Raw genomic sequence first — 72,089 nt, 5'->3', positions numbered from 1 at the left:
ACGCGGGACTCGATCCCGGGACTCCAGGATCATGACCGGAGCCGAAGGCAGTCGCTTAACCAACTGAGCCACCCAGGCGCCCTGAATGAATGCATTCATTATAATTAATAAGAATCAGTCCTGTCATCCCCGTAGCTTCTCTTCTTCAAGCTAAACATCTCCGTTTTTTTGTTTCTCATGGTTTCCAGAATCTTCATCACCTGAATGCCTCTTCTGTGCCAATTACAGGTTCTTCAAGCTCTGCTGAGCTGGTGGCTCTGTAAGGCGACACCATGCTCCAAACAGAGCAGGCTGGCCAGTCCGATTCATTCCTCCCGTGAGCTGGTCCCTGTGTTTCTATGAACAAGACTGAAGCTCGCATTGGCTCCCTTAACCGCGGGGCACCACTTTCGGATCATCTGAACATAGACTCATCTAAGCCCACCATGTATTTTTAGAAAGAGCTGCTCTAAAGAACTTACAGTCTACCCGGAGAAGTTAAGAACAACAATAAAGTGACAGTGGAATATACATTGCAATAGACACGTGTGTGAATGCGGAAAAAGGAATTGATTTTATTCACTGTAATTACAAAACCATTTTGACTACATTTAGAAGAGTGAAGGGCTTCTAAATTATGTACGTACTAGAAGTCATACTCGAAACTTAACTGGGAGGTACTAAGGCTGAGTATAGGAACCAGATATTCCCTTACTTTTTTAAAGTCAGGTTTGTCCACATTTAAATTTTTCCCTCCCAGTTTTTCATTGTAAGGAGACGTTTGGTTGTTTTGCTGGTATTTTCATTAATCACGGCCAATGACTGCCTGTCTCCTGTATCTCTTTCCCTGGTGGTCCTTGGGGCACAGATAGAGAAGACCTGGCATCCCCAAGGACCTGGGCAACAGATGAGGTGGTCAGGGAGGGGGAGGCAGGTGGTGAAACAGATGGAGAGGAGAGGCTCATTTCTGTGGACCATCAGGCAAGCCCAACCCTGGGAGTAACTGAGCAAAATATAGAAACATCACCAGTGTAACTGTGTGGGGAAATATAGCATCCTTGACAGCTCGATAACTATTATGCAGAAAATAGCAACACCCAGAATCATCCAAGGTTGTAAAGAAACATTAAAACCATTATGAATGAAGATCTAAAAAGATGTGATCAAAAAAAGTACTACAGGATTTGGCAAGCACCTGGATGCGAGGTTAATTAAATTTTCACACTTTGGAAAAAATATATGAGTTCTATGCCTAAAAACCACTGACGATGACAGCTTTGAGGGTGGTGAGAAATATCGAAGGGGGGCTGAGGAGGGTTGGAAAGAGCTTAGTTTTATGACGCATTTATTTTATTATATCTAAATCAAATGATTGCTAGAACAAGGAGCAGATTCTAGCAAGGTGTCGCGATCTAGTTTCTAATCACGCTAGTCAGCAGAACAGAGAAAACCATTCGTTTCAACATCTGGACATAGGAATTTGGAGAAAAGTCTGAATTCTTTCCCTCAAAGATCTAGGGATCTACTTGAATATATTCATTTAATTGCTGGATACATAGGCTTGATTTTATAGCTGGAAAAACAGGGTTCTAAAAGTGTCCTTGCCATCCACTTAAATTTTTTTTTTTTAATTGGAGAAGTTGACTGTTCTTTAATGTTCATTGACCAAAGGGCAGAGGGAAACCGGTTTTGCAGGGCATCCCACTTGGTCTGTGTTGGTAAATATGGAAGCTTCCTCAGAGTCTGTGCTCTTTCACTACACACTAGCTGAAATAAAATGCTCAGTCGCTTTGCTCTCAGTGACTTGCAGAACATTTTTACATCGCATTAGCTTACAATGTTAAATAGTAGTGTTTTCTTCCAGATAAACTAGAAATGGACCAAGGGCCAATTACCTTTTTAAAAATTCGTTATCAGGTTATGAGGAGGACCGTGTAAACTCAAGGCTAGAAGAGCAGCCCTCATTCCGGAAGTGATATCAAATCGTTGATGATATTCAAGAAAATCCCAGGATGATCTCCATGCAGTGCGCTGAGTAGAATAGTTTTATATAAAGTGTGCCATATTTTCTAGAGACGGGGCAAAAGCAAGTTTCTCGTCTCTGATATTTATTTTTCAGTGGTGAAGTCCAGCGAAGCCCAGTCATTAGACAAGAGCCCTGGGAGCCCTTTCGTGAGCGCCCCCTACTGCCAGGAGCTGTGTCCCCATGGATCTTCCCACAGAGCGCCCGATTGTTGATTCTCACACCAACTAGGCCCACTCCGCTACTGTTATACTCCTTCTTACAGACCTGAAACTGAGGCTTAGGGAGGTCCACAGAGTCCCTAAAGATATGTGTCTTTTCAGTGGAAAAAACATGACTCAAACCCAAGTCCGTCTGCCTCTGGGATCCATGTACTTCCCATTATAACAGGTTGTCCTGACAACGATGTTTGCCTTTTCTCTGCCCCCGTGACCTGCCACAGAAGATTTGTGTAAATAAGGGGAAATGTGTTTGCACAAGAAGCAGTTCTTCACATTCTCCTTTGTTCAAGCTGCTGGGTTAGACACTGTGAACAAAATATGAGGAAATAGGTATCATTCCTATCCTGAAGGGGCTAGTACACAGATGTACACATCCAGGAAAGCGTCACAGAAGGATCAGCATAGGAGCTTAGTGGAAAATCAAGAGCTTCTGGACTCCTTATTTCTGGCGGGACAGTAGTCACTGGTTGAAGTCACCGAGGGGTGGTGACATGGCAAGAATGGCCCAGAGCTAGAAAGTCTGAGGACCCATTGGGGCTCCTTGGCCCAGGCTCTGACTCACTTTGGTGGACTGAGATGGCTCTTCATTGTAAATGCTGAGATGAGCCAAAGATGCGTGGGTTGCTTTGAGTCCCAAAGATCTAAGCGTCTACGTTCTACTTTGATTAAGAAAAATCTTTCTCATTTTGTTATGCTCTCATCACTTACGCAGCACACTCATGTGTTAACTAAGGCTTTCCCCTTAAATGAATTGTTTTGACGTTTCTTTGTGCTGCATCTGATCCATTTAATAAACACTGCAGAGGTCTCTGTCACCAGTGACTAGACAGGCACCGATGGCATTTTGGATGGGCTAGCCACAGGAGCCTTTGGTTCTCAGCCAGATGGGAAGACTCCTGATGGCAAAAGGGAGGTTGAAAAAGTCCTCCAGGGGTGACATTTTTGCAAACCTTTTGGCGAGTAACCCTCTTTACTCTCTGGAAAGCATCAAATGCTTGCCATCCCCAGAAGCGATGTGTCTTTGGAGAGAGGAAAGAATAACTCCCATTTTGATAATAGCAAATCTCAGTTGGGTTGTAAAGGAGCTCCTCCTGTGATTACAGAGGTGCTTCCAGCAAGATCTGAGATAATTGACCCCATGGAGAATGCACGTAGGGAAGCAGAAAGGGGAGAGAGCTTTAGGGTCACTCTCTGAACAATGAAAGCCAACACTACAACCCTTCCCCCCACAACCCAGTGCCAAGCCTTTCAACGTCCTACTTATAGTTAGGGTGCTGTTCCTTTACTTGTGGTCACGGATGAGGAGGGGTGTCTTTCAGGTTTAGACCTGCTTCGAATTGAATAGCAAATTATCAGGCTCTCTTATGTTCAGGATGCTTTTTGGTTAACTGTGGTAGTGACGTTCATTATCTTCTGTGAGCCATACTCCAAGGCCCTTTAGGCATCGGTGCTTATAAATTAATATTTATGATGAAGATTAATAAAACTGAAATAAAAAAGGGGACTTAAAATTAAAATTTAAAAAGCTCTTCAATCTGTAACTCCATTTCCAGCAACAGGGATGGAAGAGCAGTTAGTATCATGCGTGTTCTGAAACATTTATCGGGAGGCAAATCTCTTATTTGTAACCATTATATTCTGTTATGAATGATCCACTAATCTCTCAATTTCATTCTCCAGTGTTTCTCATTTAAGCATATTCTTTCTTCCCTTGTATGCCTACTTCATCATTAAAGAAGGAAAAAAGCCTCTCGTGAAATAATTTACTTTTCTCTCATCCTCTTGTGTTCTCGCATGCTTTTCTGTTTATGCTTTTGTTCAATGTGAAAGAAACCAAACGAGAAGTTTGAAAAAAAGACTTGAAGGAAATTCCATTCTATTTACCCACCCCTCCCTAAACCACCCACTACAGATAGCCTTGTAATTTAATTTTTAAAGATTTTCGGAGGGGCACTGAATATCTGTCATCAGTAATTAATCTCAATATTTGAAAGTTTTTTTTTTTTTTCTTGTGTTCAGAAATCACTCCTGGGGTGGTTTTAATGTACTACCTTTTGCTCTGTTCTTAGAAAGTCTCAATAAATCATGATGACATATTCAGACAGCACACATTGGGTTAAGTCTTGGCAAAGCTTTGTAGCGGCCACAGAGGAGTTAACAGTGATTCTCAGCAAGCGGTGCTGGGGGGGGGAGAATTTGCCCTCCCTCCCCTCCCCCCTCGCCCCCCTCCCCCACACCAGGGGACATTTGTCAACACCTGGAGACATTTTTAATCCCTACAACCTGAGAAGGGCTGCTGGCATCTGGCGGGTAGGAGCCAGGGGTGCTGCTAAACATCCTCCAGTGCTCGGGACAGCCCCTGTGACAAAGAATGATCTAGAATGACATGCCAGTATCGCCCAGGTTGAGAAGGCCCCGGTTAGGAGGAAATGGGGGCCACATGAGAAAGCAAGGCCCCCGAAACAGCTGTGGGGAATTAGACCCCAGTATCGACTTTGTGGTTCCAATTGTCCAGAGTCTCATGGGATTAATAAATGTGGAGGGAGATTAGGGAGCGCAACCGCCCTGGAGATCGCTTGAGGTTTTGAAAATTATTAACCACATGATTTTAGTTATATTTTGATTTTATTTCCCATTTTATCATGAGATTACCAACTCAATTTGCCTTTATTTTTCATCAGGTAAAAAGCTGTAATTCATTATCTGGGAATTCTAATTTTTCAGGAAACATTTTGGCTTGGCAAGCTTCACTGTCAGCCTCTTGATAGGCTTCCCCGGCATAATAAGTGTGATTTATTTGTCATATAAACTTCTGGCTGGTTAGTTCCTGGCATTGACTTGAGAAACTGCCACATTCTGGGGGAGCTGTACTTTCCCAACATTAACGTGAGAGCTTGAATGTTTTCTTCTCCTCCAGAAAAATGCCTATGTGTCAAATGTCAACAATATAAAAGTATTCCTAATTTCATAGCAGGCATGACTAAATATAGAATGGAACAAACTCCAATGACTTTGTGGAGCCAAAAACAACAAGATTAATCTACAGGGCTGCAAAGTGACTGTCTTGCCTGACAACTTCCAAATGTGCAACATGTCTTTTCAACAGGATGGCCACAAGGGAAGTCGATAGAGAGCCCACGTTCAAGCAGATTTCCCACCTTAGCAGCAAAAAGTGTTTCCCATCTTATCACCTGGGTTGGAAACAAAGGTCCAATGTCCTGACAGCCAGCGGAAGTACTTTGTAAACTGTAGAGGGATACACACTTGTAAGACTCATCCATGCGTTCATTTCCAACGTGTTAAAAAGCAAACAATGTAGCCCTGTGAGGGAAATAAATAGGGGAAAACTACTTGATACTTGCTCAAGTCCTGTCCACCACAAGGCTTTTGGCCCCACGAGTTAGAAAGAGAGAAATGTTGCTACCACTCCCATTTACTTGGTGAAACTGAAGGAGTTTGTGCAATATCCTTTCTTCCCTGGAGGGTCTGACACTGTTTCGTTCAGAGCAGTGTCAACTCAGGCCAAGGTCCTGGGTTGACTCCTCGGATGGGCAGTCAGCTTCTTCAAGTCCTATGACCAAAGCCCGCCCTCTTAGCCTTCCCTAGATGTCCATTTGAGAATATGCAAACTGCCATAATTGGAAGGCACAAGATGTGGGATCATTCCTACTGGTCCACTTCCAAGAAAGGCCATCCTACAGTGTAACATTGATTTCATAGTCAAAAGATAGGAGCCTTTAAATTTAATGTGGTGCCATATATGTCATCATTTCTTGTTCCGTTAAAAAAAAAAAATGTGTCCTTGTGTTAAAATTAGATTTCTGTGAAATGTCCATTTATTGGCCTGGGAACATTTCTCTTTCTCAACCCGGATACTGTGAGTCTGGAGGAGGAAAGGCTCCATCTCTCCTTTTTTGCACTGTGTTGGAGAACAGCATCCAGATGGGGCCTATCCATCTTGCCTCTCCAAGAGCCTGACCTTGTGACCTTATCCATAGACTCGTGGAAGGTTACCACTCAGGAAGACTGTGGGCCAGAGTGGGTAAGTGTGTCAGTGATTACATAGGCAGCCAGTGGCCAAGTTGCCATCGGCCTTCTACTCTACACTGCCACTGATTACAAAGCAAGGGAGCAGGATGGACCTGCAGGAAGGATGGAGAAGGAGACCAAAAACCTGAAATTCCAGTGTCTAAGAACCATGGGACTCTTAAGAACCCAATTTTGTTGAATATGAAGTGTGGCTGGAAAAGGAAACATATAGCTCGGCTTTCTCAAAAAAAAAAAAAAAAGGCACACTAAAGAATATGAAGACTCAAAAAACAAAATTAAAGTAAAACATGAGGGGAGAATTTCAGGTGGTAGACCCCTGACAGGTTACCCAGGGGAGGCTTTCTACTACCTAGAAGCTCAGGCTGGTAGAATTATAGCAAGGATGTGTGCTTGTCCTTTGGGGAAGGTCACCACAAGCTCATAACTGCCCCTGGAATAGAATGAGCCCTCTCCTACTATACTGATAGAATTAGTGTTTCCCTGGCCTGGAACCTCCCTGTTTCTGGGAGGCTCCCACATGAGGGGAATCAAGTGGTAGACAAAGGGTGATGCCAGAAAAGGTTTGAGGTGTTCCAGAACCATGACCCAAACTTGACGTGGGTCCCTGGAGACGCCAGATCCTGTTCCAGGGCCATCAGAACGCGTGCACTCAGGATGAAGACCAGAGATGTGACAGGAAGGGGCAGAGAGGGGCCCGGCATGCCCAGCATGCACCCTTAGCTTGTTCAGGTGAGCTGCCAGTGAAGCCTGCAGAGCTAAAGGCAGGGGCCTGGGATCTCCACGTCAGCAATGTGACCTCCGTTCTGGGTCGTATTAAATTTTCATCACTGTATCTCTGTGATGGAGGAACTCTGTCCTTTCTGATGGGGGTAACCCTCTCTCAAAACTGTTCTGTGACAGGGTAAATGAGTCAGAAAGTTTCTGATTCAGCCACAAATGAAACTGGGAAAGGCTCATAAAAAGGCACTGATGAGTTGCCCCTTTCATCCCGGGGCTGTCTTGACTTCTCCAACACTGTGGCGGCAGCGCTGGGCCCCTGTGCTCTTTTTGGGAGAGCAGACTCACTCAGGTGGAACTCTACGAACAAAGGCAGCATTCTCGTCTGAAAGACAAGTCCATCCTGAAGGCATCTGAAAAAGTCACGGAGCTATGGCTACCAAGGCTTCCCAGGGCTGGCTGAGGGCTGGCCTGGATTTCTGCTCTTAGAACAGTATTCAGGACATACAGTGCTATAGAGGGATGCTGTGCCCCACACCCCACATCGTATGTTAAAAACTTGGCCCCCAGTTGATGGAGTTTGGAGGTGATTAGGTCCTGGGGCAGGCACCCTCCAGAATGGGATTAGTGCTCTTCCACCCTTGGGATGACGCAGAAGGAAGTGTTCCATGAGCCAGGAAAGGGCTCTCACCACACATGGCATCTGCAGACACCTTGATCTTGGACTTCCTAGCTGCCAGAAGTGTGAGAAGTAAACTTCTGCTGTTAGTAAGCTACCCAGGCTGTGGTATTTTGTTATAGCAGCCCGAACGGACGAAGACATACAGCTTGAATTTTTCTGACCAAGATGCCTAGAAAAGGTGTGAATGAATTGTTTCACACCTGTTTTACAAAGATCTCTGAATTTTGTGCAAAAACAGAGAGCTTCTTCCCAGATGGCCAAGAAATGGTTAAGAAAGTTCTCTTCTGCTTTTATCTTCCTTGAGAGAAACAAGATGTGGTGTGGCTTATGTCATAAAATGTCTGATCATTTGGGGGTCGTGGATTTCATGAATTATAAAATGCTGTTAAGTCATTCTAAAACTATGGGTTATATGTTTCATATGGAAAATTTCTATGACATTTGCAAATAACTGTGATTTTCACATGGCAAAATGTCCAGGAGACCACAAAAGCCCACCCTAACTTTAAAAAAAAAAAATATATATATATATAGAATGTAATATATATTAAATTATATTTAAATATATAATTTAAATTTATATAAACATAAATTTATATCCATTATTTAAATTTAAATATATATATATTTTTAAAGATTTTATTTATTTATTTGACAGAGAGACAGTGAGAGAGGGAACACAAGCAGGGTGAGTGGGAGAGGGAGAAGCAGGCTTCCCGCTGAGCAGGGAGCCCGATGCGGGGCTCGATCCCAGGACCCCGGGATCATGACCTGAGCCGAAATCAAGAGTCAGACGCTCAACCGACTTGAGCCACTCAGGCGCCCTGAAGCCAACCCTAATTTTTGATCAAAATAGTTAATTTGGTGAAAATAGAACTAAATCAAAAGTAATGTTTTATGTATAACCATAAGCCAATAATTTTTATTCTTTTCAGATAATACAGAAGCCAATGATCTGTCTTTAAAAGTGCCTGACATGGAAGATGAAGGTTGGCATTTATGGGTTAAACTGCTGTTGAAAGTCTGATTCAGAAGAGGCTTGAGCAGGGGGTCCTGGTATGGTGGGAAGAAAATCACACTCCATATGGCAATGAGAGGATATGGTCATAAATAACTTGAGCATACGTGAGAACACTCAAATCTCAAATGTTCCTTCCACCTAGAGACAACAGAATTAAAGAGCTGGAGAAACCAGAAGAGGCCATCTGGCCAGGACCTCCCTTCAGACAGGTGAACACTGAAACCATCAGGGTGGTCTGTTTATTCTTGGGGATCTTTTATGAGATGGGGACCACACACCCGTTAGGGTCTGACAGAGCATGACACTATTTGGTCTGCTTCATGTTCAAGGTGTTTTCCCTGGTTGGACAGAAAACCCCTGTTGCTATGTTTGTAGCTGTTTCTGGAGACCAACGCTGCCTCGGTTGCTGACTAATGGCTTCTCTGTAAGACGGGAAGGGTTAATAAATGCACGCTGATGATGTGCTTTCTCTGCCTGTGCATGCAGCAACCACAGGAAGCCACCCCTATCCTTCCAATGAAGACCATTGACTCTCTGAGTCTTTGTGAGACCCAGTCTGATGAGGACAGTCCTGGGGTATGCATCTCATTGTGGGAAGGTCAGCATTATCAGGTGGGGCCGTGATTATGTGATGTCATGTGAGTGGGGATCGGCACTGGCCTTACCCTGTGTCCCCCTCCATGCCTCTTCACCAGCAATGGTGCAGTGGGAATAACAGAGAAATACACCTGAGCTGGCGGGGAGTTTGGAAGGCACCAGGCTGCCCTAACCCCAAACCTAGAACCAACAGACCAGATGTAGAGTGAAGTAGACGACGGAGCAAAAAGAAAAGCATTTCTCGAGTGGGTCTGGTGAAAACTGCCACGTCCGTGTCTTAAATACTTTCTCTTCAGTAAAATTTTTATCTGTTACCTCAGGATGATGAGGTCTGTGTGGTTAGTCTCCTTCTAAACATGACGAGTCCAGCTGCTTGGTTTGGTCATAAGACTTTTTTTTAAGGCAATGGTGAATTTTTAATAGGTTCCTTTCTTCTCTTTCCCTCCTACAGCAGACCTGGGAAAGGAACTTAAAACCAGAACACTATCAAATCCTTTATGAAACATTTGGGGCTAATTACCCTTGCTGGAAGTCTCAGGATTTTTTTCTTTGCTCCCCCTCCCCCTTTCATTTTAACGGAACACAGTTCAAGTCTCATAAATGCTTAAATATGTAGTCGTAAAGTTTGAGATGTCTCACGGGCACCGCTGTCTGCAAATCTGCCAGGCGGGGCTCTGCGGAGGTTCAAATCTGAACTGGTTTCCGCCTCTCAAACTGAGCGTTATATAAACTGAGCCGGGAGACTTGACATGCTCCGCGTGACAAGTCATTCCGTAAAGCTTTCTCGATTCTACACCCAGGGCCTCCCCTGGAAATCTGGACCCCCCATCCCCGCATTTAAACAAGGAAGAGAACTGTTCATTTGTCTGTTGTTTCTCCTTCTTATCCAGTTATCACCAGCAACTAGATCTTTCATTTCCTTGCTCATTAGTCCAGGTTTTGAGAAAGAAGCCAGACCAGGCCAGGGGGCAGATACTCCAGTTTCCCTTTTATCTGGCTGCAACTGAAGCCATAAATCACACATCCTCTAGGATTTGCCTGCCCCTCTCCCAGAGCAACATGCCAAGGGGTTTAGGGAGGTAAAAAAACAGGATCCCGGTGCAGAATAATTTGGGGCCCCACAACTATGAGTTGGGATGGAACACCGCAGAGGAAGGGATCCCGTATACCCCTAACTGTTTGCTTCTAACCCTGCCAAAGCCAGCGTGCCTGGCCGTGGCAGTGAGAATGGAGGAGGGGCGGCCGGGGAAATGAGAGGCCCACGAATCCTTCCTGAACTTCACAGCTACCAGAACAAACTTTCCAGACAGGCCCTTCCCTGAACACAAAGGACTGTATCTGACGGTGTGAGGATCTGAGCCTGGAGTCGGGGAGCTGAGATGGGCTGGTTACCCAGAATCCCCTGCTCCCCTCAGGAGTCAGGGGGTTTCTCAGGAGAAGTAAGCATTTTTCTCATCACAGCGAAGACTTCAGGTGCTCCTGTATAACAGTCACTTGTTTGTGTACCTCATATCATTTTCCTAATCACACAGATGTGTCTTTCACTCACTGAGTACATTTTCATTTCTTTTTTTTTTAAGATTTTATTTATTTATTTGAGAGAGAAAGAGAGAGACAGAGCATGAGCAGGGGGAGGAGGAAAGGGAAAAGCAGCCTCCCCGCACAGCAGGGAGCCTGATGCGGGGTTCGATCCCAGGACCCTGAGATTATGACCTGAGCCGAAGGCAGATGCTTAACTGACTGAGCCCCCCAGGAGCTTCTCGTCTTTTGTTTTACATCCTCCAACTTGCACTTCTTTTCTCTTACACCCTTTTCCCAGTTGAGCTGTAAAAGTAATCGACTGGTTAAAAATCAACATCGCAGCCTGTCTCCGTCATATGTCATGAGCCACACAAAGCACAACTATGGGGATGATAAATAGAACGTATGATGCCAAGTGTGAACCCTGAGGTAAACTGTGGACTTTGGGTGACTGATGTGTCATGTGGCTTGATCTCTGGTAACAACCGTACCATCTGGCGGGGATGCTGATGATGGGAAAGGCTATGCATGTGTGGAGGTGGAGGTATGAGGAATATCGCTGTACCTTCCTCTCAATTTTGTGGTAAACCTAAAAGTGCTCTAAAAAAATAAAGCCTTTCAAAAAATTGCATAGCAAAGAACCGGCCAAGTAGATTACTTGCCAAATGAGTGGTGTGTTTAGTCAGTCAGTTGGTGTGTCTATCTTGACACGTTGGGTCTGTTTAGAATTTTCGTAAATGTCTTGCTGGTGAGGTGACTCTTCATGCCATCAAGAGCCAACAAGACAAACCCTGTATTGGCCTTTTCATCAGGCCTGTGCGTGTCCACAAAGGACTTTTGAAAGTGTTGCAGGGCTCTTTCTTTCTTGTGCAACCAAATATCTTTCCCATTGAATGGCCTTGTCATAGCCTGATGCTATATGGTTATGCTGTTAAAATGTCCTCCTTCAAACCTGCTTTATACACTGGGAGTTGAGCAGATAATTCCACATAAAAAAGGTGTTTTGCTGCTGCAGTGCTTGGCCCTGGAAAGAGGCAAACAGGAACCACTAAAGGTACAAATACTTAAGCAGGCAAGGGACGTATCCCGTGATGGGTGAAACAAACAAGGTGAAGACAGTAGGATAAGTTCAGGGCAGTGAGTGGGCAGCTCAAAGGTACAGGCTTGGGGGGAAAAGGGTCAAACAAGATGGCAGGTGGTAGAGATGGGGAGACAGTACCAGCAGAATTGATAAGCCAGGGGAAAGAGAGGATTTTTAAAAGGCAAAATATGAATAATTTGATAGTTCAAACACCTTCTGACATTTGCAATAGATGCCTCCCCTAAAGGATGGCCAATCGCTGTGGTGTGGGAACTGGAACTTGCTCATTTTTAGGACTCATTCGATCTTTCACTGAATTAAATATAATCCCAAACCTGGAATCGAACAATCTTCCAGCACTATGTAGCCACTGTTAAAGGCCTCTCACTTTCCAGATCAGTTAACTCAGTAAAAGCAGGTCTGCCATGGTGCCCAGGGTACAAATTGTTCGTCCTAGTATGGGGCAGTTTATGAGAGGGGCTCTTGTATGTTCTAAATGAGAGGTTTTCTGCTTGTATTTTCTAAAGCTTAGGTACAGCCTTGCTTATTTACACAGCAATTTCGCTCCTGTGGAAATTAGTGTGTGACTTCAAGTTGAGTTTTCTTGGTGTGCTCATCTGCCTGATTTGGAAAATATAGCATGGGTCCTAGGAGCTCACATCTAGGGCAAGACTTAATCAAAAGGAACTCTGGGAATATTTCGTTCCTGTAGCTCCATATAATGAAGACCAGAATGGATACTGCCAGGACTCTCAAAAGCTTCAAACATACTTAAATTTTCTAGGCCCTTTCAGGACCTAACAAAGCAATTTCACAAACTTGTGATCTTCACACCAACCATATTAACTAGATTTTATAAATCCCTATTTTGTAGATAAGGACACTGAGGCCCAGGGTGGGTAAGTGACAGTTAATAAAGGCTACCAAGCTGATAACTAAACCTAGGTGTGATATTGTGATTTATAATTTGGCTTTCATCCCTGTTCCCGGCATAGAGCACCCAAAACTCTAGGCGTTTCCTAAGTGGAAAGAGTGGTAAAGGTGTCTTTTGTTATTCATAACAAACCCCTTTCAATCACGTCTGAGTTTATGTTAACAGAGTGACTTGTGGAAAGCCCCAAAGGTTGGGGGCAGTTGCTAAGAGATCCAACCGTGTGGAACTTCCCAATCACAGGGACGGAAGAGAGGCTGGAGGTTGAATCAGTCTCCAATGGCCAACGATTTAATCAATCATGCCTACATAATGAAAGCTCCATAAAAAAACCAAAATGGTGACGTTTTGAGAGCTTTGCGTTGGTAAACATGTAGGGAATCAGGGAGGGTGGTGCGCTCAGAGAGCATGGAAACTTGCACCCCCTTCCCACCTAACTCGCCGTATCCTCTCTTCCATCTGGCCGTTCCCTGAGTCCTATCCTTTTATAATAAGCCAGTGATCTAGTAAGTAAAACGTTTCCCTGAGTTCTGTGAGCTGCTCTAGCAAATCCATCGAACCTGAGGAAGGCTTCTGGGGACCCCCTGAGCTATAGCCGGTTGGTCAAAAGCACGGGTGGTGACAACTTGGGCTTGCAGGTGGCGTCTGAATTGGAGGGGGTGTGGTCTCGTAGGACCGGGTCTTCAACCTGTGGGATCTGACACAATCTCCTGGTGGACAATTCAGAATGAGTTAAACTGTAACTCAGCTGGTGGTGCAGAATGGCTTGACCTGTCACACATCGGGTGTCAGAGGTACAGCAGCGTTGGGACGACTACCGAGGGTGGGGGGGGAGCCTGAGTGCTTTCCTTTCACACTAGATTTTCCGACGCCAGGCTGCACCCTGAACTGCCAAGACTTCTCGGTGTTTTGTTCTAGAGGTGATGGTTACGGAGAGCAGACAACCACATCTGTGTGTGTGTCTCCGTGGAATGCATGAAATAAGACGCTAGTCATTCTCCATATCATCGCGAGTCAACCTTCCTCCTGACAGACTGCAACGTCGCAGAGAACGTTTAATGAGCAGCGGTTGGTTACTGGTTTTGCAACGTGCAGACTGCTTCCCCAGGAAAACCTTCTGGGTCAATTCAGTGCGACCTTATCCTGTGTTAGGAATTCTCCTCCACCCACAGCTGGTCCTGCGGAGATGAAAAACAGGCACACGCCCTAAAGTCTTGTCCCAGATGAGTGGCTTTGGGGGATGCTAAATTCCCAGGCAGGCGGAGACAAAAGAGAAAGGGACCCTTGCCACAGTTGTTCTGGCTACATTTCACTGATGTTTCAGTGTTATGTTATTTCTGGCATCATTTTGATGAGTGATTCAAAGACTGGTTTTTAACTCGGGGAGAGTCTGTCTCTTAACAGATTTCATGTCTGTCTTATCTCCTTCGCTAAATAATGCAGCTAATTTTGATACTGTGTTTATCTAGTGCTGGAGGGGATAGAAAAACAAGTGGGATCTGATCTTTCCACTTGAGAGGTCTACAGTAGGAGACGTAAGACATTATGTGAATAATGCCATGACAAGGTAGAATGATAACAATGATAGAATTGCCAAATGATGTAGGAATTTAACATTTCATGGAAGAATCTACCTTTCTAAACATTCTGTCTTCCACTGTCACCTTTGCTCACCGCCCCCTAGCCATGCTGTTTTCCTTCTCGTCCTAGAGCATACTGTATTTTTTTCTGCCTCAGGACCTTTGCACCTGCTCTTTCCTCTGCCCTCCGTTCTTCCCCTACAACTTTGCTTGCCTCATTCTTCTTCATCGTTTGGGTCTCAGCTCAGATGTCATTATGTCAGAAAGCCCCTCCTGATGACCTTGTCTTGCTTGTTTAGTTATTGTCCTCTTATCCAACAGAATTTAAGCTTCCCCTATATATTTGGGAGTTGTGAATAAGTTATGTTGGTGAACATGCTCAAAACATACCGGAATTCAAAGGGAGTACAGTGGGCCCTTGAACAACGCAAAGGTTAGGGGTGCCGACCTCCCACACAGTCAAAAATCCTTATATAACTTCTAACTCCCCCAAAACTCAACTAGTAACAGCCTACTGTTGACCGGAGGCCTTACCGATAACATAAACAGTTGATTAACACAGATTTTGTGTGTTACATGTGTTATATGCTGTATTCTGATAACAAAGTAAGCTAGAGAAATGAAAATGTTATTAAGAAAATCATAAGAAAGAGAAAATACATTTATAATACTATACTGTATTTAGGGGAAAAAAAATCCACATTTAAGTGGACCCGTGCAGTTCAACCTCATGTTATTCAAGGGTTAACTGTATACAGAGAGAAGAGAACAAGACTGGCAGTTGACCTTCAGCTTCATCCATTTAGGCGGAATGAAGAACAAAAGACACCAGCAATGGAAGCTGAGAAGGAAGTGAGGAGGGTAGCACAGGGAGAGAGAAGTCAAGGGTACTGGGCGCCACAAGCGAGAAGCTGATCCCATTGAAGAGGTCGGGAGACTGGCATTGGATGTGACGAGTGAATGGTCACTGGTGGCTTCTGAGGAAAGCAGGGGCGGTGGGGGCGGGGGTCAAGATCACGAGGGCTTATGGAGGGGGTGGTGAGGATGTGGGTCTCCAGGAACAGCACACTCCACCTGCTCGTTGGTAGGCAAGGAAGGAAAGTTAGTGCGCCATCCTGGGAACACAGCCACTTAAGAGAACTTGCTTTGGGGATAGACGGGAAGGTCTGAGTTTGAATGCAGACCAAGAAAAAACCACAGAGGGGAAACAGGATGAAAGAAGCAGGGGGCGTTTTTACAGGAAAAGCTGCTGGAAGATTCAGGAGGAGGAGAGCCAGAGGGTACAGAGGAAGGCTAGGGCCAGGCTTGGAGCCCGGAGTGTCATCCTAATCTACAGGAAGAACGCTGAGGATGGCCACGAATTATGACCTCAAACTTTGCAGAGAAGTGGTAGGTGAGACTCTCTGTTCGCTTTGGGTTTCCAAGTTTTGGAGTTCTTTTCTTAAGATGTTCTTTCAGATTTTCCATCTTAAATTAGAAGTGCCTTGTTTTAGAGCCAATTAAATCTGGTTTAAAGAACATCTCTGAGATGAAGGATTTTTTTCCCACAATTGTACATGGTTTTTCACCCCCTCTTTATGCTTTCTATTTTTTAAATTTTTCAGGTAATATATGCTCATTGTCAGAAGCAAAATTGGAAAACACAGAAAAGTGAAAGGATGTTAACATGTCTCTGTATTTCTACTACCCAGAAATAACTGCTCTAATACAGCATGGTGGCAAAGAGCATGAGTTCTAGAAGCACCTGCCATGGTTCAAATCTGGCTCCATCACTTCCTACCGAGGGATAGTTGCAAATTATGTAAAGTGTAAAGTTTCAGCGTCTTCCTGCATAAGATAGAGACAGTGGAAACAGTCATTGCCCAGCAGGGCTGTGGTGAGGATTAGATTGTATAATGTCTCCAGAACATACACCTGATACCTCAAAAGTGTCCGCTGGTACGATAATGGAACGTCTTCCACTTGACTCTTTGAACATATATATGTTCTGCCCCTTCCAAAACGGGGATTGCTTTGTCTGAATACTATGTATCCTGTTTTTGTTCCCACATACCATTAACTTGTGAACACCCTCCCATAACATCTACAACATTTCCTGTTATCCTAAGGTGAGCAACAGCACGATTCCCCCAGCTCGAAAGAACTGCTTGTTGTCATGACCTGGCGGGATCGACCGTCTCCACCCTCTGGAAAGTAGCAGAACTCTGCCTGTCATATTCAAACGAGGAGTTCACTTTACAAAGAATCGTCATAGGGCAGAAGCCAGTCCTTATTCCTTCTTTACGTAAACAAATGAGAAGCGAAAATGAAGGATCCGGCACTGTGCTAGGATGTCAGTGAAGAAACAGACTGAAATGTGCCCCGTTTCCAGTTCTCCGCCTGGTCTTTGCTGCTTCTCTTTTGGTTGGGCTGTGTTTGCAGAAACACAGGAGAGTCCCCTTTCTAATCAGGGTTTCCTACATGCTCAGTGGCGCTGGTGGTTCAAGGAATAGGAAAGGGAGGCAGCATGAGCAACAGGGCCCCAGCCCTACGGCAGCCCTTGCAGATGGCGGCTTCACGGGCCCAGGGTGGCATTTCCCCATCCCCACCTGCTGGCAGCCTACGTGATTGTTGGGGTCATGGGCAAACTCCTCCAAGGCAGCACCTGGAGGATATCACAGACATGAGGCCCTGGGTCCAAAACCCTGCACTAATGCCCCACCCTCAGAGTGCCCATGCGAAATGCAGCGTCTGCACACAAACCTGACTGTCGTTACCCTTTTAATTTGTGATACTTTAGATCATTGGTAGGCTAGGAATAATCAGCAATTGTCTTTAAAAGTGATGTGAGTTTTCTTCTCATGAAGGACATTGACTTTAATTCTTTGAGCCACAGACACAATTTTCTTTCTCAGACAGGCCCCATTTATCAAATGTTACAGGATCTTAACAAAGCATACATCATATTCAATTGGGTGAGGTAGTCTTCCAACCTGGTTTTAATAACTCTGCTCTTAAATGCCATTTAATGGGTCATCGATCCATCGTACTCTTAACCCAAGTTACTGAAGTGTAAATGCACAAAGAAGGATCTGGAGGCTGGTGAGGCTGACAACTCAGCAGGCGTGGAGAAGGTTCTCACTGGCTCAGGGTCTCTCCATTCTGTCCATGAGTGGTATTACCAGCCCATGGGCTTTTGCACAGGGCTAGGAGCTAACTCTTGAAGTCTGGGATTGCAGTTTCTTCCTTAATTCAAAACACATGGTAATACCAGAGACGGTGCCTGATGGCAGGCTGATTTGCCACCGTGGAGCCAGTGCCCTACTGGGGTCTACTTTGTTTTGGAATTTCTGGTGTACTAAAGGCCCTACAGAGAAACTATGCTTGATATGTGGAGATACCCAGCCCTCCAGAAAAGCAGAGGCGAAGGGAAGGAGGGGGTTTATTCAGTAGTCAGTGCTGGGAGGGGGAAGAAGGACATTGTTCTAATACATAAAATGGTATATGTGAAGAACATTTCTATATTTTCCAGGCTCTCCCACTCTTGGTTTGAAATTGGTAATGCATATGAAAAATATCAAGGTGGTTTTTATTGTAAGCCCTTTCAAATTCCTCCCTAAAGCTGCTGCCAAGGGCCCTCCAAGTGAGGCTAGACTTCCAGGAGTGCTTAAATGGTGAATGAATAATTGATAATGAAACTACTACTATTTACCGAGCACCTTGTGTGCCCTAGACAATATCCTAAGTGCTTTAGGTAGGATATCTTCTTCTCAAAACAATCATATAAGAAATTGATTTTCATCCCCCCATTTTGTAGATGAGGAAACTGAGGCTCGGAACAACTAAAGAGCTTGCCAGATTCATGCAACAGGTATACGATGGACCTATATTTGGTGGACACAGGTAAGGTGAACATGTATCGGTCCAACCCCAAAGTCTGCTCGTTTTAGGTACAGCATGATGCTAAGCTAAAATCACAAGCTGCACCCCCATGTTCCTTGCAGCATCCTTTTTAAAAAAAGATTTATTTATGTGTTTTAAAGAGACAGTAGGGTGCCTGGGTGGCTCGGTCGTTAAGCGTCTGCCTTCGGCTCGGGTCATGATCCCAGGGTCCTGGGATCGAGCCCCACATCGGGCTCCCTGCTCGGCGGGAAGCCTGCTTCTCCCTCTCCCGCTCCCCCTGCTTGTGTTCCCTCTCTCACTGTGTCTCTCTCTGTCAAATAAATAAAATCTTAAAAAAAATAAAATAAAATAGAGAGAGTAAGCACAGGTGGGGGGGGCAGAGAGGGGAGGAAAGAGAGAGAAACAGACTCCCTGCTCAGCGTGGAGCCTGACACAGGGCTTGATCTCACGGCCCCGAGATGATGACCTGAACCAAAATCAAGAGTCGGACGCTCGACCGACTGAGCCACCCAGGCGCCCCTCCTTGCAGCATTATTTACAATAGCCAAGGCATGGAAATAACCAGATTGTCTGTCAATGGATAAATGAATAAGGAAGTTGTAGTATATATACACAATTGAATATTATTCGACCATAAAAAAGAAGAAAATCTTGTCTTTTTGACAACATGGATGGACGCTGAGAGCATCATGCTAAGTGACCTAAGTCAGACACAGAAAGACAAATACTGTATGATCTCGCTTCTATGTGGAATCTAAAAACAAAACAAAAAGCAAATTCATAGCAAAAGAGATCAGACTTACGGTTATCGGGGCAGAGGATAGGGGGTGGGGGAATTGGAGGAAGGAGGTCAAAAGGTATAAACTTCCAGTGATAAGATTAAAAAGTCCTGGGGATTTAGTGTACGGCCTAGTGACTACAGCAAACATTGCTGTCCGGCATACAGAAACGTCGCTAAGAGAATAAATCCCAAGAGTTCTCATCAAGGGACAAAACCTTTCTTTCTTTCCTTCTTCCTCCCGCCCTCCCTTCCTTCCTTCCTTCTCTCTTCTTTTTCTTTCTTTTCTTTCTTTCTTTCTTTCTTTCTTTCTTTCTTTCTTTCTTTCTTTCTTTCTTTCTTTCTTTCTTTCTTCCTTCCTTCCTTCCTTCCTTCCTTCCTTCCTTCCTTCCTTTCTTTCTTTCTAATGAGATGAAGTATGTTAACCAAACTTATTGTAGGAATCATCTCATGATAGACGTAAGTCAATCACAGAGCTGTACACCTTACACTTATATAGTACTTAGGGCAATTATATCTCAGTGCAACTGGGAAAAAAAATAAAATCACTAGCTAGGAAAAAGAAGATAATTGTGAGTGTATGGCTGTGTGTTTTTCCCAGTGGCACAGAAAACTGTGAATTGATTTGGCAGTGAGTTTTCAGATGCAAATGAATTGACATGAATTTCTGACCAGCATGAGCAATTTGGAGAACAGCACAAAGCTGGATGAGAAAACAAAGCAAATGAACTACTCCCAAGTCTTGGCCCTCAGCAAACGCCTGGGAGGGGCAGAAAGCAGGAGATTTGGAGCATTTTTGAAAACTGAGATTCACCAGGAACTCCACATTCGGTTCTGATCCTCCCTCCCGCCTCCACACTGGGCACTTCCTCCAGGCCTGAGAACTGAGTGTCTGCTTGTCCAGAACATTCTTGTTAAATCACTGGTTTGGAAAGTTGTGAAAAGAGTCAGCAGACCCTGAACCAGAGGGTAACCCAAACAGTTTATAAATGACAAGACCAGCCCTCTCTAGCGGATGGCTTTGATTCCACCCAGATGTGTGTGTGCAAAGGCAAGTCTGTCATGAAGCTGAAAGATTAAACAAACAGGCAGGTACCTCTGACAGGCTATACCGTCCGACTGTTGATGTTTATGGATCTTACCCCTTCTTTTTGGTTTTTACTTTATCACAAGCAGAACCCAGAGAAAAAGGAGGTAGTGTAAACCCCTCCTTTGCTGGGAAGGCACAGTGTCTCCTAGGGAGAATCTAGCTGGGAACTGGGAATCCTTGGTGTTATTTCTGGCTGCAATAGTAATTCATAGGGTTGAGTAAACCATAGGCTTTTTTCTGCCTTCTGTTCCTCGTTCCATTCATTCCAGTTTGTGTCCTTGTATCTCCACCCCCCGCCCCTACCGTAAGCCACTTAGGAGGTTGATCATATATGGTAACGTGGATATGTTGTATGCTTCTTCCCCTTCGCTTGCACTGTTCTTCTATGTGGAAACCCTCCCCTGAACTACAGCCTGGACAAATCCTGTCTCTTCTTCTTCTTGAATCCTGCTCTGAGCTCCCCGGAAACCCAGCAATGTTTGTCGTCTGACCTTCTCCTGGCCTCCTTTGACTCCTACCAGGCATGGCCATTACCTCTCCCCCACTTGCCTGACTGATTTCCCCAGCTGCTTTGGAAGTTGCAGCAAATATCTTGTTCTCTTCTTTTGTGTCTCTCCCTCAGTATCAGCACACTGACTGGCGTGGAACTCAATAAATGTTGGTTGACTGAAAGGTAAAACAGTAATGTCAACACAGCGGCTACCTTTTTTTTTTTTTTTTTAATTGAATGCTTACTGTCTCCCAGAACCATGCTAAGAGCTTTGCAATGCAATATCTCACTCACGACAACAACATTTTGGGGTGTCGTTTATGCTCATTTTACAGTGGAGGGAAACGAAGTTCATTAACAAGATAATGGTCATACAACTAGCAGGTGGTAAAACTGAGATGTAGCCCTAGAGCTCTAGGCTTCCCTTACGGTTCCACTCCCATGTCCCCCTGCCCCATTCAAGAAATATTTGATTGATTAAAACAACAATGATACAAGGCGGGGACATTTGCATTTGGGATTCGTGGGGCCATAGGAATGGTAAGTAGACAACTAAAACAGGAGAAGGGAGATAATGTGAGGGCTCCATGCCTCAGCAAGAGCTTTGCAGGCAGCAGATTCTCATGTTGGATCCCCATGTGGGCCTCACTGCTGAGTGCTTCAAACCCTGAATCCTGAACTCAAACAGACTGCGGTTTGAATCTTGGCCCTACAACTCACTAGCTGTTTGATCTTGCGTGACTGACTTAAAGCTTCCTTATGCATAGCATTGGACAATAATGGTACCTCCTTCATTTGTTTGCCTTGAGGATTCAATATATACATGAAAAGGGCTCATATAAATTAATGTCAGCTATTATCATCCAGAACCTCTTGGGGCACCTGGGTGGCTCAGTCGGTTAAGCATCTGCCTTCGGCTCAGGTCATGATCCCAGAGTCCTGGGATTGAGCCCCGCATTGGGCTCCCTGATCAGCGAGGAGTCTGCTTCTTCCTCTGCACCCCCACCCCCGCCACATGCTTGCACACTCAATCTCTCTCTCTCTCTGAAATAAATAAAATCTAACTTAGACCAAAGCGATCGAATCTAGGCTTATAGGCAGAAGTTGGGTATTTCACAGGGATTTTTTTGGGGAAAGAGCTCTATTTTTACCCTTCAATTCCTAACACAACAAAGAAAGTGCAGACAAGTAGTTTCAGAAGAGGGGAAAGGCAACCCAAAGACCAAGTCTTAAGGATTACTGAATACACCACTGCCATGTTCACCCGAAACTTGTCATGACCAAGGTCAGGGCCAGGGTGGACATCAGGAAGGTCCTCCTGCCGGTAAACGGTTGATATTGCAGTATATTTATTGGCGTTTTCTACAATTTCTAAACCCAGTGATGAAGAGCCGATGCAAATCTGGCCTGAGATTGTTTCTTAGTCACTAGGTGACCTTGGGGCTAGGTGACCTAACCTCCATGTCTTCTCTGTAAACTGCGGTAATCATAGGAGCTACCTCAGAGGATCCTTGGGAGAATTAATGTATATGTAAAGGACTTGGAACCAAAGAAACACCTTTAATTTATTTTAGTTTTTATAGTTATAACCAGTCTAGACAAGTGTTTCCCTTGGGTGGTTGTGATGCAGCCTTGACAGAACAGAAGGGCTCACTCTAGACTAACAAGATTCCCCAGCACCCCAGGTATTTTATTCTATAAAGTGGATTAAATACGGGAATTTTATTAGACAGCTTTGGCTGGAATTCTCAGAATCCTCTCTCAGCGATTCCCTCCCCGCCATGGTTATTTGATAATGTCGATCCAGATTCAGAAGCTGCGAATTTTTTTTTTCCTTTAAGGTTTGCTATCATCAGGTGATACGCTCTGAATATCCTGCAGAGAGCTTTTAGAGGAAGGCCAGGCCGTGTTGCAACGGCTGAGCCAATTCTTTCCAAGGGTTTACCTAAGGCTTCATGGGCGTGGGAGGCAAACTAAATATAACATCGGTTGCTAAAAGGAGGCCACGCCAAACTCATCCGTGTCCCCGATTCCGACCCCGAGCACACAGTGAAAGCTGGCATTTCATCCCCTGTCTGCTACCATGCCTGGATCAGAGCCCTCAGCTGCAATTTGCCCCCCAGGGCAGAATATCAACAAGCACTTCCTCTTGCTCAGAAAATGCTTGGGGGTGCCCTGAGCTCTTGGCCAAGAGAGAAAACAAACGGCAGGTTATTTGGCCCAGACCCGGAGACGCTGTGGAAAAGCCACAGCGGCCTCCCCAGAACAGGGAAATCACAAACAGAATGCTCCCTTAGGGAAACAGCAACAAAGCCACATGGTGTGGGAGACGGCGCCCCGAGCTTGGATCCAGGCTCCTTGGGAAGGAGAGAACAGAGGGCCCTTCAGATTACTAGAACCCACTTCCCTGTGGCTTGCATTCGGTTCTGACTCCCCAGGGCATCTGCTACCTAAAATACCCAAATCTCCTGCTTATAAGCGTGGGTCACAACTTGTTTATTTTCCGACAGAATTGTCCGTCAAGAGACTTCCTCAAATTTCCCCTGGAAACTTAAAAGGAAGCTCACGAATCACAATCCTATGCCCATTTTGGAAATTGAGGATTTTTTTTTCTTTCTTTGAGAAATTAAGAAATATTGTTTTGTATCCCTGCTCACTTCTCAGATGAGCTGATACAACATGACTGGATATCTGCAAGCTTGCTTTTATTTTGTAGCAAAGGAATACACTGACAATAATGGTTTAATATTTACTGAGCCCTTACTATTTATCAGGCATGGTCTAAGTATTTTATTTATAATGTCTCATTCCAGAGTTTTTATTTCCATTTTATAGAAGAGGTTTGGTCTAAAAATTGGGACTTAGACTGACTCCAGGGGACATGCCCTTTAACCCAGGCTAAGCTGATGCTCTGCAGTAGGTGGGCCAGCTGCCCATGCACCTGCTCTTCCCAGCGTCCCTGTTGGGGGTGGTCATGTGACTGTTCAGGCCAATGGGATGTGAACAGAAGGGAAGACCACCACTGCTAGGTCTGACACCTAAAAAAGTCTGATGGGTGCTTCCCTTCTGTCTTCTTTTGGTAAATGAATAGGTCACTGGGCCCCTAGAGGAGGGCAAAGTCCCAAGATTACCCTGAGTGACCCCACGGAAGACTGTCTACCAACCAGGGTATTGTTGGACTTACTATGAGTGAGAACTAAATTTCTGCAATGCCAAGTTGCTTAGATTTCCAAGCTACCTGCTGCAGAAGCCCAAGTTACTTTAACTGATGTGCCCTACGATAAAAACGAATCAATTGTCCACAGTTAAACATTTACTATTGGTGGAGATATGGCAGAATGACCATATAGTTCTAAAGTGCATGCTTTCTCTCAATCTGCAGGGTGTGCAGCCCCGATGAGGAAATTCTCCTCTCACTTGGAAAGATGATAGGGACCACGTACCCTGCTTCCATCTTCCAAAGGGAGTCAGCGTGACATGAAAATAATCAGATTGCACAACCATCATTTATTGGGAACCCATCTGTGTGGGGATGAGCTCATAGCCTTGACAAAGAAGAAAATTTCCAGCTGAGGTTGGTTGGTGGGGCTTCCCAAATAGTCCAGCTCATTTTCAGAAGGTCCAGCAGTGGGTCAGGACAACACTAAGTGAAGAGCATCCAGTGACCACACTGGTCAAGCTGTATGGTCACTGTTATTGTAAATGATATAAAACACATTGCACTTATTAAAGAAGGGCATGTGATTGATGGGCCTAACAAATTCAGTATTCTTGTTCTGCCTACTGCAGCAACTTTGGGTCAGTAGCTAGTGTTACTCCTGGCCATCTCCCTCCTGCCCCTTTGCCTTGTTCACTCCCACTTGCTCATATATAACCGCCTCAGGAATACTTCCCTGAACATATCTAAGAACAGGCAAGTTCACCAGGTACCTTGTCCTCAGAGCATTGACCACAAGTGTAATTTCACCTGAGTTTCTATAATTAATTACACTAGCGCTACTGAGTGAATGAATGATTGTCAGATCTCCACCACTGGCATACAACCTCTATAAGAGTATGGACTCATGTTTGGTTTTGTTCACCACCCCATCTCCAGAACATAGCCAATACCTCACACATAGGAGGTGTTTGCTCATTATTTGTTAGATGGATGGACAAACACATGAATGAATGAGTGAATCTGCATTTAAGTCGTGGAGAAACTGAGGCAGACATAGGCCATACCCAGATTCACTGCAAAAGCTAGAAATGTAACTTAGAAGACTTGGCTCTACAGCTGCTGCTGATCATCGTTTTCCAAATGACTCTTGAAGGGGCTATTCAGAATCAGCTCGAATATGCATAGCTGGGCATTGCCCCAGAGCAAATGTCCAGCACTGCTCCTGAGGTCCTTCCCCAAAAGAGGCCAGCCCCAAGCTTCCCTGAGCCTTGATGTGATCCCCTTTACTTATAACACCTCCCAGTGGTGTGGAGAACCTAAAAGAGGGGAAAGCATTTGAAAGCACTGGGTAAACTATAAAAAAGATATGCCTGTGTAGTTCTCTTAAAAGTAAAAAGTGTGAAAAATTGTCTCTCAAAGGATGGGATTTTGAAAAGACATGAGTTTGTGAAGAATAAGACATTTTGAGGATGTTAGGTAAAAAATCTGTTTAGTTAAATATCATATTTTCATGGCAATGGCAGAGAAACAAGGGCCCCCCTGGACTCCATCAGCCCCAACCCAGAGATGCCCAAACATACAATTTAAGTGAAAAATTGGCTACTCCCCTTCTAATGGGATTACTATCCGCAGGCCCCACCTAGGTAGAATTTAGAAGCTCTCGTCGTCCAAAGGGTAGTCTGATATTGGTCCAATGCTAAAATTCTGAGTTGATTTGCACAGTGCTTTGAAAGTAGATTAGCATGTGTTGGGAGGGACTGAACCAAAGTGAGAGATGGTTGAAGTAATAACTGATGGCTTTTTAAACCTCCAAAGTATTACTTTCTTACTGGAACCAAGGAAAATGCCTTCCTGGAGGATGAAAACGTATCCCATGTCAGACTCAAGAACTATTTTATGAACAAAGTAAAAATCGAGTTCTTACATTGTTTGCAAATTCTGTCCACATCAAAGAATTAGAAAAGCCAAGAATGGGAGTTTTGCTCCCGGTCTGATTGCAGAGACGTGCTTCCGTGTCAATGTAAGAACATACTGTTGCAAACGACAGGGTGTGTGACATTCAAGCCCTGGTGGAAATGCAAACACATCATCCTTTACTGACAGGCGCCAACCAGTGAGTGGTAGAAAACGTTAAAACACACAAATGGGCAGACTTGACAAAACTTAGAAAGACATAGGATAAATTAGCTAATTGTTCTTCTTGGTGAAAACCTTCCTTTTTTTCCCTCCTTTACCCATAACACATGGTATAGATCACTGGAGAAAAGGCTAAGCCCCACGCCATATGTAGGCATTAAATAATACAAAGGGCACAGCCCTTTGAAAACATACATTGCCATAACACAATGATGAAAGGGGAACAGCAAAAATAGCAAATTGAGAATCAAAGCCTAACTTTCCACATGTGGAAACGTTTGCTGGAATCACGACAAAACCCACTGGTCCCAGATTGGCTGAGTTAGTTGTTTCAGAAGATACGGATGAATCACTGAAAACCCAATCTCATTTGAGAGGACTTGCGCGTCGTTAGGAGAATGTAGCACTGTCCTCACTATAATCATGAGGACAGCTGACAACATTGCACTTTCAAAATAGTTCAATTTCTAGAACCTCTCAGTTTCAGAAACATGTTTTCTACTAGGAAGAAGACACACGAAGCTTTCTCGCTGACGATGAACCCCATGCCAGGATGGTAGGGCCCGCTTGTGGATTAGCTGATGGTGTGTGTGTGTGTATATCCAGGTCATTGCAGGCCTGGGCCACAAAGAGCTAGGGGTAGAGACCTGGGATGAAACTGGTACATATAATTTAAAAAGGACTCTTTCCCGATTCCTGACACTTGGGTGGTCACGAGAGCCACTGGTCCATATTTCCTCCCAGAAGCAGCCGTGGTGGGTGAATACAGATAATTTGAAAACCATGGAACAGAACACACTTCTTCGAGGAAGGTGGGAATGTGCCCTGGGACATTTTTGTACTCCTACTTTCTCTGATACAACTTCTATCCTAAAATCAGGAGGACCAAGTATGTGGCCTCTTTTGTGCTTTGTTCAGCAGGCATCAGAAAATAAAGAGCAGAAACAAAGTTGACAGTTTCTAGAAATAGACCAAAAATAAAAAGATAAAAAACAATTTTAAAAACTGATGACATCCAACTTAAAAAAGATCACAATCTAAAGCAGGCTCACATATGCCATACATATGTGATCCCCATCTTTAAGGCCAGAGGCAATTTATGGCATGGCAATAATTCAGGTTGTTGGTCTTATTTATTTTATTTTTCCTATAATTCATACTGCATAACCGGGGGGTTGGGAGGGTGGCTGGGAGGGTACAGGGGTGCATTCATCATGAAGCTTAAACTCCAGGGTTCCTCACTTCTTGGTCTTTCCTAGGTCTCCGGGACAATTCCTAGCAATATGCGCACATACTCATATTTGCGTAAGTGAGCTATTTTAATTGTCATCAGTTATGACTCATGGCTCTTTCCTCACTGACTTCCCTTCTGTTAAACCTCCCCTCTTGATCAGGTAGCATCCGACTGGCTGTGGGCATTTTTGGAATAAAGCTAAGGGTAAAGTTGAGCTGAGGTACTCGTAGTTTGAGTTTAGTGGGATGTATGTATGAGGTTCACAGTCATTTCCAGCTATGAAAAGATGGAAGTGAGCTGCACCAGTGTGGAAATGGATTCCAGCCAGGTTCCTCACCGCTAGGTGCCGATACCTTGTGTCGTTCACGACAGTCCAGAGAGAGACCTTATGCAGATATTACTCCATGTTACAGCACCTGGCTGTGGACAGGTATATGACCTTCACCCACACAGGAGAAATAAGGTTTAAAATGCTAGGAGCAGGGGCCACCTGGGTGGCTCAGTCAGTTAAGCATCTGCCTTGGCTCAGGTCACGATCTCAGAGTCCTGGGATCAAGCCCCACATGGCGGCGGGGCTGGGGGGGGGGTGCTCCCTGCTCAGTGGGAAGTCTGCTTCTCCTTCTCCTTTTGCCCCTCTCCCTGCCTGTGCTCTCTCTCAAATAAATGAATAAAATCTCTTTAAAAATAAATAAAATAAAATGCTAGGAGCCAGAAGCTAGTCTGTGGAGAAACCTTCCAACCAGTAGACCGGTAAAATTATAAGTAAAGAGTTTGTTTCTCATAACACCTAGTCGAAAGTGGAAGTTTTTCCCCCTGCAAGGAGTTTATATAATATACAACATACACAATTACAAAAGCACCCTATGATTTTTTTCTTATCAAAGGGAATAGAATGTAATCAAATTTTCCCAGAATTCCTGTGTTTAGAGGGCACACACCTGTGCTCTTACTGTAAACAAGTCTGTTTGGTAAAAGACATTATGGAAACGAAGCTTGGCAGAAGGCTTTCCAAATTTGACAGCAATTCTAAAAATTTGCACACTATTTCCAACAACGAGTGTGCCTGAAACATTTCTAAAGTAACAGTAATGGGGGGGGCACATTACGCTCCGCTGTGCGAGAGGAAGACAGAGCGATTGCCTTGTGAAGAAGAGATCAAAGAGTAAGGCAGTCGGGACACCTGGGTGGCTCAGTTGGTTAAGTGTCAGCCCCCGGTTCGGGTTATGATCCCAGGGTCCTGGGATCGAGTCCCGCATCAGGCTCCTTGCTCAGCGGGGAGTCTGCTTCTCCTTCTGCCTGACTCTCTCTCTGTCTCTGACAAATAAATAAATAAAATCTTTAAAAAAAAAAAGTAAGGCAGTCAAAAGATGCAGGACAAAGAAGGGTAACATCGATGTGTCAGGCAGTTAATTAATGGACATGTCATTTCTCTGGATTTTGTGATGCTTACAGTATTTGTCCGCTGCCTTCCATTTGAGTGTGCTGTGATTTTCCATTCACACCTAAGTTTGCATAATTTTTAAGTCATTTTTCTTTCAAAACTCCCCCCCCCCCGGATTATAGAATTATAGATTCTGTATCGATTGTAGGCTCCACGATGAACCCTTGTCCGAGAGAGGGATGTGGGAAAGAAGTGCTGGGAGCCAACCACTGCAGAAAGGCAGAGGTCCCTGTGGGGAAGAGTCCGGTGCTCCCAGCAGTGTGACCTCGAGCTGGAGCATGATGGGGATCTGGGAATGAGGGGCGTTCCCCCAGGGGCTGCAGTCAAGTCCTGTTCTAGAAGGGGTCACTACGTGCTGACTAACATCATACCCTCCGCGTGATCTCACGCGATCACGTTCGTTCTTGGAATAATAAAAGCGGCTAACGTTTACTGAGTGCTTTGCATGTGCCAAGCAATGGGCTTAATTTGAACTGAGTTCATCCTCATGATGATCTCGTCCTTAATTATAACCCTCACTCTTTAGGGGTCACAGTGCTTTTTGTCTTGCATTAGTGGTTCCTACTAATATCGTGGATCATATACAGAGTGCCAGCCCCTATGCTTAGATATTCTGAATCATTAAGTCTAAGGTGGGTCTCATGAAATTAATGTATGTGTGTGTATATTTTAGAGTGCCCCCCCCGTGACTCTGTTGCTGCTTATTGAGGTTTTGCAAGTATCTGCTTACTCCCTGACAGTAGAATGAGGCTCTCTGCTCAAGGACCCTCTAGCACATTAGAATCACCTAGAAAGCTTTAAAAACATACCAGTGCCCAGACCCCACATCAATTAAATCAGAATCTCTCGGAGTCAGGCTTGGGTATGGGGGGTTTCTAAATCTTCCTAATTGAATCTAAAGTTCTGCCAGGATTGACAGCTATCACTCTAGGCCACAGAGAGACTGTAAACCATGAAACCATTGCTATGAACTAATAGAAAAAAATATATATTGGTCTCTGCGCCTGCTTCCTGGCTCAGAGCTCCTAAAACCCTTGTAGTTTTCCTAAGTGATAAGGGCACGGGGAGCATCTTCTGTTCCAATATTTGGTCTTTGACCCTGGTTCCTGACACAGAGCTCCTAAATCCCTTGGAATTTCCTGGGTGGTAGCAGTGTCTTTTGTTGTGATGAGGTGACTCTGGGTGGGATCCTGATGGGGGCTGCTCACCAGAAACCCAAGCCATAATGGGAAGCCTGGAATGTTCAGCCCCACCTCTCCATCTTCTAGGAAGGGGAGAGGGGCTAGAAACGCACTTAATGATTGATCAAGCCTTCTTGAAAAAGCCTCCATTAAAATCCCAAAAGTACTGGGGCTCAGACAGCTCCCAGGGTGGTAAGCACAGCTACCTGCCAGGAGGTGGCACAACCCAAACTCTCCAAGGGGACAGGAGCCCAGGATCCCCCCAGATACCCCTGTGTATCTCTTTGTCATCTTTGTCACGTCCTTTATCACATCATCAACTGGTAAACATAAGAAGTGTCTCCCTGAGTTCTGTGAGCTGTCCTAGCAATGATGGAATCCAGGAAGGGGGTCCAGGGAACCTCTGATTTGTGGCCAAGTCTTGGGGAATCTGGGACCTACTACTTGTGACTGGCATCTCATGTGGGGATGGTTTTGTGGGTCTGAGCTCCTCACCTGGGGAGTCTGTGTCCAGATTGCTCAGTGCAAAACACCTCCACCCCTGGTACCAGAGTGTCATGAGGATGGTAGCAGGGTGTAAATAAGGGAGAACACACAGACTTTTCCCCAGTTGACTAAAAATATATAGGAACGGCCACTAATCACCTCATCACCAATAAAGACACTCTTGATGAATTTTTTCCCAAGATAGAAAACAGTAAGAGGACAGTTTGTTAAAAAAACAGCATATCCCACTTGAATATGCTTTTGTATGCGAAACACACTCTCACGAACGTGCCCTTACTCAATCCGCACACCACTTTGAACTATCACCCCCGCTCTAGAAGGGAGAAAGCAAAGGCCATGAGAGAATAAAAGATATTCTGGTAAAGTCTTCCCTGAGCAAAGTTAGTTTCTCTCTGCTCTTTCCTTGAAGACTCTATTAGTCAAAAGCAAAATTTGGTTCTCGGCTCTTCCCCAGGAGGCTGTGACCTTTTGAGGATGAGCCTGTATCTTATTTTAAATGTCCTTTTAAACCAACCCTGCTTGCCTGCGTGAGTGGGGGCTGGGAACAGGGGGATGGTAAGTCCTGTCTGGAACGCATTCGGGCCAGGTGCTTTCGGCTTTGGGCTCCCCTCCCTTCTCCCTACTCCTCAGCTTGGCTCTGCAGACTGCTGACTGGCCACCCTGGACCTCTGGGTTAGTGAACTGTTTAGACTTGCCATCCTGGCCCTCCCGTCAGGGACTGGTTTCCGCTTGTACGTGGGGGCATTACCTGCCGGCTGCGGACAAGGCTGTGCGGGTTACAGGCATCTGCCCCTGGGCTGACCAGCCCGGCTCAGCCAGAGACAGGCGGTGAATGAGCCTGAGATGCGATTAGCTAGCTTCTCACAGGGCTGGTGAACTGAGCAGCGACAATTTAGTTTTTCCCAGGCCTGGTGGCCAGTAATCCAATGTTCTCTTCAGGACACTCACGATGTTAAAGGAAGTTCTGTAAAAGCCCCCTGGGTGGGGGCTAGCCCACCCTGCTTCCTGGATGTAGAGTCTTGGTTTTTATATAACTTGATGAGATAGGAGAGGAGACAAACAGGAGGTAAAGTGGGAGACTGAGGTAAGGTCACAGTAACAACTGAGAAGACAGAATTTTCCTGACTAAGGAATTATATATACCAAACGCCAACCAGGGGTTCAGGAAAAGCTTCACATGGACAAACCAGCCACATGACTACTTGAATCTCCCATCTGGGAGATTTTTTTCCAGAATTCTTTCAGATTCACAACTCATCATTTCGAAATACCGTATACATTTTTCAGACTGCTGTCCAATTTGGGAAGACTGCTCTCAAGTTTCTTTTATGATCTATCACAGAGAGATTTGCTATTTGTAGTAAAACTCCAGGTATGTGCCCTTCAAACACAAGAATTCTGGAAAAAGATCTCATTCCCAGAAACCACTTGAACTATGTTCACCCCATCTGCCAACAAGGTGATGAAGAAGCAGGACTGGGAGTCCTGGAGGGTTATGTCCCTCTGTGAAGTCAACACAGGGCTTTTGGGCGTGTCTTCCAAGGAAACGTCCCTTTCCAAGGAAAGTCCAGACATTCCAGGAGGTGGGGTTAGGGGAGGGGTGGCCACATGGCCCTGTACTGTTTAGCCATTACAGTTCATTAAGGGATTATATGCTGCCAAATTACGCCTAAAAATACAAAGGCCAGCTGTATGTCCTTGGTTCCAAGCAGTGGGGTGAGCCAGCTAACCGAGAGCAAAACCACTCAAGTTGATTTAATGAGGGAAACTAGGTTGCAAAAAGCACCAGCGGAGGAAGAGCTAGGGACATTCCCTTCGAGAAGCAGTCAGGGGAAGAGCTGCCCATCACTACTCTGCCTTCACAACCCCCAGTAAGGTCGGAGTCCTTTCTCTCAGTCTGGGCTGGGGAAGTCCCCGTGGCAAGCAGGACCTGGCTTCATGCCACCAGTCCGGATGGATGACGGGGAAACCAGACCCTCTCGTCTCCCCTGTGTGAAGGGCTCTGCACCCCCAGCCAGGGGACTCAGAAGGGCCACCCTCCTGCAGAAAATGTTCTCTCTTGAGAAAAAGAGGCCGCGTGTGGAGGTCTGACTTCAGAGGCTGCTGAGGAAGCCACCAAAGGGCAGGAAGGTGAGGCCAGAGACTCAGTATTGTTTCTCAGTGTTCTTCCCTCCTTGTCTCCTGTCCCATGGCCACCCGCTCCTTACCAGCTGGTCACCACCCCCAACACACGGACACACACACGCACACGCACATCTTTTGAGAAAACAGCATTTCTTCTGTGAGAGGAACATGAACCCATCAAAAGGGTGTCCTTGTCTTTTTAGCCAGAAAAACCTTGCTTTAAATCACAGGGCTCTGTCATTTCCTAACAGTGTGACTTTGAATGAACAATAAACCTTCCCTGAGTTTCAATAACCCCATCTCAAAACGGTGACGAAAGCACCTACTCTACCCATTTGTTCGGAAGATTGAATTGCGTCCTATTTACGAAGCACCTCTCATGGTGCCCGGTACCTAGAAGATGATGCTCAGTTAATGTTAGCCCCTTCCCCACTATCACAACACGCTTCATAGCACTAAACAAGTGATAGCAGCTTCCGCTCCTTCCCCACCATCCCCCGCTGATTTCTCATGCTGCAAAGAAACGTAAGAGGAGCTTCAGGTCCCACCTGGTAGACAGCCCTGGAGTTGCACCATGGTTTCAGCATCAGCTGCAGGATCCGAAGGTGTCCCCCTCGACACGTCCTCAGGACCTGGGAAGTCAGGCCCCAGACGAGACGGTCCCAGCTACATAGCAGGTCTTCTGAGCCCAGCGGCCCTGCAGCCATGCCAGCTCCAGGCCCCGCCTTTACCCCTCTGGTCCCAGGCCCCACATACAGGGCTGTGTTCTTTTAGTAACACAAAGTTCAAATGTCACCAAGATTTAATCGGGTAAGGAAAAAATGCAGTCAAAATAACTCTGTTTCCTCTGTCCCACTCTCCTCTCCTCCTACCTTCCCTCTACCCTCACTAATCTGCAGGGACTGTTTTCCCTCAAGGATTAGCAAATAGCTCCTAAATCAAAATGTTTTCTCCCTGTCTCTGGGAACTAACCAGGGACAAGGTAAAAATAAGCCTCTCACCCTGCAGATAATCGCACATCCCTCCCTGTCGGGGGACTGCTGCGGACACAGAGCTGACTTTGGGGGCAGGTCAACCCAAAATCGAGGGAAGAGCATCAGCCCCGAGTCATCACTGGGTTCCTGTGGTTTCGAGATTCCATCCAGGGTGAGAAGCAAAGGGGAAGGAGCTCTGGCTTGCCCTGCCAAAATTCCCAAGGCATTCCATCTCTTCTCTTAACTCTTTAAAACTTAGAGAACCAAAGATTTTCTGCATGGTGAAGCAAGAAGTCCAACTTTGTATCAACACTGGAGAGATTACTATTTCTGGGGGCACTTTACAGAAACGCCCACATTTTCTTTGGACATTTCCCAAGTTTACATTAGGATTAAAAGGGCTGTAAGAAAACCTATCTATTAGATTTAGTATCAACATCTGTGATTTTGGAGGAAAGCAGATAAAAGAAGGAAAGGCAATGTATCTCATTTCTCCCCATAACGGGGCATTTTCTGCAAAAGCTCTTGCAACTCTATTATGTGTTGGATAAGCCCTATGAAGACCTTAACCCAAGGAAAGACATCCAGTTAAACAGGGTACAGCTATTTGCCATGTCTATTAAGTTTTTTTGAGTTTTGGTCATTTTTTTAAGATTTTTTTTTTTTTATTTACTTGAGAGAGAGAGTGAGCGCCAGCGAGTGTGGGGGGAGGGAGAGAGGGAGAGGGAGAAGGGGATATCCAGCGACTCTGCGCTGAGCGCGGAGCCCGACGCAGGGCTTGCTGTCAGGACCCTGAGATCATGACCTGAACCGAAACCAAGAGTCGGATGCTCAACCAACTGAATCACCCAGGTGCCCCAAGTTTTGATCACTTTTAACCTTGTTTCAGAAGGGCATCTGCATCCGAATTCAATAGGTTATATGCCAAAAGATGAGGTCCCAAAGTGGGAAGGGCAGGAAAGGTGTAGGGGAAGATTCAGTCACAACACAAGCTGTCCAGTTAAGAGGAGAGGCGTGTTTAGTCTTAAATTTTGATTCCATGGTCCTGAAGAACCATAGTAGTTACTGAGGCATATCTGCTTTCTGCACATCCTTCCCATGGATTAATTGATTATCTTGTCTCTTTAATTCAAAACTTTTATGTCATCAGAAAAATAGTCAAGCCTAACTCACTAACCTATTGGAGTGTCCGGGAGTCAGACGTACCTGAGTTTGAATTTGGCCCTACCACTTACCTGTGTGACCTTAGACAAATTAATTGACTTCTCTGACTCATTTCTTTATCTGTAAGAGGAAAATCATAATGACCTCACAGGGTTGTTGTGAGGATCAAAGGAGTGATATACTTAAAGTGGGTAACACAGGGTATGGCATGTAGCTGACTTTAATTTTTTTTTTTTTGAGCACTTAACCATGATCAGGCAAGTCAAGGACATGCCTACCACTGATGACACAAAACTCTTGTGATGATTTAAAATTCTGCGTTTCTCTAAATCATCTTAACTCCTTTTCTCTTTTTGCTATGGATAAATGAATTCATTAATTAATATGTGAAGACCATTTTCATTTAAACTCTTCTTTGATGAATTTTATCACCATGAGTAATAGCTCTAGGGTAAAACATTATGCATGATTTCATTCCTGTATATTATTCCTTTATTTCCACACAGTCTGTCGTAAGAGGTGAGGGGATACTAAGGAATCTTGCCTTTCTACAAACACGCCATCAGCAGAGATTGTTTTATTAAAACAGAAAGAAGGAAAGAGGAAGGAGGAAGGGAAGAAGGAAGGAAGGAAGGAAAGAAAAAGCAAAGCTAAAAAACAAACAGTATGTGGAAAATGATTGCTCCATTAACATTAGTTAACCACCTTGGAATTCTCAAGAAAAAACAAAGGCAAGCTACATCATAGTTAGCTTTTGCCTGTGTCCCCTAGCTCATGCTCTCCATCCTCCGGGGATTTTGGCTGTGAACCAGGCTCTTATCCAAAGCATGTAATTATGGAATAGATAGGGACAGTTTTAAAGGCGCTGTTTTACTCTAAGATTAAACAATGTGACTTAAAAATTTTTTTTAAGTTAAATATATATATTTAGCTTATGGTCTAGGAATCTTTTAAGTATAAAGGTGCCATAATAAGCTTTTAAAAACATGCCTGAATATAAACATATTAGTTCCTGAGAATAGCAAGACTTATTACTCAAACTGCCCTGAAATCTTTACCACTCATGGGGACAGACACGTCCTCTGAGGAGTCTGGTAACTTTAGCAGATGGGCTGGTGGAGGACACTGCCCAGTGTCTTCAACTGTCTCTGATTCTGCCTTAGATTTGAGGTCGATCATTCAGACTTTGACAGGGCAGCTTCCCCAACAGCAGATGGGAGGTTGTGCATGCAAACAGCACTATTACCATTGACCCTGAAGCCCTGTGCTTTGAAAGGGATTTAGAATGCTCAGAGCAATGGGACACAGATGTGTGTGTGTGTCTGTGTGCATGTCTGTGTGTCTGTACATGTGTTTCTATGTACGGATGTATATCTGTGTGTCTGTCTGAGTTCGTGGGTCTGCGTGTGCATCTGGGGGAGGAGATTACAGTGCAGAGGGTGGCAGCAGCCCGAGCAGACCCCATGCCTATTGTGATGGAATGGGGACGGGACCTCAGGGCTCACTGGGCAAAAGAAGGACCTGCATTTGCCTTACTCCTACCTCTTTCTAACCACGTTCTTTACTCTTTCCTGGGAAATAATAGAAAATCGGGGTTTTCTGGACAGTGTAGCACTTAGACAGTTGCTCACAAAACTTTAAAGAATGATGAATCAGTGGCCTCGTGGGTGCCAACGGGTGACGAACAGCATTTGAGATACCAGGAAGGCGTCAGAAAGAGCGATTACAGAATCACCTCTCCTTTCAGGAGACTTTTTGCTCATGTTTGGGGTGAAGAGAGTCTGAGGACTGAGTCAGTTGGCAGCACTGGCTCAGTTGCTGGGTGCTGGCCTCCCGTCTGCCCTGGGGGAACATCACAAGGAGAAGCAGAAGTCTCGATCCTGTGGTTCCATATTTGGGAAGGGACTGAGACTGGAAACTCTAAATCAGGTGCTGACTGTGGGAAGGAGGCGGGGTGGCGAAGCCAAGAGTTTCTGCCCAGGGCAACGGCAGGAGAGGCAGGTGGGGCATTGAACGGGACACAGGGCCACCGAGGGGCACTGGCCGTACTGCCCCCTGCCCCCGCCCCCCCCCCCCCCGCACATCGTCTTCCTTGTGTCCACCTCCGCCTCTGGGTTTTCTGTTCCTGCGAGTAGAGACTCTCGTTCACTGTACTTGTCAAGACAGAGGAATTATTTTCAAAGCAATGAATGCCTTTGCCTGACCCTAGGGATGTTTTCAGACATAATTACCGCCTTGAGAAGGACTTGGAAAAACTCTAAGTTGAAAGTAATATGCGGCGCAATTAGGAACAAAATTTGCAAATACATAAAGATACCGGAAATTGCGTGCACACAGAGAAGTCTATTTATAGCAGCCCAGGAAATATATTCAGAAATGCATTCTAATGTAACCCATCGTAATTATTCAGTGATTATTTATTGCCATCTATTTTAGAAAATGTCAGCCCTAAGACGGATGGAGAACTCCTATGCTCTCTGTCAGGTGAAAGTCAGCTGATGGGAGGCACAAATACCTTTTAAAAAGATTCTCTGTGATGCGTTTTGTTATCTTTTACTAACAGAATCTGAAGGTCAAGAGCAGTTGCTCCCACATCAAAGCCCAGTCCAGTGGAGCTCCAACACCAAGACGTTTCAACCAGAATGAAGGCCTTACTCCAACCAGATCTGTTCTCTTGGAAGGAGAGGGATCAATGAGCAATGTACTCCAAAGTGAGCCCAACAAGGTGCAGGAAAAGAAATGAATCCACAACAGTGAGGGGAAAGCAGGGGCATTTTCAAAAACACCCGTCAACCCTATTTCCAGGTTTTGTAGAAAGCAGATTCCTTTTGGTTTTGCAGTTACCATTTCTGTGCCACATGTGGACCTTTTCAGTTCTCAGCTACTAACTCACATTTTAATTCTACATTCGCCTCCTGACTTCCAACAGGACTCCAACTTGGGCTTAAATGTATTGCACATTTTGTTCTTTCCCTCCACTGAATGCTTGTTATTAAATCCCCATGTGCAACCAAAATGCTGGTCTGGGGCAGGGCTGGAAGCTTTATTCTTTAAGTGAAGGTGGCCCATACTTCTTTGTTAGTATTCTTTTTATTTTTTTTTTTAAGATTTTATTTATTTATTTGACAGAGAGAGCGAGAGAGCACAAGCAGGGAGAACAGTAGAGGGAGAGGGAGAAGCAGGCTTCCCGCCAAGCAGGGAACCCGATGTGGGGCTCGATCCCAGGACCCCAGGATCACGAGCCGAGCCGAAGGCAGATGCCCAACCGACTGAGCCACCCAGGCACCCCCTTTGTTAGTATTCTTAAAAAAAAAAAAAAAGAACCCAACAACTGAGATATAATTTACGGACCATACACTCCATCCATTTAAACTGTGCAACTCAACCGTTTTGTGGTATATTCACAGGGCTCTACAATAATCACCACAATCTAAATTTAGAGCATTTTCATCACCCCAAAAAGACAGCCTGTACTTATTAGCTGGCATCAGCACTCCAAATTTTCTCAGCCCCTCCCCAGCCTCCGGCAACTACATATCTACCACCTGTCTCCATAGATGTGCCTCTTCTGAAAATGTTATGTAAATGTGATCTTTGCGGCTGGCTTCATTCACTTAGCATAATGTTTTCAAGGTTCATGCATGTCGTGGCATGTCCCACACCTCATTTCTTTGTCGTGGTGAATACCATTTCATCGTATGGATGGATCACATTTTCTTTATCTGTTCACCCACTGATGGGCGTTTGGGTCGTTCCCACTTTTGGGCTATCAGCCATAATGCTGCTATGGACCCTTAGGGACGAGGTTTTGTGTAGATGTATGTTTTTTGGTTCTCTTGGGTAGATCCCTAGGAGTGCAGCTGCAGGATCATGTGGTAACTCTCCGTGTAACCTTTTGAGGAACTGCCATGGTGTTGTCAAGACGGCCACGCCAGCAGCGTGTGAGGGCCCTAATTTCTCTACATCCTCACCAACGATCTTAGTGTCTGTCTTTCTGATTAGAGCCATCCTAGTGGGTGTGAAGTGGTCGTGTTCTTGCTTTCCTAATCAAAGTCTGTGACATGCCTTTGAGTCGAGGGGATGTGGCAGCACGCGGAAAGGGTGCCTCTCAGGGGCTACCTGCTGTCCCCACCCCACCCCCCCGACTGAGCCCCGTGCTTGCTGCTGCAGATGGACTCTGGGGAAACAGGATGGAAGGTGCCGGAAAGCCCAGCATTTCCTCTTCCGTCCTCGACTGCTCCCTCCGCCACCTCCACATGTCTTCCTTCCTCTCCCGACCCTCTCACACCCACCATCAGGCGCAAGAAGTCCAAACACTTTCCATCCTCATTTGTCTCTTTATCGTCCCAGCGCCAGCTCTTTGGGAAAAGGGTATTTAGAAAGAGCATTGGTGTGGTTAAGTGAGTGGGCGACGTGCAAAACCCAAACCCAAACAATCTTTTGAAATCCAGAGGCGTTTCAGGGCCGCCCACTAGCATATTTAATCCCATATTTGGGTCTGGAAGATATCCCAGATCTGACAAAGAGTCATCGCTGCATCATCGTTCCTCAACCTGAGAACCCAAGGGGCCCATTTATATAAAAGCGAGGGAGCTCACTCTGTCCATTTGGGAGCATGATTAAAAAAAAAAAAAAAAAAGCTTGGCTGTGTATATAAAAATATTTTGGGTCCCTGGGAAAGTAGAAGAGAGGCAGGAACTGCCCTCTGGCTTAAGCGCTTCCAGAAAAGCACGCCAAGAGCTATGTTTAGAAATATCTCCCCCACGCTCCACAAACCATTCTACAGTGGTCCTATGGCCTTAAAAGTGATGTCATCCTATCAATTACTGTGGTTACGAAAGTAAGTTCTCATATATATGCCAGGCCCCAACAGAAATACAATCAGGGCCGTCTGAATTCAATCAATCCAGGCCCTGAACGAGAAATTAAATGCTCTCGGCTCCTCTTTTCTTGATCTCTTATTATTTGGTTTCCATGGAACTTAGTGGCCAAGGGTAATTTTTGAGCATCTATTTTGCAAGCGTGTGTTTATGAGATCATGGCCTTCCGTGAAAAAACATATGCTTTGTTTTGTTTAGGACTCCCAGGACAATGGTCTGGGGCCTGTCGGGAGTGAAGGTTTAAGGTTGGGGGTCCTATTCACAAAACAGGAGGTCTGCCTGTTTGAGAATCCCTTCCATCTGCTCTTACACAGGAAGATGCGCTAATTCTCATAGGAGAGTTGTTGACAGATCATCAACAATAGCCCTCCATGTGGGAATTGAGAAGATGTTAGAAAACTCGTATCTAGAAGCCGTGAAAAGGTTTGAGGATAACTCAGTGAGGAGGAAGTTAAGGTTTCTCCTCCAGATGTAAGGGGAAGCAAGTAGAACTGAGTAAGACATAAACCAGGATAAGAACACTCAGTTTTTACCTATCGCTTAAATTCCTTTTAGCCCTTCACTCAGCTGTGGGTATTACACTGTTTATAATATTGCATTACTTATAATAGGAAGTTTTTAAGATAATGTGTTATTCATTTCCATGAAAGTCTACTTCCTCTCTAAAGCTCCTTCCAATTTAGCAATCCTATTTTTTAAAAAAATCCTTAGTGTTTGAACTTAATAGAAATGCAATGACTATGGAATGAATAAAAATGCGCATTTTATGTAAAAGCCTAGGCTTGTGGCTTTTCTTCCTGCTCTTGGGTGACCTGCCTTCATAAAATCTACTCTGGAGTAGCTTAAGTCTCCTAACAGGAAGTTCTGTTGTTCTTGTTTTGGCTTCTCAAGGAGCAGGCATATTAGGGTTAACCCTCCATCTCCATCTCTTATTCAGTAATGAAGACATGACACACTACGACACAGACAATGCAGGAGGCTTGACGAATGGGAATGGAATGTCTTCCTAATGTACGTAGGGTCAATGCAGCTCTGTGGGTCAGAGGCAATTTTGGCGAGCTAATGACTTTGGGAAGCCATTTTCAAGGTTACATTTTTCTCTTGCTTCCTTAGAATGCTTTTCTCAAGGGGGAAAAAGAAAGCAGAGATGTAAAAGAGGTCTGGCCATCCCAAGAACCCAGCTGGGAGACTATCCGCTGACCACCACATTGTCCCACCCCAGGGCTCCATATCATTAGTATCACGGAGTCCAGAGGTCAGGACTTCAACAGGCCAAGAGCGACGCCTGATTCTAGAGACCATATTCCAACACGACCGTGGCAGAAAATCTATTCTATTCTAGTCCGTCCCATTTTCTGAAGTTTACAAAAGTTTTCTCATGAAAAAGCATCCCTAACAATGACAGAAAACTGCCAAACGCACAAAACCAAACAAAAAGCAAGCATGAGTTCTTTACTCTAGTTGGTCAGCGGGGATTTGATTAGTCCATCAGCTGGACTTTGGTATAACAAATTCCAAGTGAGCCAAAAAGCAAATCCTTTGATATATATACAAAGTTAGGCCTGTTTTAGGATAAGTTTATTGACGTGGTGAGTTGCCTAGACTACCATGGAAGAACTTAATACTATACTTTTCTCATTAAGACCTCTCTCTCTCTCTCTTTTTTTTTTTAAGATTTATTTGTTTGAGAGAGAGAGAGAAAGAGAAAGAGCGAGCATGCGAGAGCAGGTGGAGGGGCAGAGGGAAAGAGAGAGAATCTCAAGCAGACTCCCCGCTGAGCACGGAACTGGATGTGGGGCTCGATCTCATGACCCTGAGATCATGACCTGAGCTGAAATCCAGAGTCATACGCTTACCTGACGAACCATCCAGGCGCCCCTTTCTCATTAAGATCCTTTATAGATAAAAGTATTATTTGGAGTGCTGCCTTTTGGAACCATATAGCCAGACTATAAGTAGCAAGATCTTTTCTGCATCCAGGCTGATCGAGGATTGTAGGGGTGGGTTAGGATTTAGCAACAGAGCTTGGAAAACCAAGAACTCTGTTGGGGCTGGTGGGAGGTCTGGGCAAATTATGGTTAGGAAATCAGGACAGTGGTCATAGACATCCAGAAGGGGGGCCATGCCTGGATGGAAGACTGAAGGAGAGCCAAGCAGGCTGAACCCAAAATGCAGGTGTGCAAGTCAGGAAGAGGCGAGGTGTGCAGGTGTGCAAATGAGGAAGAGGGGAGGCCCTGCCAGGTACTTCTGTCAACTGCTTCAAATTCCCCGTTTGGATTTCTCCTGTGTTCTGCCAATCTCGGAGCGGCTAAGTGAAATATTTATTGAACCCAAGGCTTTGTATGTCCCCAAAATTGCAGGAGGCCCCTTTCGTCCTTCAGCAACCCTGCAGTCAGTGAACCAGGGAAACCACCGATGAAACGAAATATAATGTCTTTTAACGATTCAAGAGAAAAAATGTAATTACACCTGTGCCGGCCATGAAAGCATCTGAAAATCTATAAGGAAAACTAGCTTAGACTTTACTGTTGGATTTGTCACGAAAAACAGAATATAATGAATTTTTTCGCTTTAAAAAAAAAAGTCTCTGTGCGTTATAATTTGAGGTAAATTTCCAGGAGTGAAGAAGGAAATTGGATCCAGGTATTGGTTATTTCCCCCTTGTTGCAGAAACAAAGGTGATGATTTAAGATTCAGCTGGGAGGAGATGCAGAGGAGCTAAGCGCCTTCTGCGTGTGTCTCTTAATAAACCCAGGACAACAGCCTCATTGTACCGCAGCTGGGACCAGGCTCCTCGTTAATTAAGTGCTAGTAATAGTCAGGTCTGAGCTCTCCTCGGTGAGTCTGACCACAATTAAGCGGCCTGGGGCCCTCTCTCGAGGGAGCACTCCACCTCCTCCACCAAAACTCAGGACGGATTTCAAAATGCGAAAACCAGAGCAGCCTGCACGGCAGAGGTTTTGTGACATCGAGCCTGTGCTCAGAGCCCAGACCCAGGTCGATAATAATTTCCTCATTTCCAGTGGGACGCGTGGAAGCATTCCCCTGTCGGCTTTCACACCCCAATCCTCCAGGTTTCAGATATTTATTGTTTTTTTTTTAATTATGGTAAGATATATATAACATAACATTTACCATTTTGACCATTTTTAAGTGTACATTAAGTACATTAAGTACATCACAGTGTTGTGCAAACATCACCACCAGCCGTCTCCAGGACCCTTTTCATCTTGCAAAACAAAACCCTTGTACTCATTAAATGCTAACTCCCCATTCCTCGCAGCCTCTGGCACCCAGCATTCTACTTTCTGTCCCCGTGAATTTGACTGCTCTCGTCTTGTGAGAGGGAGCGTACCGCGGAAGCATGCAGTATCTGTCCTTCTGTGTTGGGTTTATTTTGCTTAGCATTGCGTCTTCAAGGTTCATCCATGTTGTAGCAGGTGGCAGAGTTCGAGTCCTCTTTAACACTGAATAATATTCCACTGTATGAGGCTAGACCGCATGTCATTTACCCGTTCATCTGTCAATGGACATTATGGTTGTTTCTGCCTTTCGGTTGTTATGAATAGTGCTGCTATGAACATGGGTGTACAAATACCTGGTTGAGTCTCTGCTTTCATTTCTCTGGGTATTTATCTGGAAGTGGAATTGCTGGATCATACGGTGAGTCTATATTTAATTTTTTGAGGAACTGCCATTCCATTCCGTACTCATCTTTTCCATCTCCTGCCGCTACCCTGTCCAGTTCCTAGACCTTTCCAGAGGCAGAACAGGACTTTGCCCACCGACGGGCACACAGCTGCTGACATCTAGATGTTTGTCCCAGTGAGGCCTGTTCATTAGGTGGCCCCGAGGTAGACCTATGCTTCTTTGCATGCAGGAGCCTCCGCTAGCCCTATCCTTTACCATGTCTGCTGGATTTGCATCCTTTTTCCTAGGCTGGACCTGGGGTCCAGCTCTGAAGTCTAGCTCAGGTATTTGGTGCCAAGCACTCTGCATGGCCCTCACAGTTCTCTTCTCCGGGACACGCTGTGCTGGCCACTCTCCTCATCATGCCCCATAGGGCCTTAGTGGTCAGGTAGGCAGGGTCCTCTGCTGAGGGCTGGAGAAAGGGAAGGAAGTCAGGAATGGCTGGTGCCCACTGAATAAATCACACTGGTCTAGGGTGTCTGGGGGCTGATTGAGGCTGTGGCCCCACATAAATTACCCTGAACATAGGCTAGTGGTGGTGAGTGAGGGTCAGGCATTGGGATGTGAGAAACTACCAGACAGGGATGAGGACCCTTTCTGATTTGAAGAAGGGCCCCCAACTGGGAGCAGAGTTAGGAAGAGCAAAGCAGGGCATTAGAACTATAGGCCTAGCAGGTTCTAACCTCTGTGGGAAAGCAGACGCAAGTCAGGGTCAAGGACCCGAACCCACCAGTTTGGCCTGGGTTTAGGAAGAAACATGTCCAACCTGGGTACATGTGGGTCCCTGGCACACCCTAAGCCATTGGATGTCAGACTTCAAGGCCAAGAGAGCCTCTCTGCCAGTGCAGGGCATCTCCCAGAACTCTGCCAGCCTTGCTCAGTGCCACCTGAGGAGCTGACAGTTTTCATACCTGCAGCCGGGAAGGGCTAGCGAGGTGGCCTCTGACACGATGCTGCCACCTGGCTCTCCATGAAGCCCCTCCCCACCCCCACGCTGCCCACTGATGACAGGAAAGCCACCTGTGGCTTTGGACATCTCTGTTGCCTGGCATGGCAAGTGTGCAGGTCCTGCCCGGACCCTGACCCATGGACTGCAGGCTCCCTGTCCCAGGCATCAGCACTCTCTCCTACCTGGACCCTCCTTTCCTGCAGACTCAACGGCGGTCTACCCCAGCAGCTCGCTGGAGTCACCAGGGAAGTTTTCATGAAATGTTTTGACTTGAGCTCCCCTGCTTAGGGATGGATGCCAATTTTATCCGCCTGGGGGAAGGATTTGGTATCGATATTTTTAAAAAGCATGCCAGGGGTTCTAATGGGCAGCCAAGGAAAAGAAGCAGCATGGAGGTCTCTGTCCTGCAGACAAGTTCCTTTGAGTTGTGTGGTTACCAGGTCTCACACTGTAGCCTGCATTAGAATCCCCAGGAGGGTTTCTTAAAACATGGATCTCTGGGTGGGGGTGGGTGCTGGGTGGCTCAGTCAGTTGAGCATCCGACTCTAGGTTTCCACTCAGGTCATGATCTCATGGATCATGAGATTGAGCCCTGTGTTGGGCTTAGTGGGGAGTCTGCTTGAGGAGTCTCTCCCCTTGCCCTTCCCCCACTTGCTTGCTCTCTCTCTCAAATAAATAAATAAATCTTTAAAAAAAAACCCCACAGATATCTGGGCCTCACCCCAGAGTTTCTGACTCAGTAGACTGCGTATACGGCCTGGGCATCTGCATGTCTAACACAGTCCCTGCTAAGGCTGAATCTCTGGCCCTGAGACCACACGCTTTGAGAGCCACTGATCTAGGCCTGCCATAGCCCTTAATTCTCAGTCAGGGTGATTGAGAGCAATGCAACTGAGGTGTGCAAGTCAGTTTACTGTGTATGGGTTGCATTCTTCAACAGCCTCTTCAAAAGCCCTGCGTTCGCCTCTGAGTATCATGGGAACGAGCGCCCCGGTGGAGTAGCGGGTCCGGGGTAGAGGCTCATAAATGACCTTTTCCCCATACACAAGATGGAAAATCAACACTGAAAGACCTTCCACCCAACTATTCCTTTAATTATTCCTAGAGAATAATTAAAGAGTTAAAAGAAATGTTTTGGTAAAAGAAATGGAAGTTTCCTCCCATCACAAGGATCGCGTACTGACTTGAAAAGCCTGAGTATTAGTAACACGTATTTATTTCTAAATTAAAATGGTTTCTTAATGACGAGATATTTCAGTCCTTGGGTTCCCCAAAGGCAGGAATGAAGCAGTCAAACTGAGACCCTGAATCACTCACTCCTTTGTCCTTGCGGCTGGGAGACCAGAACGTTCAGAGGTTACAAGCCGCCGTCAACAAAGAGCATTTAGACTCTTGTTTTAGAAACAAGTGACTCATCTTTGGGTCATTTTCTTGTCTATCTGCCCTCTCTCTCCACTCTCCCCTAACCGTGAGGAAACTGCAGGCGACACCCTTGCTCTTCTTTATCTCGATGCACAAAGAACACAAATGTTGCTGATCGCAGAACCTGACTTCCTGTTAAGGAGGATATCCTACAATTTAATGGAGCAAGATTTCTAAGTAAAGCAGAAAGTCAAATGATTTCAGAGCTTGCTTCCCACCTACAATTAACGAGGCTACAGCTGTAAAGGAAGGGGGAAAAAAATCACTCCAAGGCAGGAGTACTCGCTATCATCTGTGGCTGAAAAATAAATACTTCATTTTTTTTTTCTTAAAGAAGGAGCTCTAAATTTAACAGAAACAAAACATTTGAGATATGATAGAAAATGAAAAATATCTGATCAGACAATAGACAAAGGCTGGTGTTTCAGGCCTACTTATTTTATTTCCGACTTGTACAAAACAGAGCGAGAGATGCAATGATCTCTTTCCTGCCTAAAAGCCATGATCTGCCTTCCATCTGTGCAGAGGACTTTTTTTAAAAGGATGATGCACAACCTACACACATTCCCTTTTGTTCATGCAAGGGTTACAGATTTTTTTAAGACCCAGGACTGTTTCAGGTGTGTAGGAGTTCCAAATTCGGCAAATGTAAAAGTCTCATAGCGGACTCTTTGACCTTGGGAGGATGTCAAAGAGGGAGAGGCTATTTCTGAGGCGATTATGTTTTAAGTGTCCACAATATGTAAGGAAGGAATGCTTTTCAGAAAGGGACAACTCAATGTGCTGTGTTCCTTCCTTTCTCTCTTATAACCTCCTGCACCAGGAGGATTTCATTTCTTGTCGAGTGCATTGGACACTCACGCTGATCTTGCCCATATGTCTGCATAATATGGTCAGGGTAAAGATAATAGACAGGTATAGGGACATTCAAAGAGACGGATGATAGATGATATCTGAAATAAAGAAGAGAAAGAAAAATAATCTATGTCCGTGTGCATCAGTTAAGATACATCAGAGTCTTGTTACTCAAAGTGTCTCGCGCGGACCCTGGTTTCAGCACTACCTGGGAGCTGGTTAGAAATGCAGATTCTCGGGCCCTGCCCAACACCCCAGACCTAAAGAACCAGCATCTGCATTTGACCAGATTCCCAGGTGATCCCTTGTCCACTGAGGTTTGAGAAGCCCTGCTTTTGAACTTAACAGCCTAGAACGGAGAATGGTGATTTTTGGTGACTTGTAAGTTACAGAAACCTTGGCCCACATGAAATCTTAGGTGGAAACACAAGAACGATGGCAGAAGTGTTCTGATGAGGCAGGGCTCGGGGAATCGAAGTCTCCCCGGTGCCCTCGTGGCACCTCCCACCCTGGCACCTCTGGGCAGCACCTGCTTCTTCTCCTCTGGGGGCAGGGGGGATTCCCAGCGCACGAAACCTAACACCTATGGCTTAGAGAATGCAGGCCACCACTTGGAGTCTTCTGAACAACAGCGAAGCCCTGGCATCTTATGGGCCTTCAAACAATACTAGATGATCATTAACAACTGATTTTCAAGCAAGATGATGCACCAAAGTCGAGCTCAGAAATTGCACAGAAGGACCTAGGAGGAGAAATCAAGGAAAGCAGGGGGATAGCATACTGAATACAAGAGGAAAACAAGAAAGACAGAAGAAGAAATGGAACAGGCCCCAATTGTCAGGGCTGCCAGATAAAATATGGGGCACCCAGTTAAATTTGAATTTCGGAGGCATCCTTACACTAAACAGCTATTTGCCGAAATTCAAACGTAACTGAGCGTCCTGTATTTTCATTTGCCGAAGCTGGCCATCCTGGTTCCTCCCTCAAGGACACTTTTTCTCAGCAGCTTGGGCCCTAAGAGTTTCACTCTAATTTAGACCCTAGTCAGATCCCTGGAGTCAAACTGCCTGGATTCAATCCCAGACCTGCCACTGGGGCTATATGACCCTGGGCCCATGATTTCATCTCTCTGGGTGTTTTCCTCTGCTATACAGTGCAGATGCACACCCACACCTGCTCATTGCATAACCGTACTTTACATTGTTGGCTATCAGGTCAAAGTCTCCTGGGTCTCGGCAACGTTCTGTCTGACTTTGCTCCCGGTCATTTTCTCGGAGACCTGAGATCACTGTGGAGAGGTTGGGGAGGGAGAGGAAGACGAGGTGCCTGAAAACCCGTAGGAGGTGCTCTCCCCTCCGTCCCCAGGGGCCTGGCCGGCGCGTCTATCCGATCAGTGCATTTCCTTCCTCCTGTTCCCAGAGGGCTGTGTCTGGGGATGTGCTTGGGAAGGAGGGAGGAAAATGTGTCACTTGATATTTGCTCCTTGACCCTGGCTGACCGAGCTAATTCACTGCAGGACGGAAGGAAGCACACTGCGGAGGACTTCCTTTGCCAGAACTTCTTGGCCTGATGTCTCAGCCATCAGGGAGCGAGATCTAGCTTCCTCGACACTTTAGCTGAGCCATGGGAGAGCCAATTGCCTGGCAAAGTGGACAAGTCCTAGCACAGTGACATCTTCTATCTCAAGGTAAAAAATTCTCAGAAAGCTGCTAAATCCCAGAGCCAGCGTTTGGGGATGTGCTATTTCTTCCTCTCGGAGTAAACCTGACCCACCAGTGAAGCCTCGTTGTCTTGAAGCTTTTCTTACCGTCTTTCTTCCCCGTGAACTGCAAGATGTGAGACTATGTTCCAGTAATGGACTGTTTCTAAACATTAAAACAAGAAAGCCAAGGTATCTGGAAGCATGTGGGGCTCAAAGTCCCCCTCACCCCCCCGGAGGAGATCCTGGAGCCAGGTTCCGAGGTAGATGCTGACTCAGAATCCCTAATGGAATTGAACAATGATCCCGAAACTGCTATCTGAATGCTGTGGTTTCCCTAAAACAGCGTTCTTGGCTTTACTCCTCTTCTTGGCACTGACCCATCGCCTGCGGCAGCAAATCTTTCCCAGGAACCTGTTGTTACTTGTGTATCTGATAGTTTACAGCAGAGCACACTGACAGCAACATTTAGAAAGAAAAGGAAAAAAGAAGTGTAGGGTGAAAGGGACAAAACGGAGGCTTCCAACATCCTGGAAGAGGCAGAAACTGCCTCTTTTTTGGCCCTCTGCACCGCAGGTTGGGACGCTATAGAAAAGTCATTGTCAGTCATAGCTGCAGCCTGTATGGAAGGTGGGCGTCAGACTCGGAGATTCCAAACAGGAGTACGCACTTTCTGACCCTCCACTGGGGATACCCATCTCTGGTGTATTCTCTGTTCTCCCCAGGAACACCCCTTCAACTGCCACCAAGGGGCTGTGCTCAGTCACCAGGTACGCACAACGCACAATGGGGTGAAATGGAGTAGCTCTGTTTTGTTGGGACTAAACACTCCGAATGCATTCATTCCCTCCTGGGAAAAAGAACTGCCTTGTTCAGAGCGCAATGTTCCCATGTCTCAGCTTACCTTTAAACATTTCTGATACACCTGTTGGGATCATTAGTTCTGCCAAGAGAAGGGAAGTAGAATACTTTGTTCTATTTTTTACTCTCAATGGTCTGTGTTGCCATTATGTTGGTTTCCCTTTCAGAAAGGAACACAAACAGGAGGGAAACTTACAGGATTCCATGCTGCTTGGCAGGGGTGGAAAATATAAGCATATAAATAAATACATGGAAAATAAGAGTAAACTAGGAAATGAAGGATGATAGAAATAGACAAAAGAGCTACTTATAAGGGTGGGATAAATGTGAAAAGGCTTCTGGAATGAGCTGCCCCATTTGTTAGCTGGCGACAAAGGTAAAAAAGGTAAGCAAATCTTATCATCTCCTAAAAGGAATGAACAGGGTGCAATTTATATAAGGGATACTGAAAAAAAAACGTAAGGAACAATATCTTTTTTAAAAAAAGATTTATTTGAGAGAGAGAATGCAAGCTGGGGGCAGGGAAGGGGCAGAGAGAGAGTCTGAAGCAGACTCAGCACCAAGCGCAGAGCCCAATGTGGGGCTCCATCTCAGGACCTGAGATCGCGACCTGAGCCGAAACCATGAGTCAGACGCTTAAGCGACTGCGTCACCCAGGTGCCCCAAGGAGCAATATCTTTAACTGTCATTTTGAAAAAGGCTCGGAAGCATTTTCGTATGTTTCTTTTTTTTTTTTTAAGATTTTATTTATTTATTTGACAGAGAGAGACACAGCGAGAGAGGGAACATGAGCAGGGGGAGTGGGAGAGGGAGAAGCAGGCTTCCCGCGGAGCAGGGAGCCCGATGCGGGGCTCGATCCCAGGACTCTGGGATCATGACCTGAGCCGAAGGCAGACGCTTAACGACCGAGCCACCCAGGCGCCCTGTTTTGTTGGCTTTCTGATCGAGGTGGTCCATTCTCCACCTGCTCCCTGGGCTCAGACACACCCCAGCTGTGTAAGGGTTTCACGCAGGTGGTCCACTCTTCCTCCCACCTTCTGCTTTGAATCTACTTCTCTAATTTCTCCGGTCTCTGTCTGACTGTTTCATTGCAAATGCTTCCAGCCCTAACACTTTCAGACTCATGCCCCATTGACCTGTCTGGGGGGCTTGTTTCAGAGATCATGGGAACCAGCAAACCCTGTTATCTGGCCTTGGTTTTCTCTTCTGAAACTCCTGCCCCCCTCCACTCCGTGTCCTGCCCAGGACCTAGGTCTGTGGCCGGGTTCAGGCCCAGACTGACCTGCTGCTTGTCGAAAAAAAGGAGGCTAAACATCGAGCCTCAATAAAGATGAATAGAATCTTAACTCAAAATATTCCCTGCAGGGTGTTGAGAAAATATGGCCCAGGTATGTTGATATTTGATTTTTTAACTTCCTAAAGATATAGCACAAAGGAATTAAAGTAATGAATAGCTAACAGGTCCATCGATCTGCTTCTCCTGGGGACGAATATCCTTCGGAACCCTTGGGTTAAGTGCTAGAAGGCAGTCAGTTCACAGGGGCCGTATCTAGGAAGAGGCAGAAATAAAGCTATCCTGAGATGAAAATGAAAGAGACACGTCTCTGCTGCGAATATGACAAGTGAGCGTTGGTATTCAGAAGGGACAGTTAGGAAGCGAGACTGGCATTGTCTTCCAGCCCGGAGCACCCTTCCACCTGGTTAGGATCAGGAGTTCCGATGGGAAGAGCCAACGAGTTCCTCAGAAAGGGAGCTGTGAATCCGTTCAAGTTCTTGCCCGGGGACTTGGCTGAGACCCCAGAATTCCCTTCCATCTAGCATGAAAGAAGTGATTTAGAACTAAAAGATTTTAGTTCAGCTGTTACCAGTCAACCACCTTGATCATAAAAGAACCTCATTTTGGTTCTCATGTGGCCTCCGGTTTTGAGTTGGACCACAAAATGCTGGTCCGTAAATATGGTTTAGCGGCAAACTATAGACCTCTGGGGGGTGGGGCGATGGCTTCCTTGGCTGGAACTGTTCAATACGGTTTCCTTTAACACTGGGAACATCTGCTAAAAGCAGAAGAATGTGGCTGATGCTAAGCTGTCCTATCAGGCAGTAATTAGACTGTAGGTTCAGTTGTTCCCCAGTTCTGTTCTCCTGGCTAGGTGATAAAACTATGCTCTCAGCGAAGAGGATGCTGTCTTACTATTTCCTATAGCTGGAGGACATGCATTCAATTTATTTAAATATATTTTAAAATTTGCATTTAACCTGTCAAAAGAGTTTTTTTTAATAAATTCTGATTTAGCAGTAGGATTATGATGCCAGCTGGAAGGCCTGAGGCTCTATTCCAGGATTAAGTTTTTTTTTTTTTTTTTTAATTGAGATGTCTCCTTTTTATGAAATTCAAGACTAGGGAGAGAGAATACATAGATATTTAGGTTGGGTGGCAGTCTTTTTATTGTAGAGGTTGAAAACTGGCATCTTGTGGGCCAAATGTAGCCCACAAATGTGCTTTGTTGGCATGCAGTGCTTTTCTTTGAGCCTGGATTGGTTGCCAGCATAAAAAAATTGAGATATTTCTCTCTCTCTCTCTCTCTCTCTCTCTCTCACACACACACACACACACACACACACACAGACAGACATTTTCCCTTAACGCAGAAAAAAATTGCACAAAGATTTTTTTTGGAAAAGTCAGAAGTGCAGGACCAGCAACCCCTGTCTCCCCGGTGGCAGAGCTGAGTAGTACTGGCCCCATTTGCTAGGGCCCCTTTCCTTGCTGTCCTAATTATCTGACTGCCTGGCTCATATAGGGTTTGAGTTATAATGCCTGGATGGGGCCTTATTTTACAGGACACTGAATGTGAACAGAGGCATTCCAGGGTTAACATGTAGGATTAGGTCCCAAGGGTACAAGAAGAAATACATATAAGCTCTTGAAAATAACCATTTTCTGATTGGTGAGTCTCCGAAGGGACAAGAAAGTCTTTGCCTGCACATTATACATGTTTCTCTCATGCCACCTTAAGGCCATTTGATTGAAGGGAAAAGGAAGTCACAAAGTCTCAAAGATACTTTTATCTGCTGTTGGGCATGTTGGTTCACTACTGTCCAGAGGGGACCACAGAACACACACATCTAAGGAAGAGTACTAGAAATAAGGGACAATGAAGATGTTCTGAGCACGGACTCTGACTGAACAAAATGCCACAGGATATCGGTATTATCGCACTGAGGGGACGTTGAACGGGATGGCACAGGGCCTAGGGAGCCTGGCTCCTGCTTTTTGGACACTGGTCCTTGGGAGAGAGTGCAGTTGCCACTGGAGGCGATCACGTGAGTGTATCGCTCTGTGCTGCTGAGTTCAAATCAGTTAAGTGTTTCTGGAGGATTATATTTTTCTTTTGTAGCTCCTCTCCCTAAAAGCTCTGCTGCTTGAAAACTCAGAGCTGGAGGCCAGCAGGATGAGGGGTGCCCTCCCCTCTCCCTCTCCTTAAATAGTGGATTGACGTTTTCACAACAGGGGTTCTAGGACCTGGCACCCGCATTGCTGCCTATACGCACGGACTTGGCCATGCAACACAGCCCTGCAAAAGCAAGGGTGTTACTGCTCGTGTGCAGAAGAGTGTGCTCCGAGCACTGACAAATGAACTCCTCTGCGCCCAGGCCCACCAGTTCTGCTCCACAAACAAAATAGTCTTATTCCCCATCATCAGCTCAGAATCGTGGGAGGGACCCACAACACGTCTGCTATTAAAACTGTTCCCACACTAGTTCAGGTGTGATGTGCCAGAGGCACCTCCTTACCTAGAAGGGGAACATGGGCGGGGATGGGGAAGGGAAATCTGCATGCTGTAACTGGGTGAACACTCTGATGGGATCTACCTCAAGGACTGTGTTCAAATCTCTAATGGCTGTTATTTTCCTTCAACCCAACCGGCAGTTAAGAGCACGATTATTTTCTACAAGAATGCCACGAAGACCCAGTAAAACAGAACCTGATGTCAAAGACATAACTTCTTCCATTTCAATTCAAAACCATTTGCTTTTGCAGGCCAGCTCCGAGGCCTTAAATCCAGAGTTCAAGTTAGGACTTGCTCATTTCAGTCCCTCAGTGGCTGGCTCAACCCTAAACTATACTTTCTAAATATATTCTGGGACTTGGCTGGGTTCTGAAGCCCTGACACATGATTACATCAATCCATTTTTTAAAAAAATTTTAGAGGCCAAACAAAACAAAAGAGGTCTTCTTCAGATAGATCTTAGGAAAGCTAAAACTTCGAGGGGGAATGTTCGCTTTTGATATAGGTGACCAACAAAAGATATTGAAATTTTTCGTCTTCTTGCTTGTGGGTTGTTTTTTTTTTTGGCTGGACAATCTGTAAGGGACAATGCAGTTCTACTTTTCTGCTACAGTGGTTTAAATGTGTGTGTGTGTTGGGGGGGAGATGTCAAATAGGAACACTGTGTTTCTAGGGTGCCACCAGGAGGAAGACTCACTCCTGGCCTTGGTTGTCATAAGCTTCCTTCCCCTTGTTACCCCCATCATAGCCTCTACTTGCTGTGTCCGAGATTGACTTTGGTGGCGTAAAAATTGGCCCTAGACTCGCTCTTTTCCTGGCTGCATTATTTCCCCCTTCCTAGGCTGTGCTCTCTTCTCTACCTCACTGGTGCTTCTGTTTCTGGAAAACTATACTTCAGGTACTGTTTCTCAAACTTGAGTCCATGTTGTATGTATGGCCCAGAGGTTCAGATTCAGTATGTCTGGGTTGGAGACTAGGCCTCTGTGATTTAGAAAATGCCCAGCAATTTTGATGCATGCCATCTGCACACAAGCTTTTTGATAACAGTGTAATGAGGTGATTTCCTAGTCCCTACCTTCCATGGCTAGCAGCAGCATTGGATAGCCTGATGGTCCTTTCTGAGAATTTCTCTCCAATTCTATTTCTACCTCACCGGCTGCTCCTTACTAGTCTTTGTTGCTGGTTCCTCCTCATGGAACTGACCTCTCAACTTTATTTTTTTTTTTAAAGATTTTATTCATTTATTTGAGAGAGAGAGAGAATGAGAGAGAAAGCACATGAGATGGGGGGAGGGTCAGAGGGAGAAGCAGACTCCCTGCCGAGCAGGGAGCCCGATGCGGGACTCGATCCAGGGACTCCAGGATCATGACCTGAGCCGAAGGCAGTCGCTTAACCAACTGAGCCACCCAGGCGCCCTGACCTCTCAACTTTAGAGTGGCCTCGGGTCCAGTCCTCAGACATCTCCTTGTCCCCATCCACATACATTCCCCAGGTGACATCTCCTGGTCCTGCGGCTTTAAACACCATCTGCTGGCAGTATCCTAGTTTAACTATTAACTCACTAGAAGAAAAAAAAAGGCCTGATTTGTAAATTTTGCTAATTTGTATGGTGCATTTCTCCCACCATGACCCATCTCAAGCTGCCAACCTGTCACCACTGAATGGGGAATTGGGAAGAGATGCGCACAATCAGCTCTTGAGAGCCTGGACAGGCCAGCTTCGGGGCGCCCATGACAATGTCCACGTTTATCTCCATAGCCCAGAACTCTCACCTGCACATGAAACTTACATTCTTCATATCCTCCATTTGAATTTTAACCATCTCCAGTTCACTCCATCCAGAGAGAGCTCTCAGTCTCCCCCTGACTCTGCCGTCACTCCCACCAGCCTCTCGGCAGTGTCTCCAATCTTAGTGTCAATCCCAGGTTACAGCTGCCCCGGGGTCAGTCTTGACCCTTCTTTTATCTCCTCACTTGCCACCCGATCCATCATCCTATCCTGTCAACTCTACCTTCTAGATAAATCCAGAATCCATTCATTTCTCATTTCTCAGCACCACCAGAATATGCTCTGATCTAAACCATCATCATCCCTCACAGGATTATTATACTGATGACCTAGTGAGTCGCCCTGCTTCCGTCCATTTTCCTATCAGCCTTGTAGCCACAGGGATTCTTTCAAAACACGTCAGCTGATGTCACCCTTCTGTCCCCAGGCCACTGGTCGTCTTCTGTCTCACTCAGAGGAAAACCCCCAGGTCCTTAGCACGGCCCACACAGCCCTCTGTCACCGGGGCTCCTAGCACTTCCCTGATGGCTGCTCTGTTCCATGTACCCCATCCCCTCACTGGGCTCCAGCTCCCCGTCCCCCCCCACCCCAACTAGTTTCCAAGCCCATCCAGGATGCTCTGGCATCGCATCTCTTATATACTGGTGGTTTCTTCTCCTGGGCACAGTCCTTCCCCAGAGGGCTCTGTGGCTCGTCCCCTAACTCCTGTATGTCTCTTCTCAAACATCTTTACCGAGAGCCACATCATCTAAAATTGCAGCACCTCCCTGCTCTATTTTTCCGTAGTGGCCTTAGCATCACTTAAGAGACTTGGCTACATCCCCTGGGTCTTGAGCACTGCCTGGCATGTAGTAGGTATTAAATAAAAATCTGTGGAATTAATAACTAATGTATTGGGTCCTAAGTATTACATTCCCTGCAGTATTTGTATTTTGAGACTGATTTGATTGAACTCAGACCACATTTTCCAGAAATGATCAATATACATCTAAGCCTTACTGGTTTTCCCGATTAATGTTCCATTAGAGGTATCAGAGGACTATGTGGAAGCATTATCCATGTGGAAATGTGACCTTGGCATTTTTGAGAGAAGTTAGCAAGCAGTAGAGGAAAAAGATCAGAGACATATTTATTGACTCTCTCAAAATACTCAAATACAGATTCTGACCAGGAAGGAGGAGAACAGCCCACACACTCAAAATGTTAATTGTGTAGAGGAATTTCAGTAAGTTTTTCATGAGCAAGTTCTCTACCAAGAAGAGCTAGCATCCTAAGTCACCTCTAACAATGACACAAATATTCATCTGCATAAGAAAGGCAGGCACTTTGCAACCCTATCCTTTGGGTGACAATTCTATTTGATTAAAGGACTGAGTTTATGACCATGAAGACATTCTTTTTATTCATCTATGCACATTCATTCAATAAATATTTATTTGCCCAATATACATGCCAGGAACTGTTCTAGGTTCTGGAGCTTAGGAAAATGACTGACCAAGTCCTTTGAAGCAGTTATCTATTGAGTGACCAGAAAGGAAAAGAAAGAATGAAAAATCCACAGATGTGGTGTATCCACTCCCAGATTAGAAGACAAAGGTCCATAAAAAAAAAAAAAGAAGAAGAAGACAAAGGTCCATGGCCATAGTTGCTTCCATATTGTTTTATACACGTGAGATAATATTGTTCTCAGAGGTGCATTAATGAATCAATACAAACAAAAGTGTACTGTTTTTAATTGTGTGCCCAAAGAAACTCTAATGTTACACAGGTGGATAGTATTCACTCTGCTAGAGCAATTTGTAAGAGATCTGTTTTCAAAACATCCACAGAAAGTGTTCAGAGATTACATGATCGAGCAGGTTGAAAAGCTCATTCTGGCCAAGATGGGAAGTCATTGGTTTACCTTGACATAAGCTACTGTAAGAAATAAAATCAATGTTAGTTCACCAAGTTTGGGTCACTTAGAATTGCACAGGACTAGCCAATATGGGGGAAAAGGGCCTTCCACTCGGCCTGTGAACCAGAGAATCGGAGTCCCTGCTAGGCCGTGTTCTTCTCCAGAGAGCGCTATATTTATAGAAGGAACAAAACCTTATGCAGGATGAGGGGGTTGGATAATAATATGTGTGAATACACTGATCTGTCTGAACAGTTTCTTGGCTGTCTGCTTTCAATGGTAATAAATATCCACTAAAAGCCGTCTGCTGTATGTGTTTCTGGTAAAGTCTCACACTTCCCTGCATGAATACATTCAGAATATAAGCACCACACACTCGACTATAGAGACTCTGTTGTATTCTGAATTCTTAAGTTATGCAGCTTAGCAGCTGTGATAATGTAATGGTTTGCAAAATAATAGACTGGCAATATGTCAACCTGAAATAACACATCAAAAAATGAATAATGTGGGTGCAAAAAGGTTTAATTTATACTGCGTTAAAAATACTGCTCCAGAAATATCACACCATTTCAGTCTTTCCAAGACCAAAAAAAAAAAAAAAAAAAAAATCCTTTCACTTAAATAGTCAAATAATTGTGGTAAAAGAGAATGCTTTCTTGTTTCTTTTTTTTTTTTTTTTCCACCCAATAAAAATGTCAAATTTACATTACTCTGTGAAGAGACATATAAGCTGAGTCTGAGTCTGGTCAGTTGTTCACACACACGCTTCCTTCTACTTTAAGACACATGGTATGATCTAAGAGTTTAGAGCATTTGTCTCCTCAGCTTGTATGAACACGTAAGAGCAAACACATTTCCCGTCAGCAATAATTGGGCGTGGGGTAATTTAATGTAAAAAAAAAATGAGGCTGTTTCTGTTTATGTCTTAATTCTGCTCTTCTTCCCAAATTTTCTCACTGAGGGAAGTTTATAAAAAACTTTCAGATTTCATTTATTTTTCTCATCTAGTGAATATTTATCACACTCCTGTTATGAGCCAGAGACCAAGATGTGTTTCCTGCCCTCAAGGAGCTTGTCATCATGTGGAGATTTTACATGACAAATAGGATGGAAACGGGGGGATTCGGTGCAGTGTGATCTGTGCTGCTGTGGGTAGGGGAAAATGCAGTGCGTAGGGGAGCCCAAAGGAAGAGCACTCATTCAGACTTGGGGAGGGGGCAGGGTTCTGGAACGCCTTCCCAAGGGTGTTAATTTTAGGCTGAAAGGATGTGACTAAGAAGTTAAGGAGGTAGAGGGAGGAGGCAGTGTGTGTCAGGCAGACCAAAGCACATGCAAAAGCCCTGAGGCAAGGGAGAGCATAGTGGTTTGGAGGAGCCTCAGACGTGTGCAGTGTGGTTGGAGGCCAGCACTCTCAGGGCAAAGTAGGGGGAGAGCTGAGGCTGGAGAGGGTAGCAAGGTCCTGATCATGAAGGCCTTGTAATTATATTTAGGCATTTACCTAAGTACTTATCTTGAAGCAGGAACCACTTAAGGGTTTTAAGTAGATGAGTGGACACGACCATGCCTCTGTTTTACAAAGATCACACGGCTGCAACACAGAGCGTGGACTTGGCGGAGCACAAATGGCAACTGTTTGAAAGTGAAAGATGATGGTGGCCTGAGCCAAGGGGGAGGAGGGGGCAGGGAGGGCGCCTGGCTTCTGCTCGGGGCGTTCAGGTAGCTGGCGGACTGAAGGAGGAGCAGGGTTGTGGACGAGATGACCAATGCCATCCCGGACATGTGGAATTTGAGGCATCCTAGCATTCAGGAGAACAGAGAGGTCCAGCCCTTCCTGGGGATATGTGGGTCTGGAGGCTAGAGAGGATAAATCAGCAGGAAGAGGAGCATCGTTCATAAACACCCATCTGAAACAGCTCAGGCTGGGCCACAGGAAGCTTTGCCTACTTATTCTCGGGCTTTGGAACCCTAAAGAAAGGTAATTTCCAACATGATGCCATTTCCTCATGGTGTAGGGTCATAGTAGTTTCATAAAAACATTTCCCCCGCTCCAAGGCAAACTCCCAGGAAAAAGGTCCACATTTGCTCTTTCCTTAATTCATTTACATGTTGTGCTCTTAGATTCATGAGAATTTCCCATGAAGTTCATTTTTACCTCTGGAATAACAACATCTGGCTTTGGAAGGAAGGGACCCTATAGAAGCATATGGGCTTGAGAGGTTTAGTTAGTTGGCATTTTCGTGCAATGAATTTGAAACATTTTGTTTTCTAAGTGTCTTACATAAAATTGGGAGTCCAAGGCAAATTATCACCAGGAAATCCTGTCTGTCTTGGCTTTACTTGGTAAAGATCCCCAAAGGACCTCTCCAGGTGACAGTGAAGTGTGACCAAGAGTGTGATGACCAAGGCCATCAGCTATGAAAAATATAAGCCGAGTGTTCCTCCACTCAAAGGTAGGCAAGCTTTAAAAATACTCTGTCATTAATGATTGTTTTCCATATGTGAGGTATTGTTAGGTCCTTATATACCTTCCCTCTAATCCTTAACAAACGCCCTCAACAGGGGCTGGTGCAGACGTAGAAACTAAGAACACTGAGTAAGTCTGGTGACTCTGGTCAAGAACACACAATTAGTAAAGGGTGAGGCTCTCAGTTTTGGGGACCCGGGGACTGCAAGCCCTACCCTTTCTACCCCACCTGGCTGCTTTCGGTAGCACCTAAATTGTCTTCATTTCTTGTTTTGTAGCTAAATTCTTGCCCTGTTATGTCAATACTGTTTTGTTCATGTAAACCTGTACCCCTAATCTCTCTTGTCTTACCAAGCAAAGTATTTATATTTCTGCTGTTCTTCCCACCTCACCTAGCTCCGTGATGGGCTCGTGGCAGTCGGTGAAACTATGAACAAAAACTGAGCCTGGTCTCGCGGCCCGAGTGAGTGTTTCTGAATCAGGATTTGATAGAGTCTAGACAGCATTGTTAAAAAGGTGTGCTTCTTTTCTTTCAACTCAACTGGCAGTTGGAAAACAGGAACAACTATGCACTCCTGGGTGCTTGAGGGCACATGACCAGCCCTGGAAATAGTTTTCTCCTCGGTCTCCTCGGTCGTGAGTCTTCTATATTCCTTTTCATGAGACGTTCTGGTGACAAGTTGCTTACAATCCTTTGCTTGGGGGCAGGCTGCCATGTTGATGTTCCCCCAGGAAGCAAAGGTGATGAAACAGGGACAGAAGGTACTCGGTCCTTAGACATGGGTCCTGCTCTGTGGTCGACTCTATGTCCCTGGACAGATGATTAAACCCCTCCGTGCCTTGGCTTCCCTGTTCCTACAGGACAAGAGTGATAACCCCTATTCTCTGTGTCTCGCCAACAACTCAGGATCGTAATACGAAGTAACGAATATAAAAGTGCATTGGAGTAATTACAGGCGGTACAGAGGCGAGAGCTTAAGATCATCACATATCGCGAGACAACGGAAAGCAGCCCGGATGTCTGTCACCCTCTAGGCTGCTGATGTAACTGGAAAAGGGCCACTGCTTTTAAGTCAGGGAGTCCAAAGAAAAGAGTGCGGGTTCTCGGTATCTGCCCTTAAAGCAGATTCCGCGTCTCCCCTTTCCTGCCCTCCTTTTACACAAATGTTTGACTCTGATTCTGAAAATCGTCATCAAGTCGGCAACAGTATAAAAGGCCCAGTTGGAATTGACACATTCATCCTAGGTTCCAGTTAGTGTCAGCCTCCCTTAGAGTGGAAGGGGAGATGGGCAGCTCATAAGGAATGCAGGGACACTCTTCCTGTGAGCCACGGAGTCCCAGCCCCATCGCTTCACCTCCAGCAACTGAGATGAATAGGATGTCTGACGCTCCGGTGATGTGTGTGCTTTCTCCTAAGGGCCCAGCAGCTTGCAGATCTAAGACGCAGGTAACACGGGTGTGTGCCCACGGGCAGAAAATAGGCCTGTGTGTTTTGAACGTAAGTAGATGCCAACACATGTGACAATGTTTTATGTATGACGCTGTGTTCGTAGGCTGTCCATTTTTCTTAAATTGGTTAACAATGAATAACAGAAATAGTAACTGCATACATCTGGATTTATTAAAAATCCACGATCTAGCAAACATCCATCTGGAGATTCTAATGGTTAAATAAAGGTTCCTATGGAATTTTTTTGTGCCTATGCCCAGATAACTCTCTCCTAAGTATTGCCACGTTCTGGAACTCCAGCGTGTACAATTCATGTTTCTAAATGACTAGTTGTGCACAGAACACATGATATAAACTTAGTTACCGCAAAGGTCAGGACATTCTCAACAAAACCTAAAATCATATCCAGTATAAGCCTGATATACTTTTAACATTTGCTGTAACTGTTAGTCCTACGCTCTAAAGCTATTGGTATAGAAGGGAGCATTCGATAGACACTTACTATATATTAGTTGATGACTCTGATATTGAGCACAAGACATATGTCTCAAAATAAAGACCTATAGACAAACAGAATAGGAAGTGAAGCTTTTTTTTTTTCATCAGTATTCAAGTGGCAGAAAGAACGTCACTCACTACAAGTCAGGAAATCAAGCCCACCTGCATTCTAAATAGACCCTCATATTTTAAACTTTCAACTGTGCTTTCCTTACATTTAAAAATCAGAGTAGTAAGTATACCAGCCAGAAAAAGTGACTCGAATTCAACCCTGTTCCCCTTTATAAGATGCAGCAGGTTGCTTATCTATCAAGAGAGCTTTTTATGAAGCTATGTGCCTTATGGCTGTTAGATCCCACCTTAAACCAGGATGTCTGAGTAGACTCTACAGCCCACAGAGGGGACTGCCGTGATTCAAACAGGAGTTTCGGGGTTTCTGAGACCCACAAAGCATTCCACCCCTGCGGGGTGTAGGCATTTTGTCCCTCCATGAACGAGCCCAACATACCAAGGACAGCTAGCTTTGTATCAACTTCAGTCATCCCCAAAAGTGAATTTAGTACTCCGAAGAAGGACAAATCCTTATTATTTTACAGGATCATCACTGCCAAGGGTTACCATAAAGTAAGCACGTTTCAGAAAATTAACAGAGTCATTTCGAGCCTAAATCCGTAGTATTAAAAATAAATCCAAAATGATAGCAAGTTATGTGAAACAGCGACAACACAACAGAGGGAATTCTCTTCAATGGGGGCATAATTTAAACCCTCCAGGCATCAAAGCCTCCTTTGAAGACACGGTCACCCCACAGAGGAAATTTGCAGCTGTGTCGCACTAATGCATCTGCTTGCAGCCCCTGCTTTTCTCCCCAGGCACTCACATCTTCCCATCCCGATTCCAAAGGGAAGTCCCCACCCCAGTCTCTACCCTCCTATCTCATCTCTCACAGCACCCCCACATGCACAGCTGGCAAAAATTTGTTTCAAATTTCTCATCATTCTCTGTTAAGAATAAAATTTTACCCACGACCTAGTATTCTACCGTCCCAGGAATTCAAATTTTTCAGGAAAACAGGGCCACCAGAAGGGATGCTATGTACAATGAAAACAAACATCTCCTTTTCTTTGGAGCAATTGCTCCACGCAAAACAAACAGCCCGCCACGTCTCTTACCCTCTCCACGCTGCGTCTTCTCAGAGATCCATAAGGAATTTTCAGTAAAAGTCTTTGAGATCTATTCGGAGCCACTGCAGCCTGAACCACCATGGTGTAGAGCCGCGTGTGTGCGTTCCTGTGTGTGAGTGAGTGAGTGAGTGAGTGTGTGTGTGTGTGTGTGTGTGTGTGTTCCCAGCAAAGTGAGAGACAAGGCTTCCTCCAAACTAAGTTATGGTCTCCTGGAGGTTTCCCAAATATCAAATAACCAAAAGAGTTTTTTCTTTCGACCATATGAGTCAAGATGTGGTTCGTCGGGAGGCGGGGGGATGGGGAAGCAGAAAAATAGCCCAAGTTCTCCAACTTCAGCCTGCCTTCAGCAACAGCGTTAGCTGCCCCTTGTCTGTCCCTGCCTGTCAGTCCTTCGGTGAGACTGCGTGTCCCAGAAGTTGGCAAGCGGTGCCTCTGGGGAGAGTGATCCAGAAATGGCAACTTTGCTTCTCGTGGCTACAGATGGTAACCAGGTCAGTTGTCTAATCGAAGCGCTATCACTCGTATTATTCATTCCATCACGTGACTCCAAAGCCCCTCGGCCATACAGTAGGTCACATGCTCACCTTAAAAAGACTATTTGGAATATCACCATCTGGTGCGGAGATTAATGTGAAATCCTGCATTCTGATTTCACTCTTTTCCAAACACAGGAAAAATATTTGCAGACCCGTGACATAACGCACTGGGGACTTGGAGGGATCCCTGCTTGCGGTCATAAATTACATGTATGACCCTGAGCATCAGATGCGCCTCTCTGGTTTTTCTCTCCTGCTTTCCAGTGCACGGAAAAATAAATGTAGGAGTGCAATTAATTATATATGTGAATGTAGTCTGCAAAGATAAAGTGTGAGAGAAGGGGAAAAAAAAATGTTGGGGTATCACGTGGTCTAGATGAATCGAATATACGAGACAGACTCGCATTTGGCATCTCTTCGTTTAAATGTTTGTGTTATAGAACATTTATTTTTATGTGTGTCAGTAAATGTGAAGAAGTTCTGTTTGATTTTACAAGGCTCTGAAAAGGACTAAGTTCAGATTCATCCATCACGTTTGCCTGTTCTTTTCTAATAATAGCGTGTAATTCCAGATCAGATAATCCTCTGAAGGATGGTACACATGGCCTAAAATTTTAACTTTTCTGTAATATTTTGTAATTGATATATTCTTCATCTATGATCCCCTCTCTCTGCTCCCCCCTCCAAATACGCTCATCTATAGCAGAGAAAATTACAGTAAAGAGAAACAAGTAAGGGGCTTCCAGAATTGGAGGGGGTTTTTTTTGTTTGTTTGTAATGTATCTCTACATCCGCTGCTCCTCTCCATTCTGGATTTATGAAAGGGATGCCATTTCCTTTGTAGTAATTCATGCTTTTTGGTGTTAGCCTGATATCACTTATATGCTTTGGGATCCGGCTTTTATTTACTCTCTGCAGACCAGTTTATTGCCAACCATGGAAAAGAAAGTTCTGTTTATTCAAAGATTCTAATAGGAAGTGGGGCGGGGTGCAAGGGGGAAGAAGTGGAGGTTTACACTGCTGGAAAATGAACCAGGAAAGACTCTCAGAAGGGGGGTGCTGGTGGGGGTGGGGTGGGAAGGATGGAAACGTGGGTCTGGTCACCCAGTGCAGACACACATTAAGAGGCAGTTAAAGAAAGCATCAAGTTGATGTGGGAAATTCCAAATATACAACAATCGGGCTTTGTTCGTAATGGGTTCCATATGTGCATGGGGGAGCCAGTGAGGGGGTGAGAGAGAAGGCCAGCAACAAGGAGAGTCTTGCGGAGCGTCTCTGGCTAGGTGGTTGAGGTTTATATACCTTTTTTCCTCTTTTCTCGCTTCCTTCCTGCACTGCCTGGTTTCAGACTATTTTGGGGTGGCAATAGATCTGGAATGATACCCAATGATTGGGCCAAATGCATCGAATTTCCTTGATAAAACCCCACTCAACTATGTAACGGTTTTGAACAAAGGACAGGCACAATTTCAAAACACTTATCTGTCGCGAATCCTGGGACTGCTTCCTTCCAGAGCGGTTTGAGAGGGGGCGCAGGACCACATCAGCTGAGAAGTCACTGTCTCTCTCCCCTGACCCAGACCAGGGCAAAGCCCCTGGGAACTGAATTTATTTATATTTGACTAAATGCAATTTCCTGTTTCCCAGGGGTATTAATGAGTGTTTCACTGAAGAGCTTAAGGCCTCATGGCATAGTTCAGATCATAAAGGACACTTTGATGAACTAAGTGCAAATAAAACAAAAACATATGCATTTGATTAAGGTTAAAATACATACAGAAGAGAATGTTAATGGAAACAAAAATAACCCTGAGCCAGGCTCGCACACATTTGAGCCCCATTTACTCTACCCCCCGGGGGGGTGAGGAGCAGGATCATTTCTCTATCAGCACCAGTGTCTTCTCCCAGCTAACGGGGAGGAGGAGGTTGGCTCTGGAGCTTTCCACAGTCCCCACAGAGTAGCTAGCCACCTCCTCAGACAGATTGACGGCTCTCAAAGGTCAGCTTGTCCAAAACTATCTTCTTGATGGTTTTGCTGTAGGTGTTTAAGGTTTACACATTTAAAATTAGTTATTGAGACAAAAGCATTTAATTTCAGAAGGCCACTGTTATAATACAGATCTGTTTCCCAGGAAGGGATATGCATTCACACCTTTGCAGATCTGACCACTTTCCGAGAGGTGAGGGGGATTAACGTTTACTGCGTACCTAGCAGTTGCCCGCAGCGTGCTAGAAGGTGACCCAAGGCTATCTCAACGCAGAAATGAGCTTCGGGGTCCATATTTTACAGCTGATGAAACTGGGGCTCAGAGAGGTTAATAATTTGACCAAGGTAACACAGCTAGAACTGTCAGATCTAAGATGAAGCCAAAGTCAAGATGTTTGATTTCAGGGCCTGACTTGGCCCATTATATACTGTCACGTGGCACAGAGGACTTCATCAGATTACAGCAGGTTAGAAATCCAGGAAGGACAGATATCCATGGGACCTAACAGAGAAAGGGAAAAACCCCTGGCTTTGAAAAAGAGAGAATTTAAGCCAGGAAATGGCATTAGAAGGAGCCGTTCTAGAGTCTCTGGAACTGCTGTTCTGCTGTCCCTTGGTGAGGAGCACGGGTGACAGGAAGAGCAAAGAAGCCCACAGGAGCTGGGGAGACAGGACAGCCCCTGGCCGGAGGGGTAGAGGGAGGAACCTAGGGCCAGGGTTACCTTGTAGAGGCTGGAACCCTGGGGACCCATGGGTGAGACCTGATCACTGCTGAAGCCGTGGGCCAAGGCCAAGAGGGGGCCAGGGGGAAGGGGGAGGAAGGCCCTGCTCCTTCCTCCTACTCCCCTCCAGCCTCTCCCCTGCATCCTCCGTGCACTGATGCCAGCCAGTTGACCGGGAGCCCTGGAGGCAGCCATTGGGGCAGGGGAGGGAAAGAGGAGGAAGAGCTCTGAGGGTAAATACCCACGCTCAGCACTGAGACCAGAGACTTGGGAGCAAAGGACTGGGAGAGGGTGAAAAAAGAGTAGCTACAAGACAACAGAAAAGCAAGGGGGAACCATCTGGAACAGAGTATTAGTTAGAGAAAGCATGTTTTTGCCAGGATGGTGGGCACGGAGTTCCCCTGCGCACCCAGGGCACAGTGTAATGGCGCACGGGACAGATGGGGAGCCTGCTGCGGGGATGCAGTGAGCGAACCCCCAGGAGATGGGACGGAGAAGACCCACCTCTGCTCTAGAGCCCCTGAAGCTGCTGTGTTTGATGCCCCTTAGAGCAGAGCACCCAAGCCTGGTGGAATTTTTTTGTTTATTTTGAACATTTCCTTCCCATCTCAGTGAAAATGTTTACATTCAAACTCTGGAATGAAAATGCGTAGGGATCGATTGAACCATATTTCAGGAAAATCAATGGTCTCGATACACCAAAGCAAGATGTATCAAATCCAGTGGGTGTTCTTGGTCACAGATAGCAGGAGGTAGAAGGGGGGGCTTGGGGGATAATGGCCTGTCAGAGGGAAAGCACGTGACAACACCAGGGCTGTGGGGGGGCGGCCGCAGGAGAGGGGAGACCCGCCGCTGAGTGTGTGGACAGGGGCACGGCAGCTGACCCAGATCGGGCCAGCGACTGAGCTGGCACGTGCTGAGAAGCCGCGGGAAGGCTGGGGGGGGGGGGGGCGCGGTTCTTGATAGGACACTGAGAACTGACACAGAAACGGGGACACTGGTCACTGCAGCCTCTTGTCTAGACTGCCTGGCCTACCGGCCTCCAGCGTTCATCCCAACTGTGGCCCAGGGCCTGAAATGACCATTCATGCGGCTCGTCCCTTTGGCCGCCTGAGGTCTCCCGTGCATGCATATCTTACCTCAGACTTGTCATCACTGGTGCCAGGTGAACTCGTCCGCACCGCTTTGTTTTGTTCACTTGCCAGAATCCGGAAAGAAGGGATAACGGGGCAGAGACATTTGGGCCAGGTTTTTGGGGTGGGAGGAAGGAGGCGACAGGTCACACAGTGGGTACAGTGGGGGGCCATGATGAAGCTCCTGGCCCGAGGGCAGCCTGGGGCCACGGTGGGGCGCGGGGGCGGGGGCAAAGGGCCGTGACCTGAGCAGTGTTGGCAAAGTGGGTTGAAGCGCCCTTCTGGAAAATAAGGACGGAAGCATTTCACGAAATGCTACCCCTGTCTTCTTTCATTCTCTCTGGTAGAAGGTGAAATACCGCTTACACTAAGGACAGAGATACAAAGCTGACAGTATAAGTGCCTCTTCTAATGTCCATCTCCAGCCATTCTTTGTTGTAAATTTAGCAGCATGTCGAAAGGGGACTCTCTCGGTTTCGTATGTCTGAGGACCACAGGTGCCAACCATTCCCTCCTTCTCCACGTCCTCTCGAAGCATGCAAAGGAAAGCCTGAGACCAGATTTGAGGTCCCATGTTGACCTGGCTCTGCAGGCTGTCGGCAAAGGAGTCAGAAGAACGAGGAGGCGAGGAGCCTGCTGCCCCCTCACCTCAGCCCAGCGAGGGGCTCCGAGGAGAAGCCCACTGGGAGGGGTACAGCAAGTTTTTTAGGTGATAGGGACTGGCTGAGCATGGGTGGCAGCCAAGAGAAGAGAAGAATGGTGCAGGGGAAGTCACTTCAATCCCATCATCTTGGGTCAGCTACGAGTGCCTAAGAGAGCTGGTCTTGGTCCATCTCGGGTGCTCAGGGTGTTGTATGAAGGGCTACGGAACTCCAGGAGAAAGGGGCTGGGGCTGTGGGGCCAGAAGGGATCTTAAATGACTAAGCAGAAGAAAAGCCATCACTTGTGCCAGGGAACTGTGGTGGGAAGGGGGCAGGTTGTTCAAAGAACCCACAGGGCACTCCACTCCACAAGAACAAGAGCTGGGTTTAGACGTCCATCAGCCCCACAGAGAGAGCCTAGACGTGCTAGAGGCAGCTCAGGGAGCAGGGCCCACGGGGAGGGACATGGAGGAGGAAGCCAGGAGCCGCATGCCGGCCTTTCCCACTGCAGCCCTGAGCTGAGGGAGGGAAGACAGGCTTTGAATGAAGTTTGGGGTATACACTCCCTGTCCTATAAAACAGGTGGGAAGATAAACAGGATGAGACTGAACCAAAGACACACACGAAGAACGCCTCAGCAATTTGGAACATTCCCGGAGTAGGGGTGAGGGGAGTTGGGAAGGGAAGTTCTGTCCTTCTTTAAAAGCCCCATCACCCTTCCCATTAGCTTCCAACTCAGCTAACCTGGGTCATTCATGTCACCTTTTATTAGAGTAAGCTCTGACTGAGGTTATGCAAACAAAAATGCTGCCTGTATCCATAATTTTATATTTGAAAAGTGGCTGGAATTTAGGCCAAACACGAAACCCAATATCCCCAAGAGTAGGAGGGAAGATACCAAGCAACACAGTTATCACCAGACTTCACATGCCCAAGGCCTGTGAGATTATTCACAGTCCCCACCGGGGCAGGATAGTTGAGGGTTCTCTTGGTTTTAACGCAGGTTTGCATTGACGAAGTACATTGTTGGCATCGCCCACCTTTGGACAGATTTTTCTCCTCTTATGGCATTTGGAAGAAACTGTAGGTATAATTACAGCTAGGGTGGGTAGGCAGATAAAATTTTCCTTCCTTTCCCTGCCTTTCCGTTCATTCTTCCTTCCTTCCCCTTTTCCTTCCTTCCTTCCTCTCTCAATCTCCCCTTGTCTACTTGGTCTACATTCTGGGCTTTATTTAATAGTTCTCCTCCATGACCAGCCAGACAAAGAAAATAAAAGAAGTTTGAACTGAATTGTTCAGTTTGACTCCCAATTATTGTTGCTGGTAGAGGTCTGGTGAGCTGGGATGAGTCTACTACTCGTTTCTGATATTACATTGTCTGTGCTCTTCTTGTATTCCATACCAAGCTCTAGGCTATTGGCCTTGCCCTTGTCTAAACCAATTTTTAAAATATCCTTTTATTGCTTACGTTGCATGATTCATTCAACAGTTACTTTATTGAGTGTCTAACAGAACAATGGCAACCCCCTTACATGGCAAAGTCTATTGCAGGCCCTATTCTAAAGGCTTTTAGATATATTGATTCTTTAATTTTCATAACACCTCACCAAGAAGGCACTTTCCTTTTCCCTAGAGGAAGATGGGGACACTGAGGCACAGAGAAATGGAGAAACCTGCCCAGGGTCACACTGCAGGAGGTTTTGGGGTCCATTAACTGCTAGATAACTACTATGTATCAGGTGCTGGGCCAGGAATTGAGGATACAAGGGAGCTTCTGCTTTTTGGAAGAGTTTGCTCTTGTTCCTCACACTTAGATCCCCCTGTGATGAGGTATCTGGAAAGAAGTAAAACAACCTTTTACCTGATTTACACCTGGAAGTTTACTGAACAGCTACCCAACAGGATGAAATGAGATTTGTCAAAGTTTTTTGTAAATGGGACACACACACAGACACACACACACTTTCCACTCTGACTTCTGCACACTGTTTTCCTGTTGCTTCAATATAACAGCTTTCGTGGATCTCACCATCCACCTCTCTGCCTCTTCATACATATTCCCCTATGACATCCATGTTTCATCCTTCTGCATTGCTTAAAGGTCATGCAAATTAGCCACATACATTGGGTGGTAAAGAGGCTTCTTTTTGGACCTTTGAGAACACCCTGTTCAGTAGTTTCATTGGAGGAACAAGGAGTAGAGAATTAATTAGCCCAGAGTAAGACCCCCATCCCCATCAACTCAACAATACACATTCCATCACAAAGGAAAGCACACTACATTCTTCCGAGGTAGGGAAGAAAATACAGCATTTGCTGCATGGAAACCTCACGTGCTAACTGGGCATCCCAGAACCTCATTTCAATCTTTCTGGCAATGATCACGCTGTAGAGAATGTCAAGTGGAAAATATTCATGGCCTGTGTGGAGGATTAGTCCATATTGTCTTAGCATCCCTTGCTTCAGAGACATCAAATTCCAGGTCATCGACATGCTGGCAGGATTATTCAACTATTCACCCAGAGAAGGAGGGGCAGGGAGGGATCCTGCTTGCAAGTGGCAGACAGATTCTATTCCTCCATATGAAAGTCCTTCACATCTGCCCTGGATATGATTTGCCCCCATCAGAGCTCCACTTGTCCTTCCCAGCATGAGGCTAAATCAGGCAATCAATGGCTACAGCCCGGGATAATGGCTCTTCCGCATGGTGGTAATGGATTATTGCATGTGCTATTAGAAGTGATGTCATGTCCAGGTTCTGAGGAATCGATAAGATTGCCAGGATGCCTGTGTGATTAATCAGGTGATAAGCTGACCGGTGTGGGGCTGGCTGTGTAGATTGGCTTTCAAGACCATTTTGCAAAGCTCTTTTTCTTGGGCTATCCATCCATGCGGATGGATTTTGATAACTAGCATTGATTTGCCATTTTTATGAAGTGCAGTTTGCACAGGGTAAACTGTGTAATTGCACCCAGAATGGCAAAATAAATAATGTTCTTATCTATGGTATTGACTACCCAGGATTAGCTGAATATATATAGTACAGTACACCTCCAAACAGAGTCAATGGATGTTGACTTTTGATTTTTACTAGGCTCAGCTCTCAAATTTCAGGTGTCTTAGATAAGCATTGGGTGGCTAATGATCAACTTTTAGTATATGTGCTGCCGAAGCGAGCACTAATGATCAACTTTTAAATCTGCTTCTAATTTCCAGGCTTCCTTTTTCCAGGAGGAGAAGTTTAATGTAATTTCCTTCAATAGGAGAATGGTTGTCTTGGTTCAAGTAATCCCTCTGGTGCTGCAAAGGAGGGTGGCTTTCTTTGGGGCCATCAGATTGCTTTCCGTACTACGCCCAGGACCATGTCACTCCTAAGGGCAAGTGCCCATTTGCCCAGGGGTCTCTGGGATAAGCCACATGACCTGTATTTTCCCAAGGTGAGGAAGGAAAGCACTTGATCTGATAAAAAGATAGGTACTGGGAAATCTCACATCATGAGAATAGGGTTTATCTTGAGTGTGCCCTAGAAGGCTGCCAACATCCCAGAAGTCAAAATGAGAAAGGTTACCCAGTAGAAGATCAAGGCAAAATACATACAATGGACACCTGCTGAGATGTAAATGAGGATGCCTAGGGGATGCTCACTGTTACTGTCTCATGGGGTACTCCACTCCATTTGTTTTTTAATTTTTTAATTTTTTAAATTTTATTTTATCACGTTTTGTTAGTTGCCATACAATACGTTATAAGTTTTTGATGTAGTGTTCCACGATTCATTGTTTTCGTATAACACCCAGTGCTCCATGCAGTACGTGCCCTCCTTAATACCCATCACCGGGCTAACCCACCCCCCCACCTGCCTCCCCCCTAAAACCCTCATTTTGTTTCTCAGAGTCCATCGTCTCTCATGGTTCATCTCTCCCTCCGATTTCCCCTCTTCACTTTTCTCTTCTTACTCCATTTGAATTTTAAACCTTGATAGCACGAATGCAGATAATAGACTTGTTGAGAAAATTAGGTGAGGCAGTAGAATCGCATATGCGGGAACAAAAGTGGTAAGAAATGCCATCAGAGCCAGGTTCTGACATACATCCTATAGAAAAATATATTTTAGACTTTATTCTGTGAGCAACAGGGAGTCATTACAAGTAACTTTTTGCAAGGAAGTGATACCCATCTAACTTGAATTTTTTGGGCTTGAGTGGTAAAGGCTGAGTGGTAGAATGGAGAGCCCAGATATATCTGAAGCCAGGAGAGAGGTTGCAAGATTACTGCAATTGTCCAAATGAGAGGCGATTAAGCCCAGAACTAGGACAGTGGTGACAGGCTGAATATAAGATGTTGGGGAACAATAAATGGTAGAGGGAGGTATATGGTGATCCTCTACCATGAGGGAGTAGAGGAAGGATGGTCCTATTAGCTAGGTACCCAAGAGAAGGGGCAGGTTTGGGGAGATGATAATGAGTAGCTCTGGACATACAGAGCTCCTTGTGCCCAAACATTTTGACCTGTAACATAAGAGGGGAGTAAAGCCTGGAAATGCAGCTTTGGATTTCAAACTCAGACAAGGAACTACTAGTCAAGTTATTAATTAAGTGTTAAGGGAAGACATTCAAGAACACAAACATTGACTTCTCATGCACCTCGTCTCAGGAGTTTACTGGAAGAGAGTCTCCAGTAAAAGAAAGTTAAACCTACAAAGAAGGGATTTGAATTCTAAGAAAAAGAGAATGAATCCCAGGAGAGCTGAAAAGGAAGTTCTTGGAATAATGACAAGAGGAGCCCCAAAGGACCCAGTCACACAAGGGACTCAGAGAGGAGCTAGCCCAGGTGGTACAGGAACTTGGGAGAGGCCCAGGAAGGAGGGGTCTCAAAAAAAGAAAAAAAAAAAAAATGTATGGATTGAGTATCTAATGAGTGTGCCAAATTGAAAGGAGATACAAAGCTCTATTAAAGTTCTCAAAGAAAAATGATTGATAGGTATACAGAATATCAAGGCCCCAATGAAACCAGGCAACTAGTACCACCTAGAAAAACATGAAGTTGTAAAATCCAGGATATGTAATCATGATAT

The sequence above is a fragment of the Eumetopias jubatus genome, unplaced genomic scaffold (genome assembly GCF_037043125.1).
Source record: "Eumetopias jubatus isolate StellerSeaLion01/CBP00866 unplaced genomic scaffold, mEumJub1_p1.0 scaffold_8, whole genome shotgun sequence".
In the NCBI taxonomy this organism is placed as follows: Eukaryota; Metazoa; Chordata; class Mammalia; order Carnivora; family Otariidae; genus Eumetopias; species Eumetopias jubatus.
This window is presented reverse-complemented; position numbering follows the sequence as displayed.